Source organism: Cornus florida, unplaced genomic scaffold (assembly GCF_030987335.1).
Source record: "Cornus florida cultivar Cherokee Brave unplaced genomic scaffold, ASM3098733v1 CherokeeBrave_3.0.0_Hap2_Chr10, whole genome shotgun sequence".
NCBI lineage: Eukaryota > Viridiplantae > Streptophyta > Magnoliopsida > Cornales > Cornaceae > Cornus > Cornus florida.
In genome coordinates, this window is record NW_026775580.1 from 18592719 (window position 1) to 18664807 (window position 72089).

General features: G+C 37.0%; 1 protein-coding gene and 1 pseudogene across 1 annotated transcript; both read left to right on the forward strand.

Moving 5' to 3' along the window:
• The first annotated feature begins 31831 nt into the window (after positions 1 to 31831).
• LOC132280499 (small nucleolar RNA R71) lies at positions 31832 to 31930 on the forward strand (annotated as a pseudogene).
• An 8835-nt stretch (positions 31931 to 40765) lies between these two features.
• LOC132276521 (AP-1 complex subunit sigma-2-like) lies at positions 40766 to 59470 on the forward strand. The gene is made up of 7 exons (XM_059777978.1): positions 40766 to 40937; positions 57296 to 57382; positions 57850 to 57941; positions 58089 to 58197; positions 58277 to 58312; positions 59096 to 59182; positions 59256 to 59470. The coding sequence occupies exons 1-7, from the start codon at positions 40935 to 40937 to the stop codon at positions 59325 to 59327; spliced, it is 486 nt and encodes a 161-aa protein (XP_059633961.1). The 5' UTR covers positions 40766 to 40934; the 3' UTR covers positions 59328 to 59470.
• Positions 59471 to 72089: the final 12619 nt, after the last annotated feature.

Here is a 72089-nt window from a genome sequence, read left to right on the forward strand (position 1 = left end):
ACAAAGACGAACCAAGAAAACTCGCCCGAATCATCGAATGCGGGAACAGATGGGGCATGAAAGCTCGATCGAACGAATAAATCCTGAGCGGACGAAGATCACCACGCCCCTCCAACCTTAACAATTCTGTCTTTCCACTCCTTGTCAGAAGTATTAAGGTGAGATAAAAAAGTTCTACCTGGTCTAGACTGAAGGTGGAATCTACCCTCTCCACCTTTCAATCTATTAAGTGAGTAACAAAACAGAAGATCGGCAAGGTTCAAGGTTAAACCTCGAACCCTATTCAAAGTAAGAAGACAGGAGAGAATACGGAAGAAATTAGGGTTAACTTGAAGAGGAGCCAGATTCAACACTGACAAAACCCGAAGGTAAAAAAGATTAAGGGGGAATCGAAAAGCAGGAAAATGCAAAGCTGAGAAGAGCATCTCGTCTTCTTCAAAACCCTCACCTGTACTAAAATTCAAATCATGACCGTACTCCTTAAGGGTAACGTCAGAAGAAACGTGATTCTTCTTTCTCAACTGAGAAATTGAAAAAGACTTCCATTCTACAATGTCTGCAGGGAGGATTATAGGACCCTCGGCATAGTCACTCAGACTCACCGCCACAGTTCCCGACTCAAAATCAGACATATGAACACTATGAGTTTGTTCACTACTTTCTTGACTCATAATGTAAGAAAGATGGAACGAGAAGAAAGACTAAGCTCAGCAGATGGAAGGAGATGTCGAAGAAGCAATCTGACTCTCGCCAAAACTCGGGAACAAAACCACAGATGCAGATATCCAAATAACAAAAACCCAATATATAAGCAGAAGGAGGCAGGTAACGGAAGGACAAGCACGAAGCCTCAAAATCAGCAGCACAAATGGTAATGATAAGCAGTAACAGCCACGAAAACTTCCCCACTTCCCAAAAGCAGTTACAATTCCTTATATGAATCAAATTCATAAAAGGAATCGGGGGCAAAGTATGAAGGGAAAAAAACCTACCAGTCACAACACACCACGTAGCGGCGAAAGACAGCCCACAACCAAACTAAAGATAACTAGAAGCCCACAATCAATTGGAGGCCCAGCAGGAGAAGCCTTATGCACATACCAGTTCAACCCAATTACAGTGAGGGAAGTTTTACCTAACATAAAGGCTGAATGGATGGCCCAGTCTTAACAAGGTCCAAATTCCATAACGTTTACCATAATGATGTATGCACGATCAGTAGGCATAATTACCCACGTTTGGGAATAAAAGCCAAGAAACGGTTCTATGTAAAATCTCTGAGAAAAGCTTATAAATAGAGCCTGAATGAGAATGAAGAGGCATCAAATTCCCATCATTGTTCTTCTGTTCAGAAATTGTTTTTGTTTTACTAATATTTTGTACACTCCATCCCAATTTATTTCTTTAAGTGCTCAGGTGTAAAAATTTGCACCTACACTCATTGACTATTGGTGCTAGTGCCGTTACCGATGCCGGAATCTGTATCCCTACCACCTGCCTGCATATCAATTCCTATAGGGATTCAGCGATCCCCTGATTGATTCCCTGAGCCACCCGCTCCTCATAAGTCAGTGCCCACGGCAGATTAGCATCCACGCTATGATTTAGAATCCTGGGCCTTCCCAGACCCCGCGTAAACTCGGTGTCAGCCACCTGTTCCTCAATGCCCTGACGTGAAGACTCTCCACGCGTGATAACCATGATGCTAAACGTATGTAAGGAAAGAGGTCAACAATAACACAAGTTATTATAACCGAATGCAACTCATACTATGAATGCACAAAACACGAAGCAAGACAAGGTATGCAACATACGGTCATTCTAAAGCAATCAAAGAAAGCCCTTTAAACAATTAAACACTTAAGCAAATAAGTATACATGTCAAATAAAGATGCTTTTAAACACATAAGCATATAAGCATAGAGACATGTCATAATACCAAACGTGTTATCAAGAAACACATAAACATATTATAACGCTAAAACATGTTACCAAAGGCATGTGAATTTATCAAAGTAGATCAACAAAAACATGGTATACACCCAAAACCCGTCGTCATAAGGTATTCAAACCTAGGAGCTCTGATACCACCTGTGACGGCCCAAGTTTTTATAAACCCGGTGGGTCAATGATGACTAAAAGATAACCCGATAACATATCCGAATTGCGGAAGCGAAAGGTGATCAAAGCAAAAGAAAGGAAAGGGTTCAGAGGCATGGACGAGCACTTGTCCAAAGCCAAAATACCGAGCGCTCGTTCAGCACTCACCAACGCTGAGCACCCGTTCGACACTCATACAACACTAAACACCTGTTTGGCACTCATACAAGGTTGGTCATTCTGAACTACATGGTCAGGCATTTGGACTTATATAGTCAGGTGTTCTGACCTATATGGTCAAGCGTTCGGACTTGCATGGTCAGGCGTTCTGACTTACATGGTCAGGCGTTCTGACGGAAGGTTCAAGTGTTTTGACTTCCATGGTCAGGCGTTCTAACCTACATGGTCAAGCATTCTGATGAAAGGTTCAAGATTTCTGACCTACATGGTCGAGCATTCTGACCAACATGGTTGAGCGTTCTGACCAACATGGTCAAGAGTTCAGGCGTTCGGACTTACATGGTTAGGCGTTCTGACCTATATGGTCAAGCGTTCTGACGGAAGGTTCAAGCGTTTGGACTTGCCTAGTCAGGCGTTCTGACGGAAGGATCAAGCGTTCTAACCAACATGGTCGAGCATTCAGGCATTCTGACCTACATGGTCAGGCGTTCTGACTGTCGAACGAAGAAACAAAAGCAACAATCAGCCGAACGACGGAACAGAAGGCAAAAATTAGCCGAATGACAAAATAGAAAGCAAGAAATCAGCCGAACGATGAAACAGAAGGCAAAAATCAGCCGAATGACAAAACAGAAAGTAAGAAATTAGCCGAACAACGAAACAGAAACAATTTTAAGGCTAACCTTAAGGCTATACATGCATTCCAAATTGTCTGAAACAAGTTTAAAAACATACTTATGAACTTTAAAATTAATGGCTCTTGGCCTCATATTATACATACAAAATATGCATCAAAAAGTGTACTTAGATACATATTACATATCAAGGAAGCCATCTTAGCTTCTAAAATACCATACATCCATGGTACATAAAAATATAACATTCAAAAGTAAAGCATGCTAAACAAGTGCATGTCAATACACAAAAATGTTCCAAAGTGCTCATAAGCCTCTAAGGGTGATAAGCATCCGAGAACATAGTCTCCTTACTTGTAAAATAACCCAAACAGCTAGGGTGAGTAAACAAGTTACTTGTAGGAAGAAGCATAGGTGTATACCCTAAAGTTTCAATATCATTGCAAGATCAATATAGACGAATACAAGGGATCATTCCACTTAACTTCTATATTCAAAGTGTTCTAAGGGATCATCTTAAGCTAACTTAAATGATTCTTTAACAGCACAATATCAACATCAATGTACTTAACAACATCAATTTGCCAATAGCAAAAATTACAAGTTACATTTAAACATTGGTTGTCAACTTGGAATTGAATGCGAAATCAATTAGTGGAAAACTTGGACATCAAATCTCGGAGTACTGCCAAGACCTCAACGGTTATTCCGGGCATTAACCCACTGGGAAGACCACCCTAGTGCGCACTATAAATGGAGAGAACTCATACCTCCTGTACTAGAACCAAACTCTAGCCATGTCACTTGTAACAATGTCTCAAGAGAATCCAAAATCACAATTAAGTTCAAAACTTATACACTATAATTAAGGCATATAAACCACCTTCCATGCACAAGTATTTTGAAACCACACAAACCATGTCTTAAGGTTCCAAATCTAAAATAGCATACCAAATGACAAGTCCTCATCATGATATTATGTATAATACAATACCACAAACTTATCAATTTCAATCATGCCTCAACAATAAGCTTTATATACTAAATCTTAACATTATAGTAATAAGCTTCTAAAATAATTGCAATTAGTAATCCATAAGAATATAAAATTATCATCACAATAAATATAACAATTCAAGTGAATAAGAATTGTATATGACATCAATAATTCTACTCAATATAAAGACATAGCATACATGCTTAAATCAATAAATCCTAAGTGACATGTGAGGATTTCTTATTAGATGCAAGACTACAATGTTAAAAGCATGTACACAATATATATTAAACCCCAAAGGATTATAAAACACTTAAAGCATAAACATACTACCACCCTACCTTAATAGAGAATTGAATCTCTATAATACAGAGCGACCAAGCTTAAAATGGAAAACAAAACTAGGGTTTTATAGAGGAGAGTGAGAGTAAACTTTTACTTCCCAAGGTTAAAGGTCTAAGGTGAGTGGAAGGAGGCCAAAAATGAAGAAGTAAGCTTTAAACCAAGTTTTCCTTCAATGGTGGCTAGGCTACGGTTTTGAGAGCAAAAGAAATGGAAGAAATAAAATGAAATGTGGTGGGTGGAGGATCTAGTATTCCTCCACTCACTAGGTGTTCTTACACTACCTCTCTCACACACACAATGCAAGACTTAATTTGATGCCTATACTTGTCACCAATTCATAGCTCTTTCCTAGGCTTAATCCTAAGCCTACACTTGTCAACCATCCAAGCCAACAAGTGCACCTATCCTAGGCCAACAAGTGGGTGAATCTCCACCCTCCACATGTCACAAGATGATGCTTCCAAGTGACTCCACCCCAGTGCCAACAAGTGGCTCCATGAGAGTGTGACACTTGTCATACTTTCCAAAAATTATAAAAGGGTTATTTTCCAAAATATCTTCCAAATTAAATTACAAAATGATCCCTTAGACGAAAAATAATTATTTTACATAATTACACTAAAACCCCAAAAATCAAGAATGTTTCAAGAAAACTATGCATCCATGCCCTTTACGAAAAAGTAAGCAACTAACATGCTTTTCTACGAAAGTAAAAATACAAATATCATGAAAATCAAATATCATGGATGCATGCAAAGTCGAAATCAAATCCGAGCACGAAAAGTGAGATTATGCAAGGAAAAACGATAAACGGGGAACAAGACGAAATAAAGAAATGGACAAAAAAAGAAATCACCGAAAAAAAAAAAGGAAGGAAAATGACCGGGTCATTACACTCAATGCCAAGAGGAAGCATCTACTTTGGAGTAGAGTGGGTTCTTTTTCATTTTCCACTGGTTTAAAGTCCATGTATCTGCTTTTTCAATATCTATTCTATGAATACTTGGGGGTGCGGGAGGCGCTTTATCATTTTAGTTCTCAACTCCAAACATAATTAGCTTGAAACATTTTAATAATATGTAATATGTACTTCTTCCTATTGAAATTGATGTGTAATATAAGTCTACATGACACTGTCTGAAACGTCTAAATCTTTATTTACACTATAGCAGGATAAATCTTTACCCAAAATAATAATAATAAATAAATAAACTATGGTAGTATAATATTAAAGGATGCCCAAAATTTGAAAAAACGCAAAGGTGGTTTGTGAAAAAAAAGGTTAAATTGTAAATAAGCACAAGCAGAAGGTTTCTAAGAAGGAAAATATATTATAGTAGTTCCTACAGGAAACGTCATTAATACACCCAACGGTTCTTAAGAAAAACAAAACTCATCGTTAGAACCCATAGAAACTGCCATCAACAAAATAAGAAAGTAACTTTTTGTTTTCTTTTTACTAGACGCTTACTTCAATCTCTTCAACTGTTTCTCTGAAACTCAATTATTTTTGGAAGCATCATTGAAAAGCATAGAAGATTTTCTCTAAAGGATGTGGAATAATCTAAAGCTGATTACATCTAAATACCATCAAAATTTAGTTATCCAGGACCTACTATAAGTCAGCATCCTAAACCCGTATCCTAATTATCAGCTTCTAAAGAATCTAAATTGTCTCAGGTTCCAGCTTCAATTTTTGAAACTAAGATCTATTTTTTTTCTAGTTAACACCTCGCATGTTTGACCATCTTCCTTAGTGGGCAAATCATGTAATGTAGAAATTTATCTATTTTCTTTAACTCTTCTTATGTACTCTTCATATATATATTTCAATTCAAAGTAGTTTATGAATGAGGGACCACTCTTCTTCAACGAATAAATGAGTTGCAATTTGAACACTCAAAACTGTAAACACCCTTGGGCATATGGCTTCCAAGTAAAATACAAGAATATAAACTGTTTAATCAATGGAATTTATTTTGGTTAATTTTAGTATAAAAACTTGAGTCTGTAATTTTATTTAACTTTTAGCTAAAAATTTAAAAGTTATTTAGAATTGGTTACATCTAAATCTTTTTTTTTTCCCCTAAATGAAGAAAACAAATTATAAATGGAACAGTATAGCACAAGGCAAAAAATTAAGGCATACAAGAACCCTAACAACAATAAGGACCTAATTAGATAATAAAATAAAAAAATAAAATAAAACTTTGGGTAAACCCAAACATATATTTACCTTCTTTGAAAATTAATTTCAAATATCAACAATTTGCATCTATATAATGTTACAGACCTAGAATACAAGTTGTGAATTGAAAATTATATATGTAAATATGCTCATAAGTTGGATTAAATATGCAATCTTGGATTGAATGTGCAAAATAGATGAAAAACCCAAAAGAAAACATATAGAATCACAGATTATGCATAAAAATTAGATGGAAAATTACCTCAAACCCTAGATTCGTTCTTGAGAGAGAGAGAGTGAATGAGAGAGAGATAAACCCTAGCTCTGGCTTGATTCAAAACTGAATAGATTTGGTCATCGAGAAATGAAGTGGATAAAACAGAGGAACGAAATGGAGAGAGTGAGAGAGAAGGCGCACAAATGAGGGTTTTATTGGCCATATATTGCTTAAATTGGATGAGTAAATAAAAAGGGCAATAAGGTAAATGTGATGGAATTGGGATAAGGGTATTTTAGGAAACACAATATGTTAAACAGTAAAAGTTCATTTGCCACGTGATCTTTTTAGTTAAACTCATTTTCTTGAAAGTATATGACTTTGACTCAACCAATTAGTAAATATGAAGCCCAAACCCCATTTATATGTAAAAATCCCTATATATTAATACACATCACATGGTTATCAATTTCATTTTCTATTTTCTAAGGTTTTATTTTGCTCATTTACTAATTAGATCTCCAATTTTTAGAGTTTCATCGATTTAACACTTCTAAATTTTTAAGGTCTATGAAGATGATTTACTTGTCATTGGATCTGGTTTGGTATGGTCTAGTGGGGTGAAACTGAAAGAAAAGAGTACCTTCGGAGCTTCTGCAAGCCATGACTACAAAAATGAAGCAAGAGATGGAGAGATTGGAGAGAGAAATTGCGGAGGAGAAAACTTTTTTAACTTCTTTGGCAAAATTGATGTCTGAATTTTCTAGTTACACTTGATATAATTGGGAGACTGATGAGTATATATAGAGAGTGAAGAGATGCATGGAAATTTCAAATGGCATTGAGACATTTTGGACAAAAATGTAGATTTATCGTATTGGTAACTAGTCAAAAATTAAAATTTTCCAATAAAAAGGAGAAAAATAATCCGCTGCTTGGATTCTAAATGAATTATTTAAATAAAAAGGCTTCAAACAATGCCAATTTTAAAAAAATAGTGGGCAATACTGCTGCGTTTGGTTTGTAGGTATAGAATGGAATATAATGCCCATTTTAACTATTCCTTTGTTTGGTATGCAATTTAAAGTGGGAATGGTCATTCTATTGGAATGAAAATCCATTCCATAACTAAACCTATATAATGACCATTTCATTCCCAAGTAAATTTTTTTAAAAATTCAACTTCCCAAAAAATCCTCATTTTCTAAGTCTAAAAACTACCACTACCTTCCGCCACAACCACCTCCGCCTTTCACCACCACTACCACCGCCACCGCAACTACCTTTCACCACCTCCCACTACCACCACCTTCCACCACTGCCACTACCACCAACGCCATCGCCTTTCACCACAGCCACAATCTTCACCACCACCACCTTCCACCACCGTCACCACCTTCCACCACCACCGCCACTGCATTCCACCGTTACCACTTTCCATCACCACCACCGCCACCGTCTTCCACTGCCATTTCTTTCTACCACCGCTATTTCCTTCTACCACTACCACCTTCTACCACCACCGTCACTGCCATCCACCACCACCACCGTCATTGCCTTCCACCACTGCCACCGCCACCCCCTTCCACTACCGCCACCGCCACCCCTTCCACTTTTGCCACCTCCACTTCCTTCCACCACCACCGGCACTGCCTTCCACCACTGCCACCTCCACTGCCTTCCACCACCACCACATTCACTTCCATCGCCTTCCACCTCCACCTCCACCTCCATCGCCTTCCACCACCACCATCACGACCTTCCACCACCACCATCGCCACCGCCACCGCCACCGCCACCGCCACTGCCTTCCACCACCACCACAGTCACCTCCATTGGCTTCTACCACCGTTACCTTAATTGGCTTCCACCACTATCACCTACACCACTATCTCCTTCAACCACCACCACCACACTACAACCACCGCTTTTCACCAATACCACTACCACCTTCCACCACCACTATCGCCGCCTCCTTCCACCATTGCCACCACAGCTGCCTTCTAACTCCACCACCTACACCATTACAACTCCCCCACCACCACCCACCACCACCACTGCCACCATTTATTTTTTTAAAAATTATAGAAGAATGTTATTTTGTTAATTTAATTTATTTATTACTAATGTGACGACCCTGGATTTTTCAACCCAGTGTGTCCTGTGATGACCCGAACTGGATCCAAGATGCGGAAGCAAAAGAAGCAAAATGACCTCAAGAGATGTACGCCATCCCTAAGCACCACGATGACTCCCGATGAAGCCATGAAATTCAAATGAATAAAGTACGAAAGTAAGACAAAGACAAGTCCTTAGAGATGTACGCCATCCCTAGGGCACAATAATGGACTCTCAAAGAGTTTCGAGACTCAACGGAAATAAAATGATGAGAAGGGCATCAAAACCCTACAAGAGAAGAGCCAAGGGTAAAATGGTCATTTTACCCTACGAGGAAGGAATTTAACTTTTAACAAGTCAAATTAGATCTAAAACATCCTAAAATAGCCTTTGGTAACTTCACATGAAGTCCCAAGGCCAAAGGAAGAGAAATCCCAAATGAACCCTATCCCGGTTCAAACCAAATCGACACCCTCTCACTAAAACAAGGATATCTTGAGCTAGGAGAAAGGCCTAAAACTTAAAATGCAACCATTGGAAAGAAAATGAAAAATTAATGAAGTTAGACTCAAGAATCACCTGATTCGGAGTCCAGACAGAAAAGATATCAAGTTCTGAAGTCGAAGGAAGGGAAACCCTATCTCGGTTCGAACCAAATTCTGACACTACCTTACTAAAACTTGAATATCTTGAGCTACAAGAGGATTCTGAAGCTCTTATTGGTACCATTAGAAATCTCATTTCGACGCAGTCAATTTAGACTCAAGAATGGACCAATTCGGAGTTAAAACGAGTGAGATATGGCCCGTTAAAAAAAAAATGTCTGGAGCAGGAACAGTGTTGGCGGGGACCCGCAAAAAACCTGTGGGGGCCATCCAAATGTGGCAGTAGGCCGCGGGCGCCCACCAAATGGCTTCGAGGGCCCGCCAAATGGGGCAGTGACATGGGCTGGAACCTCAAAAAATGCAGGAACAGTGTTTTTAGCAGCAAATTGAACTTGGAGCGCGGTTTATGAGGTCAAGATGACATTTTTTGGAAAAATACGAAAAGGAAACTCCCCCTAAAATCACATTTTCTATGCGACAAAATTAAGAATGGAATTTATTTTCCAAAGAAAATTCCCAAATTGCCCTTAAATCAGTTTAGGCTCAAAACGGTGAAAATGTAACTTTGCACCGAGCATACATTTGACCCCAAATGCACTTCTAAGCTGAAACGAATATGCACGCACACGTAATAGGTGATTTTAAGCATGCGAGAATGGTCCATGCCTCCCGGAAATGGCCGAATCAAAATCCGACCCCCCAACGGCCAAAAAGGCGAATATAAACCTAAAATGGAAACTTTGAAAACTAAAATCAACAAAATGACTTCAAATGACCGTTTGGCCCTTGGTCACACTTCATACATGACTAATGAGATCCTATGGAAGAATCAAAATGGAATTTCTACACCCAATGCAAACATGGTGAAACAAAAACTCAATAATTTTCAATATTTTCATAATATTCCATGAAGTCAAAAATTACATAGTATATGAAATACATGTTATTGGCCTCCGGCCTCATCTCATATATGCCAACTACATTGTAAAGAGTGTACTCATGTACACATTACATATATGGAATCAAATATATACATTTTGACATAAAAGACTATAAGTGGCATTCCAAGCCAACCTTTACAAGAGTTAAAAACCTTCAAGTCTAGAATCATCTAAGCATAATGAGAATCTCGAACCTTGATTCCTGTACCTGAAAAATGTCCCTACTACGGGGGTGAGTAACATAAAGCTACTTGTAGGAAATGAGCATGCATCGACCTAGCATTTTACAATTATATCACCTTAAGGTGAAACATGTTAAAGGGGCTCATGCCACCTAACGTCTATATCAAGTGAGACTCAGGGAGCATCCTAAGCTACTCATGCAATTCAAAGCGAACAACGGCAAGTATACACGTCACAAGTATACTACATGCAATTTAAACTCAAAGAACAAGTATACAAGTTCAAGTATACTAAATACAATTCAATTACCCCAAACAAGCATCAATTCTCAAGCTACAAGTAATCCATGATTAATAACTTGGAATTAAATACAAAAACAACTAATAGTGGAAAGACTAGGACATGCGGTGGCTAGACCAAGCAAGTATTTTCGGGTAATTACGACCCACAAGGTACCACCTAGTGCGCACTTATGACTTAGAAGACTCTTGTCTCTGTACTAGAGCCAAACCCTAGCCGTCATATAATTTATGTCCTCACAAACTTTCCAAAATCAATAAGTTCAAAACTTATACAAAATCAAATGTAAGTTACCACATTCCATGCACAAGTAAGGTTAATTCCACACAAACCATGTCCTAGAATTCAAGTCTAAATAGCATATGACATGTCATGTCCTCAATATGCAATTTATACATAAAGCAAGAATATTTTACAACAAGTGAACCACATTACCATCCTAAGCCACAAGTACTAAATAGGCTACAATTTAGTATCAAGCTTTCAAGGAAATCAATTGTAATATTCTAACAAGTTATATACCTACACAAGATATATATAAACAAGTTATACAAGTCAATGATATTCTATATCATGCTAAATCCAATTACCATTTCAAGAGACCACAAGTACTAATTCTACATCTAATTAGTAATATGTTCACAAGGTAATTAATTTCACTACATTTCAAGGGATTTTCAACTTAACATGAAAAGTCTCTAGATTTGAAACCAATCCCTAATAACCTCAAATTAATATATGTTAAACAACATAGTATGCTCAATACATATATCAAATCAAAAGAGCAAAATGGGCAAGACATCATCATGTAGATTTTAATTAATTTAAATTAATCAAATCTCTAGATTTCACAAATTATTCAAATGATTCCAAATTATTATATATCAAGTACCAAATCATGGTTATACCATATCTCAAGTCTAAAATGGAATACAAGTAAAATACAATTTACTAGAATTTAAATCAAATTAAATCCATTTAATCTCTAGATTTGAAAACTCATCTAAATCATACCAAATTAATATATATCAAAGATCAACTCATGGTCATGCCATTTACTAAGTCTAAAATGATTTATATGCAAGATATGATAAATCACTAATTTCTCAAATTAGCAAAAGACATGCATACAACTTATATAAGCATCAATAGCATGCAAGAAACAAAAATATAACTCTATAACATCCCTTACCTCACTTGAGAAGTGTCTCTCTAGAATCCAAGGCAAATCAACACAAAATGGCAAACCCTTCAAGGGTTATGTAGAGGAGGATGAGGGGAACAAAAAGTGTTCCAAGCTTCATGGCCTAAGGTGAGTGGAAGGCCATCAAAAATCAAGGTCAAGGCCAAAGGTTTCAAGTTTCATCCATGGAGGCTAGGGTTTTCTTGTAAGGAAGAGAATGAAATAATGTGGTTAAGTGTGAGTGGAGGAAATAGAAATCCTCCACTCACTATGTGCTCTTACACCATAGTCAACACACGCATCTATGGTCAATTACACAAAAACCCTTCTTTAAAACCATAATCCCAAAGTGGCCCAAAAATTAATTGCAAGACTTAATTTGGAGCATACACTTGTCACAAATCTAAGGCTCCATCCTAAGCTTAATCTCAAGCCTACACTTGTCAACTATCCAAGCTAATAAGTGCACCAATCCTAGACCAACAAGTGGGTGAATCTCCACCCTCCACATGTCCTCATCTAAGGCCTCAAAGTGTCCCAACACAAATGTCAACAAGTGGACCAATGAGAGTGTGACACTTGTCACACTTTCCGGAAATTGTAAAAAGGTCCTTTTTGAAAATATCTTCCAAATTAAATTACAAAATGGTCCTTAAGACGAAAATAATTACTTTACAGTAATTACACAAAAACTCCAAAAGTTTAGAATATTACAAAAAGGTTATGCGTCTATACCCTTTACAAGAAAAGAAAGCACTCAGCATGCTTTTCTACAAAAGTGAAAATACACATAGTATGGAATTTAAATATCGTGGATGCATGCAAAACCGGAATCAAATCCGAACACGAAAAGTGAGGTTATGCTAACAAAGTGATAACCGAGAAAAAGACGAAAGGTGAATCGTGTCACAAAAGTGAAAATGTGAAAATGACTCGGTCCTCAAAGGAAGTCGTCAATCCACGGAAAAGAGTCTCGGAAACCATCCCCGAGCACTCAAGATGACACTAAGTGATGAGAAACCGAACTCAGAAAGGAAAAGATCAACGGAAAAAAAAAAAAAATATCTGTGAAAATCTGAGAAAAGGAAAGGAAGGAAAATGACCGGGTCATTACAACTAAGAGGGATATTTTGGAGAACTCAATTTGAAATTTATTCCATTCTAAATTTTAAATTGGTCCAACCAAACACTAGAATGGTTATTATCATTCCATTCCTACATATTTCATATTTACAATCAAACAATATAATGAGAATGGCCATTCTATTTCATTCACATTCTCATTCCATTCCCACTTGCATTTCATTCTATTCCTGCATACTAAACGTAGCATAAAAGGATTGAATCCGTCAGTCCATTTATAGCTTCTCCATGAGGGTTAGTATACGACTTTAAATGATGGGTCAAGTACACAAAACACTCTTAAAGTATACTTACAAAGCATATCACACCTTTCACTTACAAAAAACACCTCTAAAGTTTTAATTTAGTGCAAATAGGTCTCTCTGACAAATTTAAACCCTAAATTGACTAAATTACCCTTACTGAACCATTTTATAAAATGTATAAAAATAAACTCCATCTGACAAATTTAAACCATAAGTTAACTAAATTACCTTTACTGAACCATTTTATAAAATATATAAAAATAAATAATTTTATAAAATATCTGAAAATGATACTATTGGAGGACACCGGCAATGGACAAGTAAAGATAAAAAAACCAGTGTACATTGATATTGGAATTTTATTTATTTATTTATTTTTGTTTAAATAATGTTGGTATGAAAAAATAATAATAATAAAGAAAAAAAAATTTAGTAAAAAAGAGTAAACTTAAATCTCAAAAAATTTAAATCATTGTTTTACAAATTCTAAAAGCTTTTTTTAAAAAATGTTTAGAGATATGAAAAGAGAAAAAAGTTGTATATATATATTTATATAAATATATATATATAAGGTAATGTGCACATAACACCCGTATACTATATACTAAGATATTAGTAAGCATATATACCTCCTTAGGCATTTTCAGAAGAGTAACAGGGCAAAACAAGTATTACAGCACTAATTTATGTTAGAGGGAATATTTTTGCACAATGTGAAAAGATTATGTGTGTTTTTTGTACACTTTTAAAATAGGGGTAAAAATGCTAATTGAGTATATTTTAGGGGTATTTTTTGCACTTGTCCCTTAAATGATGAGTACTTAATATGGGATTGTTTGACAACTAAAGTTACTTTTATCTAAAATAGAAATCATATTTTTGCTTTGAAATGTGTTTACAACTATTTAAAAGCATATTTAGTAAAGTATATTTGTTGCACGATTTTTGGAAGCAAAAAAATATGAAAACATTCGTATTTGGTAAAAAAAAATATGAAAAATTAAATCAATAGTTTAAAAATGTCATTTTTAAAGTTTTTTATTTTTGGTGGTGAATAGTGTTTTTCCTACCGCCGCGAAACCAACAAGAAATACAAATTTTTTGCTTTCATTTTGGACTCTTTTACAGAATCACTTCGCTCCTATTTAAATCGCAGTTAACGCTACCAAATATTCTTAGTATTTTTCTTCACAACTAAAAAGAAGCGATTTTTTAAGATACCCCAAAAGATGTGTTTAGTAGACAACCTCCCCAAATAGAATACGAGGGTTCGAATTTCGGAAGTGACACACATTTCTTGCCAATAGAAAACCAAAATGATAAGAATTATTTTCATCAAGTAAAAACTACTGTAACGATGAAATTCACGTTCTAAAGTTGGAACTTTCAGCCTTGTTTGGATTGCATTTCAGAAAACAGTTCTCAAGAACAATTTTTAGTTTTTTCATATTTCAAGCCTACTTGGTTAAGAGAATTTACAAAATAATTTCCGGAAAACAAAAACTCATAAAACTACTTGGTTGTATGAGTTTTTGAAAATAGTTTTCTGAACTAAGAAAATAAATAAAAATATTATTGTACATCACTCTTTTATTTCTTTAATCGATGATATTAACTATAAATGTAAATATATATATATATATATATATATATATATATATATATATAAGTGTTGGAAGTGAATTCATTTTAGCAAGTATACTGAATAAAAGTTGCACAAATACAATATATCAAGTTTAATTAAAATTTAACTAAATTTAAATACAATAAAAGAGTTACATTACTTATTTCAAGTGTCATATGCACTTTTAGTTGTACAAATATTAATTTTAGTCATACATAACCAAAACAAAATATTAGAGAATTACACAAATAGGTAATCAAAGCAAAACATTGGAGAATTATAAAAATAACTTCATCTAGCATTGCCTCTGAATAATGCCCACATTTGATTTGTCAGATGACTTCTAAGGGCTCCCATTTGTGCTACACCATCATCAGATAAATTAAGTGCATTCAGTACACCAAATTCTTTTTGGTACCTTAGATGTAAAGGAATCTTCATACTCCTGCATCAAATTCAAATACATACAATCTACAAGGTCATCAAAATCTTTATCTGAATCACTAGACGATGAAGACGATGTGTCACTCCAATCTATGTCCATCTTGATTTTCCAAGAACCTAGACAAAACAAAGTTGATGTGCTATAATTAAACTAAAAAATTGAAGAACAATTTTTTGTAACTCCCAAAACAAAAAACTTTTTTTTGTAAACCCTTTTTCAGTAATGAAAGAAGTTAAAAGAACACCTTTTTTTTCTTCCTTTTTTACTGGGGATAAGATGCAATTTTAACGCAGCATGACCTATAATTAAACTTTTACAACAATCTTACACATAATTTCCTTCATGAGTTTCTAGTTCAGTTGCAATAAATTGCATTGTTAAACTTCTTGGAAATGGCTAATGGATATTTAAAGGTACAATATCAACATTGGAAGAAAAGTGTTGTGGCACTTTTAAACTATATTTACTGGCATTTTTTCCCTTGAATATTTTATAAACCAGTAAACCACCACAAATCAATCCAGTGACAATTATAACACATTATTCATATAGGTTTGTTAAGCCTAGCTAGTTTGCAGCCACACATGCAACACTCAATCCCTGGGGACTCTCCATCTCCATGGCATAAGTAAAATTGATTTCTAAAGTATTCCATATTTGTGTGGAGAGTGTGGAGTATTGTAGGGAAAGTTAAAAGATTATAGAATATTTGATAACTTATAGGGATTTCTAAAATATTTGGGAGTTATGTAAGTTGTAAATATCTATGATATTTATGTGGAGAGTTCTGCCTAGCCCCTTAATTGTAATGAGCCTACCTATATATATATATAGAATGAAAGTTTCGTCGAACCAAAAAGGATGACTGTTGAAGGTGAGGGCCACTACAAAACACCATTTAGAAGTGTGCAAGCAAGGTGACAAAATTGCTCATCAAATTAACAGGGGGAAAAAATGAACTTTGAGTCCAAGATTGAACAAATAGAAAAAAACAGAGACTGGAAATCAAAAAATAATTTTTTACATGCCACATATTTTTACCAAATAGAAAACAAAAAGTTATGATCACAATTTTTTTGATATATGTATATCGTATATCTAATGCATATATAAAATTACATCCAAAGAAAAGCCCTAAAAATGAAGAAATTGGGCAAAGTGAATCCCTATAGTATCAGATTTTCCAAGAACCTACATCAGATCCCTTATTATAACATGTATGGTTATGTTCTTAGAATTGCCATGAGCTAAAAAGCAAATCCCTAATTCTGGCTATGTGCTTAGAAAATTCCAATTTAATCAATCAGATTATTCCGAGGCAGTTAACACCATCAAATTATTTAAGCATTTTGTTGTGAAAAAATAATTAGATGATGCCAACAACATTCTGTGAAAATGATTAAAGTAAGATGGACCTTTCCATTATCTTTGCCTTTATTAAATCCCAATTGATACAAGTCAATTAACACCATTGTTTTGTTGTGCTGCATAGTTTCTGCCCACATTGTTACAAGATCAAAATGGGAGTATATAGAGCACTAATCTATCAGAAAGAAAAAGAACTATGAATAGAAGACAACTTCAGAGTCAAACTGAAAGAGAAATTTAACCCCAAAAGAAGAGAGATATAAAGCCAAAATTAAGGAATTAACAAAAATAAAATTAGAGCAATACCCAAAATTATTCTTCAGAAAAATCCCAAGAAAATCTAACAAGCACTCAAAATCATCATCAAAAATAAAAAGAGACTATACCCAGATCAGATGATAGAATAAATAACTGGGTTCGATGCAAAATTCTCAACTTCAGTCAATAGATATGAATTAATAATATAGAATAGAGGATTAATCAACAATACCCTCAAGAGCGACAGAGAAAGACTCAGCCTAGCTTCTTCAACTTGCTCTCTGCTTCAATCTTGAGAGAGATTAAAAGGGTCGAAAGTCTAAATGAAGGCTTCAGTGATCTACCATGAAACATCAATTTAATTAGCCTCAAAATATATGTATGTTGGTGTCTTCCCGAGCGTTCGCGCAACATAATGCATAAAACTTTGAGTTTGGAAATTAGTGTCAAGTGGGCACCATAATTTAAATTTATAAACCACTTAACACCTATACTATATTATATGAGTGAGAAGGGATCGTCCCAAGGGATTGAGTTGTCGTACTAGCTTGAGGAATCAAAATTAGGGTTAGTAGGTCAAGTGACCAAAATAGTGGTTGGTTGGTTGAATTAAACTAGATGTAAATTAAACTAGAGTAAGCAATAATGCAATAGAGAGAATAAAAGATAGAGAGAGATATTGGATTTTAGAGATCACCACTAAGCATAGCTTTTCTACATCTTTAATGAATGATTAATGAGGGGAAGAACATATATTGCAATGAAGTGTGTGTGTGTGTGGTTGTTTCATCAAGCATGGATGACAAATTAAGCATATATTGTCCAAACAACATGGTGGATAGCACAACATATCAAATTAAGCCATTAATCATTTCTTTAAGCTCACAATCCAAACACATCACAAGGTTAGAGATACATGTTACTTGCTTTTCATAAGTATGGAACATCAACAAAAAGCATGAATTGTCCTCCCATTTAACAACTACACTACAACTAAGCTAATGACATGAAATTAAACTAATTAAACTAAGGGAGAGGCACAATTCATCAAGAAATGAGTATGAACCATCAAATAAACCACAAGAACATGACATTAAGCACTATGTCTTAACAATCTCTAGATCTATAGTATCAACACACATAGACATGCATCAATAACACAAGAAATAGAGACAAACACATGAACGTCTATTCTAGCATACATAGACATATGGATAAAATGAAATCATCAATTGGAAGCATTAAACCATATAAATCATTGAAGAAACAAGATCTATATATAAAAAAGTGTCAAGACATGAATCACAATACAAATCCCCTCAAAAATACATAAATCAAGAAGTAGAAAGCATGCTTAGGGCTAACTCTAGCCCCAAGAGGATGTCTAGCCACTCATGGATGATATCCTCCAACCCTCAAGGGCAAGCTCCACAGAAGAAATCTGCTCCTTGGTTGATGAAGAGTCTCCAATTGTGTCTCTAGCCTCTTCCTCTTCTTTGCTTCCTCCCTAAGAGTAGCCTCTCTCTAATCTCTAAGAATGCTAAGAATCTTCCTCAAAAAGTGTATCATATTCTTTATATAGGTAGGTCAAGTGACACACAAAATGAGTTAGGGTCGTGCATCAAATATTCCCCAATGATTGGATAAGGACAGCTTTCAATGAGCTGGAAATTTAACTTTTTTGCACTGGAGGAAGTTCGATCGATCGAACCTTGGACTTAGATCGATCGAACATGCTGAGATCTATCGAACTGAGGCTGGATCGATCCTCAATGGCGGCGCCTTTTTGGATAAAAATAAATCTGAGATATTTTGAAGATATTTTTGGGAAAAGCACAAAAGTGGTAGGTAGGGTGGTACAACTGGATAAGATCAATCATTTAAATAAGGACAAGAATGTTCGATCGATCGAAGAAGGAAGTTGGATCGATCAAACTTTTGAGATCTTTGAACAGGGACAAACATGGCTCAGATCTATCTTAAAGTGCTAAGATTGATGAAAGTTGGATCGATCGAACTTTTCTTGAGATCGATCGAAGTTGCTGAAATTCCACCCTTTGCTTCCTTTTGCTCTACTTTACTCATTTCTTTGATTAAACCCAGAATTGCTTCAATTATGCTTTTATTTGGCTGAGTTAGCTTATTTTAGGGATAAGTACCTAAAAACGAAATAACACGAAATCAATACAAAACGGTAAAATAAAGTAGATAAAGGTTCTAAAATACTTAAGCATAAGGGGTTTAAATAAACACTTTTCAACGCTCATCACACCCTCAAACTTAAATATTGCTAGTCCCTAGCAATGAACTAGAAAGTAAAGGAATGAAATGAACAACTATACAACTATGAACTAGAAAATAATAAATGGATAACGCCACTTTCGTAAGGAACACGATTGCACTTAACATATGCAACAAGCCTTTTAAACCCCTAGGTTACCCCTAGTGGACGAGTGAAGTCTCGTGAGGGTTTCTAGAAATGATACCCACAAATATTAAGCTCATTCTCACAAAAGAGGCACCAATATTGCAAACAAACATTGGGAGAAAACTACCTCAAGTATGCAATGCTTCAAACATTTCCAAGCAATCTCCCCAAAATTTCAATATCAAGCAAGCAAGTATGGTCCTCCACACATCAAAAAAATGATCATGCAAATCAAAACAACTCTAGAATCCTTTTTGAGTGGACCGGCATCAAATGTGTTGCTATCTAAGCTAACTAAAGAATTAATCACATCCTTACCCTCAAACTAGCGCACAAATCTAGTACCGATCATCAAGATAAAAAGTTGACCCTTTTTTAAAGTTTTATTGTTCTAGGTGCGCTTATTCTTTTCACTCGATTTTTATTTATTTATTTATTTTTATAGGATCAAAGATGGAAGCATGGTGCAATGTGTTGATCTATTAAGCTTTTTAGCGATTCATGAGGTCGAGCATTAGATCAATGACTCCCAAACTAGACAGTTTTAGGGCATTAGGTGTTCAAACACCCCTATAGACTTACAAGCTCAAATCAACTAGGTTACAAATCAAGACAACCTCCATCTAATCATTTCCCACTTCTCACCATTTGGGAGAAGTCCTCACTTTTTATTGCTTTTGCAACCTTCTTTCTTTTTTTTTTTTTTTTTTTTCAAGTTCAATTATTAACTTAGAGTTCGGGCCCTCCACCTTTCGGCGAGAGAAGTTTAGTGCTTGATGAGGCTAGAATCCCGGCTACTTAGTGTGACGACCCTGGTTTTTAGGCCAGCGTGTCCTGTGATGAACCATAAGGATGATCCGATAACGGATCCGAATGCGGAAGCGAAAATAGAAAACAAGACTCTAAGAAGTCAAAGTGACCTTCCATGAGGTCGTGGAACTCAACAAGAACTGATGCGGAAGAAAAAGATCGAAAATATGACAAATAAGCCCCCAAGGGCAAAATAGTCATTTCTGAAAACTGTAGATTCGTATGCCACCGAGCACACCGCTGGAAGGAAAATGAAAAACTAATCAAGATGGACTCAAGAATCGCATGATTCGGAGTCCGGACGAAGGAGAAACGGCATGACGAAGAAAAACCAGCACTTCAGGCAAAAAGGGTAAACTGGTAATTATTCAGGAAGAACCGGATGCAACCAAGCACACCGTTGGAAAGACAGCGAAAAATTAGTCAAGTTCAAAAAAAAATTTACTTGAATCGGAGTCCGGACGAAGGAGAAAAGCCCAAAAAAAGAGTTGACGTCGCGGCGGCCCGACGAAGGCCATGGCGCACACGGCGCCCATGCGCGAGCCCACCGGCGCGCATGCCGACGCCCAAAGACATGGCTGGTGGCAGCCCCTGGCTGCTGCTACATTTTTTTTTTATCTGCCCAGAACTGAGGCTTGAAACGGAGGTCAAGACGAATTTTTCGGGAAAAACACGAAGAAGAAACCCCCCCTAAAATCGAGTTTTCTACCCGATTACGTGAGCGGAATAGAAAAAAACTCACTGTAAAATCCCCAAAATGCCCCTAAATCGGAACTGAACAAGAGGGTTAAAAGTTACTACAGTGACTGTGGCAACTGAGAGCGAAAACGGGCTAGAAAATGAATTTTTCTGAAAAAACACAAAGAAGAAACCCCCCTCAAAATTGAATTTTCTACATGACACGCAAGAGAATTCAAAAAAAACTCAATGTAGAATACCCGAAATGCCCCTCCATGAAATCTGGTCATGGAGGTCCAAAAAACTGCTAAGTTGGAAAACTGAGCGTTGAACTTCGTAAGCGATTTTCGATATCAAAACGACATATTCTGGAAAAACACGGAAAAGAAACCCCGCCCTAAAATCATGTTTTCTATTTAACCATGTTGAAAGAAGAGAAAAAAAAACCATCGTGAAAGGTCCATAATGCCCCTAGATCAGAATATGCAAAAAAAATGCGAAATGAATTCACAAGAGGCTCAAAATACAAACGATAAGGTTTTGCCCGGAAACAACCATGCACGCAAACGTAACTTACCTATTTGGACGTGCTACAATGGTCCACGACTTAAATATACCACCGATACAAAATCCGACCCCCCAACGGGCAAAAAGGCAAAAATGGAACTTGGAATGAAAACTCAGAATCCAAAAATACAAAATGGGATCAAATGACCGTTTGGCCCTTGGCCACACTTCATACAAGATTAATAAGATCCTATGAAAGAATGAAAATGGAATTCCCACACCCGATACAACCATGGTAAAGCAATGACTTGCGATTTTTTAAGGTTTTCATAATTTTTCATGAAGTTAAAAAGTTGTATAGAATACAATACACATGTCATTGGCCTCCGGCCTCATCTCATACATATCAAATACATTGAAAGGAGTGCACTTATGTCCACATTACATACATGGAATCAAATATACATATTTTGACCTATAAGTCTACAAAATGACATTTCATGCTAACATTTGCATGAAATGGAAACTTGAAAGCTACACAACATCCAAGGAATGCTAGGCGTCACGAACCAAGTCTTCGTACCTGAAATATGCCCCAGTATCGTAGGGGTGAGTAACATAAAGCTACTCGTAGGAGATGAGCATGCATCGACCTAGCATTTTACAAATTTATCACCTTAAGGTGAAACATGTTAAAAGGGTTCATGCCACCTAACATTTATATCGAAATGAGACTCAGGGAGCATCCTAAGCTACCTTAGAGTGTTTCTAGCATAAATCACATCATTTATGCCATTTAAACAATATGGAAGCACGTTATACAAAGCAACAAGATATAGGTTCTTAAAGGTATTAACTTGCAATCTCGAATACAGAAACAACTAAAGTGATCATGTCACCTAACGTCTATGTTCTAAATAAGTCTAAGGAATCATCCTAGGCCATGCTGAACAATCAAAACACAATTTACAACTTCAATGCAATCTGACCACATAAAAGCATATTATACAAGGAAACAAAATACAATTTCTTAAAGCTATTAGCTTGAAATCTAAAGCACGAAAACAACAGAAGTGGGTCATGCCACCTAACGTCTAAGTTATAAATGAATCAATAGGATCAATCCTAAGCTTTGTTAGAATATCAAAACACAATTTTCAATATCGATGCAATTTAACCAACATTGGAACTTCTAATACAACGCATAAAGCACAATTTCGCAAAGTTAACATCATGTAACTTAAAATAGGACGACAAATAAGAAACAACAAGTTACAACATCATCTAGTTATCAACTTGAAAATGAAATGCGAAATCAAACAAAGTGGATACTCGGACGTCACGCCAGATCAGACCGACAACATAGTTACTTTAGGGTTACTAGCCTATGGGTAACCTCCCTATGTGCGCACTAGACCATATATAGAGGGACTATCCCCCGTACTAGAACCACGTCCTAGCCATAGTCAAACAACGACATCCCCAAGTTTCCAAAATCAACAAGTTGTGCAACAACGCATATATCAACAGGAATATGCAAGATAATCAACTATCTACTAAGCACAACCAAATTTGGAAACCTATACAATACATGCTCTAAATCCCCAACTAATACAATATGATGAATGTCGAATCTTCAGTGTGCGATTCGTTACACGCTATGCATGAAAGATGTTAAACACGAAGTGTGCAAATCATTACACAAGGCAACAATATATTCAATAAGGAAAATATATTCTCATGAATACAAACATAGCAACTATGTTATCCAATGTTCAAAACATAACTAAATGAATATACAACAAGTCTAAGTCCATGATTTGAATATAGAAACCACTTCTAAAACACAATTAGATCATGGAGCAAATTGATAGAATTTAAATAGATAAACACAATTAAATTCTATAGATTTCGATTCAATTCCAATTAACCTCAATTTAACACATGTTAAAGGACGTGGCAATATCATCACCTATATCTATTTTAAAGCTCAATTAGGTTGTTAGAACAACAAAGTAGAACTTTAATTAAATCATGCTAATTTAAATCCCAAGGTTCTAAAACAACTTCAAATAGTCCCAAATTAATATATACTAGTAAGCAAGTCATGGCCAATACAAACATCAAGTTAAAACCTTAATTAAGCTAATGGGACCACAAAATAGATTTTAATTAATTCTTTTAATTAAAATTTCTAGATTTTCAAACTTAACCAAATGCTCTCAATTTAACATATCTTAGAGAACATGCCAAGGACTAATGTAATATCACATTACAAGCTTATTTCATGCAAGTTACACCTATGTAAATTAAACTTTCACTAAAGTTAAATATAAAATAAAGGTTGCAATTCTCATGTAATTAATCCCAATTTAATATATGTGAACAACCACACTAAAGCTTAATTTTCTAGCATGCCACAATTCAATTCCAAGTTGTATATCACCATGAGAATTAAATCTTAAACAAGGAAATTAATTAAATGAAAGGTTTCAAAACCTCATCGAATATTCTAAATCAAATATATGTGAAGCTATATGGCATGTAGATCAAGAATATCAAGTCGGAATTCAAATGGAGTGAATAGTGCACTCGGGGCAAATTAATTAATCAAATTAATTAATAATTACTAATTTTCTAAACACCCCCAATTACTTTCAAATTCAACTATGTTGAAGAGCATGCTAAGGCCTAATATAATATGCTAACACATATTAATTTCAAGCTAGTTAAGGCCACGTGAATTAATCTTTCACCTAAGATAAATATTAAATAAAATCTTTAATACTTATTCAAATGTTCCAATTTTAATATACGATAATGAGCATATAAAGGGGCAATATAAAATCATGCTACATGTTTAAACCAAGTCATGAGCAACCGAAAAAATTAGATCCCGTACAAGAAAAATAAATAATAAAATCTCTAGATTTTATATTTAATTATGCAAACAAGTAGTATAAGCATCACAAGCATACTATATAACAAGAATTTAAACCTAGAACATCTCCTACCTCAATTTGAGATGAAAATCCCAAAGGCCCACCAAAATAAAAGTGCTCCGAATTCGACGATACAGAGAGGTTTTGTCGGGGACAACAGTGTGAACAAGAATCCGCAAGAAGCCCCATGAAAATCTCAACTTGACTCCAAACCCGAACTCAAAAAATCGTCGGAAATGGATTCTAATAAGGGGGAAAGGTAGAGCACGGCGAGGGGAACAACAAACGTTAAAGCCGAAAACTTTCCATCAAAGAAAAGTGAACCAAAAGAGGAGAGAGAAGATGGTAGCACCCCTTGGGCTGCCATGGGAGCTCCAAGTCATGCATGAAGAGGGGAGAAGATGAAAAATGAAATATCTCACCCCCTTTTATAGAAATCTCAAAAAGTGCCCCGAACGGGCCCCGTCGGGTCCGAAAAAGTAAAATTTAAGCAGACGCGCTCAAATGACAAAACTTTGTGAAAAAAAAGATTCAAAATGATAAAATATGAACAACAGAAGAAACGGCGTCAAAAACTGAGTCCCGAGCAAAAAGTTATGCCCAAAACAAGTTTGGCGCAAACTAGGGTCAGAAACCCTGAAACTGGAAAAAAATGACCAGAAGGAAATTCTAAGAGTCCACGACTCAACAAAATGTGAAAATGAATCCTGTACGAGGATCCAAGCCCCAGACGAGATATTTTGCAATAACTTTCGTTAATTGCACAATGGCCCCTACAAAAAGGGTTAACTGCGAAACTGCCCCAGAACGAAAATATCTTCAAAAAGATATTTTCTTAGATGCCCCTGAAATAAAATATCTTCAAAAGATATTTACGAAAAACACCCTAAGAAATGGAAAAGATTCTAAAGAATTGTGCATCCATGCCCCTGTGGGCACCGGGAGCAACCAGAGTATTTTCTTGCAAAAATAAAGATACGTATTTCGAGAAAACCACTCAAGATGTAGGCACGTGAAGTCAAAAACAAACTCTGAGCACGAAAAGTGAGATTGTGCCAAAAACTGACAAACGGAGATAAGACGAAATAGGGAAAATGACAGAATAGGGAAAAGACGAAATAGCGCATAGTGTCTAAATGCGAAAATGACTCGGTCCTCAAAGGAAGTTGTCAATTCACATGAAAGAGTCTCAGAAACCAATTCCGAGCACTCGAGATGACACTAAGCGACACGAAACAGAGCTCAGAAAAGAAGACTAAACGAAAAAAATTCATTCGTAAAATTTCAGGAAAAAGGAAAGGAAGACAAATAACCGGGTCGTTACACTTAGTGAAAAGGGTTTGTTATCCACCTTTATCAAAATGAAAGCTTTCAATGCACTACTAGCTCAATTGGGATATAACCAATTCAATAATCAACAGAGCATGTACCCCACAAATGAATGCAAGTGTGCGTCTGTGCTAGTGTAGAAGACTAGAGTGAATCTTAAAACAATCACAAAATCAAGATGATGTGGACCACAAGTGCAAGCAAGATATCAATCTTTCGAAAAATTTACTCCTAAATAGCATCCGCAAGGCATACAAGGAGTATTGGACTCTCAAGTCATGCAATTTTTAAATTCTAAGCAATATAGTCCTCAAAAGATCAAAATCATCGCTAATTGTGACCAATCATATAAAATCTCTCAAATACACAAATCATGCTCAAAATTTTGAATTTAAAAACAAACACTGCAAAACACCATTACCCCCAAACTTAAACGGCACAGTGTCCTCAATGTGCAAAGAGAACAAAAGGAAAGAGTATACCAGTGCAATTAAGGAAAATAATGGCTCGGACTGAAGTATCCAAAGTGGGTGGCATGGCCCCCGCAAACTTGGGATTAACTGTGGTCCTGAAATTTGGCACTTGGATAAACTCATCAGATAACAAAAGGAATAATCAGTGCATAGTGGACATGTAAGTGTAAATGGGATAGCAACTGTAAATAGAGAGAGGTATAAGGGTGGTCCTGAAAATTAGGCAGCACTCTCTCTCACTGAAGTCACTGTGATGCACCTGATGGAGTCAAACAGACAAATATGAGAATATAAAAAATAAAAAAAATGACATCCATAAAGAAAGCATATATAAAAAAAAATAGAGTACAGGGACATAAAAATGTCAAAGCCGACAAACCCGGCTAGAAAAATAATATACAGTGACAAAAATGAAGTATGAATGACAGAGATGTAGTATGAAAAGATAGAAGAAACTGGGAATCTCAGGTGGACGAGACAGGATGGGCAGGGTATGCTCCGCGGATATCCCTAGATAAATCTCGGAACATAGTCGTGATATCCGTGCGAAGTGCAGCAAAATCAGCTCTGTGGGCAGTAATATCAGCTCGCATATCTACCACTGCATCCTCAAGAGCCTGAAGGCGCTCTCCAAAGGCGGGGGTCTGACTGGGAGCCTTAGGTACATAAGAATCTGAAGAATGAGAATCCTGAGTCTGCTCCTCCTCGTGTAGTGGCGACCCAGCTGGAGAGTGCTGCTCTGCGTCATCTGCAGGTCGCTCAAAATCAATGTCCATGCGCTCGGCAACCGGATCAACTGGTGCGTCATCCATTGCCGAGTCTATTGCTGCTACTGGCTCCTCAGCCTCTAAATCCTCTGCCGCCCATGCGGCGTCCTCCTGTAATCGAGCAATAATAGCATTATAGCTCTTATCCCAATCCTTCTTCAGAAAGTGACAAGATCCTCTCTCAGGGTGCTCCCGAGGATGGAAAGGATATCGCTGGTCTAGCAAAATCTGGGTGATGAGGTGGCCAAATGGGATAGATTTAGCCCTTTTGGGCCTCTCCTTGCTGATATACTCATCATAGAACTTCCTCATCATGCTCCAGATGAGCGCGGGGATAGACACCCAGTGCCCTGTATAGAATGCGTATAGGGCTGTCAGATAATCTCCTCGCCTCTGAATCTTGTGCCCGGCCATGTATATGTTGTGGAACAAGACAGAGTCAATGAACCACAAGTCATCTGGAAGATATGTGCGGGTGGCGAAGGTCCTCGCCAGCAGCATAGTGACCTGTCAGAAATACTGCCATGTCGGCATAAAAAGGCCTGTGTAGCCTGGGATATGTCTCCTGCAGCTCTGGAAGGCATCGATATGGACAATGGCATGATCGGGATAGTGTGTCCACAGTAATAGAGATCTGGTGGCCATCAATGGTGGTAATCATCTCTGCCGTGGTATGCGGGGATGGCCGAAGGTTCTGGAAGAACACCCGTACGAGCCTCGGATACACAGGGCTAGTAACTGGCGCAAGAATAGCTGCAAGGCCCCTCCAGATAATGTCATCAAAAGCGGATTGGGTCAGTACCGATCTGGAGAAGAAATCTGTGTCAAAAATTAACTCATGGGCCACTGACATCTGTGCATATCTAGATGCGGGCTTGTCAAGCTCTTGGGCTAGCTGAGCTGGTGAAGGAGATAGAGATGGTGTAAATGCAGCCTGAGCATGAGAAGGAGATGGAGAATGCTCAGCCTCAGCCGCATGAGAAGGTGACTGAGGTGGAGTAAGCTCTAATGGCTCCTCCTATGTAGGGTCCTGTGCATGAGAAGGACCGGCCTTGGCATCGAAAGTGTGCCTGCCCCGGCGGTGATAGTGACCGCGGGCTACAGTCTTGCGCCTAGTCATGGCCTGAAAATAATTGAAAACTTACAAGGGAAGTCAGTGCTAGAATAAAGAATTTAAAGCATAAAATAGAATCATGTATGTCAAATAAGATAGACAAAACATATATGACATGAATCTATACAAGTGATAGGAGGTGAACATGTTAAGTAGTATAAGTGTAAAATGCATCCAATGTGGAAAATCACAGGCATTAGGCATGAATGAGATAGAATGGACACAAGATAAGATGCATGGAATGTGTGTATGAAATTTGTGAAGTTCGATCGATCACAAAAATTGTGAGATCGATCTCACTCGATCGATCTGAGAAATTGAGAAACTAAGTTCGATCGATCTCACTAGATCAATCTGAGAAATATGTTCGATCGATTGAACTCTGCGAAGAACGTGGTTAGTCACAGATCTGTGACGTGGATGACACGGGGCCTTCACGAACTAGGTTGTGGGCCCATCAACACAACATAGCATCAATCTATTCACCTATACGAGGCCCATATTCCCAAAATTCAATTAAAAATACAAAGTTTAACAAAATATATATACACATATATACATAAATAAACAAAAGGCTTCAAGCCTCATCAATGGTGATTTTCAACATTAAAAGAGCATGGATGTAACATTTAAAGCAAGTATATAGCAAATCAAAGCTTACATCAAAAGGATGGATTTGGATCTCACCTAAAAATTAAGAGAGAGAAGTGGAAACTCGAAGGGGTGAGATGCGAAATCCAAGAGGAGAGAGAGAGAGATCCAGGATGAGATGAAGCTCGCCGGAGATGGAGAAGATTGGGTGCAGCGGCGACGAGGGACAGGGTTTGGAAGAGGGTTAGATCGATCTTTGAAATCGATCTTGAAACCCTCAGTTTCATTTTTAAAAAAAACTTTCCCGAACCAGTTCGATTGATCGAACTGAAACCTCAGATCGATCGAACTGAAATTTTTTTTTTTTTTTAAATTAAAAACTGAAAATTAAAAATAAAAATAAAAGTTTTTTAGATTTTTGAAAATTAAAAAATCAAATAAATTCAAAGATGATAAGATGAAGAACAAAGATCGATCTGAACAAAATTTTTGATCGATCTGACAGAGAACAAAAATATGCAGGTTTTTGGGTTTAGAAATTTGTCTAAGTGTTAGAACTCAAGATCGATCGAACTTGAAGTTTGGATCGATCTAAGGACTTATGATCAATCTGAGAATAAGTTCGAAAGATGGGACAGAGAGGTGATTTGGATGCAGGTGGATACAGGTTGAAAATTTTTCTAAGTGTTCGATGCAGGTAGAAGTTCGATCGATCGAACTCTCCTTTAAGATCGATCGAACTTATGCAAAATGCTCAATTTCAACATAAAAGTGCATGCAATCCTAATCACAGTTCCTAGCAATGCATATGAACCCAAAACAAGTATCTAGACTTCGCAAGAAATGAAATTAAAGATAGAAACGAGGGAGGAATAGGTTTTTGACACCCTACGAAATGTCGTGCTAATCTTTAACGTCTCTAGCAAGACGTTGGGCTCTTTTAGCCCGGATCAAACATCTTGTAGTGCATCCCCTCCTCAATGGGGTGATAAGTGCTTTGAACTCCACCCAACAAATGGTTCTTTAAGGAACTTGTTGGATTAAGCTCAAAAGACATTTTCGGTCCTTGGTCAATGCAATCTTTGGGCTTCCACGCCCTTTCAAAATAGGATTTAGAAACAACTTTCTTTGGTTTCAAGGTTGAAGATGGACTTTTTGAAACCTTGGTCTCACACAAAAACTCAATTCCTTCACTTTTAAGGTCATGACATTTATCTACAACATTAATCTCTTCATGCTTGTCAAAAGAATTGGGGGTTGGATTAAAAATATTCAACTTTACCTTCATATGGCCAAATGAGATTTTCATTATCCCCGTCCTACAATTGATGTTGGCATTTGCGGTTGCTAAGAAAGGACGACCAAGGATAATGGGAATTTGGCTCTTAGGATTTTGGACCGGTTCCGTGTCAATGACAATGAAATCAACAAGAAAGAAGAATTTATCAATTTTAATCAATACATCCTTGATGATACCCCTAGGCTTTTTAATTGATCGGTCGGCAAGTTGCAAAACTACCGACGCTGGTTTTAAGTCTCCTAAGCCTAATTTGACATAAACCAAGTATGGAAGAAGATTAACACTAGCTCCTAGGTCAAGAAGAGCCCGATTAATGATATAATCACCAATAATGCATGAAGTAGTAGGTGAACCGGGGTCCTTCAACTTGGAGAGAGTGTTATGCTAAAAAATTGAGCTCACTTGCTCGGTTAAGACCACTTTTGTAGGTGCTTGGCTTTTATTCTTCCGCTTTTGGGTGCACAAGTCTTTCAAGAATTTGGCATAAGCCGGAATTTACTTGATTGCATCCAAAAGTGGAAAATTAACTTTCACTTGCCTAAACACATCCATAATTTCCTTAATTTTGGCCTTTTGCTTGTCATTTGAAATGGATTCTTTTAAGGCATCTGGAAATGGAGCTTTTGGTTCAAAAACCTTTTCAGAATTTTTCTTTGAAGTCTTTTCAACACAAGAAGTTTTCAAATCATTTTGCACATCTTTCTTTTCAAAATCACTTGTCAAAATCACTTTTCAACACATTCTCATTTATATAGTCATGCACATGCAATGAAGAAGGAATATGATATGAAACGGACTTGTGTCAACTCGTGGTTGCACCGGTTCACTCTCTTCATTAGACATACCCACTTGGTTATCCACAATCTTTCCACTTCTCAAGGTAGTCACCGCATTGACATACTCTATTGTGTGACCTTCCGATGAGGAATGAGTCTCCACAACACATTGTTGCTTTTGTGGGGCATTCAAAGGCATTTTTCCTTTCTCTCTTGCATTCAAAGTACTAGCTATTTGCCTTACTTAGGTTTCTAGCTTAGCAATGGATTGAAAGTGAGAATGAAGCAATTGTGTGTTTGCCTCCAAAGTGCCCAAAGCGGTTAAAACTTTCTCTTCAAAAGCGGGACTTCTAACATTTCCTTGGGAATATGATGGTTGATTAGGAAAATGAGAATTTGAAAATTGGTTTCCTTGTGATTGATATGATGATCTAAAGCCTTGGGAACCTTGGCCTTGTAGTGGAGGTGGAATGTACTTTCCTTGAAAACCACCGTAGGAAGGGTTTGAACCCTCCCCTTGGCTTTACCAAGAGAAATTTGGGTGATTCCTCCAACTAGGATTGTAATGATTTCCATAAGGATTGTTCCCTTGATTAGCAAAAACAGCATTTGCTTGTTCATGATGCTCACTTTGCACATATCCATGGGGATAATTGGAAATAGAATGTAAAACACTTGAACAAGTCATACATGTTTTCATTAGATGCATGATGAGAATGGTTAGGGAAGGAAGATACTTGATTCGCCGAGTTTTGGTTGATCAAAAATTGATCAAACCTTTGAGATAATGATTTCATCTCGGCGGCAATTTCATTGGAGTGGTTGACTTGATATAAGTCAACACTCTTCCTACCACTAGAATTTCTACCATTCTTCGAAGATAAAGTACGATGCAAAGAATTTTCACTCATGCTCTCATAAAGACACCACACATCATCCTCATACCTATCAATGTAAGAGCCACCCATGGAAGCATCAACCATGCCTTTGTAATTGTCCGATAAGCTCTCAAAGAAATATTGAACTAATTGCCATTTGGGCATGTCATGATGTGGACACTTCCTAAGCAATTCATTAAAGCGTTCCCATGCCTCATGAAATGTTTCTCTATCCCTATGTGAAAATTCTCGAATTGGGGTTCTCATGGCATTGGTCTTAGAAACCGAATATGTGACGGCCCAAGTTTTGTAAACCCGGTGCGTCAGTGATGACCAAAAGATGACTCGATAATGGATCCAAAATGCGGAAGCGAAAGGTGAAACAACGGTCTCTAGAGATACAATGCATCTCTAAGACACCAATGTGACCCTCAATGAGGTCACGGAACCCAAAGGAAACAAATGCAGAAGTGTCGTTTCAAAAACGAACAAAAAGAACCTAGGGGCAAAATGGTTATTTTGTAAAAAGTGGATTCAGCTGCTATCGAGCACACCGCTGGAAAGACAATGACAAATTAGTCAAGTTCAAAAAAAAGTTTAATTTGAAGTCCGGACGGGGGAGAAAGGTCAAAAACAAAAATGATGTCGTGGCGGCAAGACGAGGACAACCCACCACTGCTGCAACTGAGAGTAAAAACGGGCATCCAAACGGATGTTTTTGGAAAAACTCAAAAAAGAAACCCCCCCCCCCCAAAATCAAGTTTCCTACCCCAATTGCGGACGAAAACAAAAAAAAAATGCATTGTAAAATGCCCAGAATGCCCCCAAGAAAATTAGGTCAAGAGGAAAAAAACTAATCCAAGCTACTGCCCAAGTTTTGGAAATAGGTCTTCGGGAGGTTTTTAAATTGCCTAAATTGAAAATGCAATCTTAAAATGCACCCACAAGACCTCCGGAAGTTTTGGATCGGTCGTGACGATTTTCAAAAAAAAGTCAATGAATAGTACCAACTACATTTGTACTAAAAATTTGCAAAACCTGGCAGCAAGGATTTTTCTGAAAAATATTGATTTTTGAAGGCCAAGATGATGTTTTCTGGAAAAACACAAAGAAGAAACCCCCCTCAAAATTGAGTTTTCTACGTGACTCGCAAGGAAAAATGAAAAAAATGCATTGTGAAATACCCGAAATGCCCCTGAAACAGAATAGGATAAAACTCCCTAAAAATGCTACTTAGAGTTTTTGTTTCATCAAGGAAGGTATTGTTTGCCAAAGTGAGCATGCAAGTATATGTAATATGATAAAATAGATGTGCTACAATGGCCTATGGCCTCATTACAATACATTTACAACATTTGACATGTCAAACCTCCAAGTTAGAAAAATTATATTTCATAGACAAATCATGAGCATACTAACACTTGCATGTGAACAAGAATACTTCTAAAGAAGCTCAACTCAACAAATCACCCAAGCAATTGCAATCTCCAATCTTGTATCCTGTACCTGAAATATGCCCCAGTATCGTAGGGTGAGTAACATAAAGCTACTCGTAGGAAATGAGCATGCATCAACCTAAAGTTTTATAAGTTGCATGATTTAATTATTGTGGTTCATTCCACCTAACGTCTATGTCAAGGTGAGACTCAAGGAGCATCCTAGCTACCTAAAATCATTTCTAGCATCAATCACCTCATTCATGCAATTTTAACAACATAGGGTCATGCTTACACAAAGCAACAACATAGGAGCATGCTGACACAAAGCAACAACATAGTGGTTCTCAAGGTTGTCAACTTGAAGTCTAAAATGCAACATTAACTAAATATAACAATTTAACATAATTAGAATATCTAATACCACACATCAAGACATAGATTCTCTAGGTTATCAATTAGCAATCTAAAAGTGTGAAATCAACTAAATATATCAATTTAGTATGGATGTACTTAACAACATCAAATCGCCAATTACCAAAACCACAAGTCACAATTAAACATTGGTTGTTAACTTGGAATTGAATACGAAATCAAATAGTAGAAGACTTGGACATCATAGCTCGGATTTCCGCCGAGACAAGGCAAATTTGGAGCTACTAACCCCAAGGCAGCCTACCCAACGCGCGAACTTTATAGGGCTAATTTGGAGCTACTAACCCCCAGGCAGCCTACCCAACGCGCGAACTTTTGACTTAGAGGACTCTTGTCCCCGTACTAGAGCCAAACCCTAGTCATCACAGCTTAACAATGTCCCAAGCAACTCCAAAATAAATAAGTTAACAACTTATATACATATTAAACAATACACGAAACTACCTTCATGCACAAGTAGGTTATAACCACACAACACATGCTCTAAATTCACAACAACTATAGGATGACAATGTCGAATCTTCAGAGCGCGATTCGTTACGCGTTATAATAACATCACATGTCGAATCTTCAGTGTGCGATTCGCTACACGCTATAACAATATAATCCAATATTGAAAACATAATTTATAAATCTATTACAAGTCTAAAATCATGCTTCAAACATACTATCAATGCCAATTTCAGGATTTAATCATTAAAGCAATAGAAATAGAATTTAATCAAATAAACTAACTAAATTCCCTAGCTTTCAAATCTTAATCAAATGGCCCCTAATCAATGCATATTATACAATATAGCATAGTATATACATACATTCACTAAAATCTCAATTAAGCCAATGGCACAACAAGATAGAATTTAATTATATCATGATAATTAAACTTCTAAATTTCAAAGTAACTTCAAATGGTCCCAATTTAATATATACTAGTACACAAGTCCTAGTCATCATGATTATCAAGTAAAAAACTTAATTGGGCCAAGGGAACCATTAAATAGATTTTAATTAATCATTTAATTTAAAATCTCTAAATTTTCATACTTGTCCAAATACTCTCAAATTAAAGTATGTTAACAAACATGCTAAGACTTAATTTAAAAGCATACTACAAGTTCATTTCATGAAAAGTATGGCCATGGGATTTAATCTTTCACCAAAGATAAATATTAAATAAAAAATGCAATTCTTATTCAATTAATCCCAATTTAATATATGTTAACAAACATATTAAAACATGATTTTCTAGCATGCCACAATTCCATTATAAGTTATACACATCCTTGTGAATTAAATTTCATACAAAGAAATAATTAATACTAATTTTCTAGAATTGATACAAGGCATGCAATTAAGTTGTATAATCATGCTAAACACTCAATACAACACACACAAAAGCCTAGAACATCCCCTACCTCAATTTGAGATGAAAATCTCAAAAGCCATTAAATGGAAACCGCTCCGAATCCGACGAAACTTCTAGGTTTTGTCGGGGACTACACCGTGCACATAACCCCTAAGGAAGCCCCATCAAAATCACAACTTGACTTCGAACCCAAACTCAAAGAATGGTCAGAAATGGGTTCTAATAAGGGTGAAAGAAGCGCCTAGTCAACACAAACACTAAACGCAAAGGCCCTTCTATGTTCTGACGAAGGAATGAAGCTTAAAAGAGGAGAGAGAAGGTGGCAGCCTCCCTTGGGCTGCCATGGAAGCTTCAGGTCGTGCAAGAGAGTGAGAAAGATGAAAAAATAAAATATCTCACCCCCCTTTTATAGAAATCTCAAAAAGTGCCCCGAACGGGCCCTACCGGGTCTGAAAAAGTGAAATTTGAGCAGACGCTCTCAAATGACAAAACTCTGTGAATAAAAAAGATTCAAAATGAGAAAATATAAACAACAGAAGAAAAGGTGTCAAAAACCGAGTCCCGAGCAGAAAGTTATGCCCCAAACAAGTTTGGCACTAACTAGGGCCAGAAACCCTAAAACTAGAAAACAATGACCAGAAGAAATTTCTAAGAGTACACGACTCGACGAAAAGTGAAAATGAATCCCGTACGAGGATCCAGGCTCAAAACAAGGCATTTAGCAATAACTTTCATTAATTGCACAATGACCCCTCCAAAAAGTGAAAACTGCACTAATGGCCCAGAATGAAAATATCTTCCAAAAATATTTTCTTAAAAACCCCTGAAATAAATATCTTTAAAAGATATTTATGAAAAACACCCCAAGAAAAGAAAATAATTTTTAAAAACTTTGCATCCATACCCCTGTGGACACCGGGAGCAACCAGAGTACTTTCTTGCAAAAGTAAAGATACGTATTTCGTGGAAACCACTCAAGATGGAGATACATGAAATCAAAAACCAACTCTGAACATAAGAAGTGTGGTTACACCAACAAAGTGTAAAATGGGGAAAAGACAAAATAGGGAAAAGAACGAAATAGGAAAAAGGAAGAAAAGTGAATAGTGTCGAAAAACGAAAAATGTGGAAACGACTCGATCCTCAAAGGAAGTTGTCAATCCACAGAAAAGAGTCTTGGAAATCACTCCGGAGCACTCAAGACGATACTAAGCGAAGAGGAACTGAACTCAGAAAGGAAAGACAACGAAAAAAAATTTTCCGTGAAAATCCAGGTCACTACAGGATAGTACTTCTTCAAGAACTCTTGTTGCATTTCTGCCTAAGAAGTTATTAAAAAAGGCCTAAGATTGTTAAACCAATATTTTGCCTTGTCTTTAAGGGTAAGTGGAAAAAGTTTAAGCCTTAATACCTCTTACGGCATGTCCGTATATTTTACGGTGGAACATACTTCAAGAAACTCATCCAAATGCTTATAAGGTTCGTCACTTGGAAGTCCATGATAGTTAGGAAGCATTTGAATGGTTTGTGGCTTAATTTTATAGTGATGTGCTCTAAATGGTGGCAATTGAATGCATGTGGGTGCATTATATTCATTAGGCACATAGTGATCTCTTAAAGCAAGGGGAGGATTAGCAATTGAAGGTGCAACATGGGCACCTTGGTTACCTTGAATGATAGGAGGTGGTGGAGCATAGATTGGCCTTGGCATTCCCAATGGAACTTGGCCTTGTTGTTGTGGTGGATGAACATATGGCCTTGGCATACCTAATGGTACTTACATGTTATCATAATGCACATTGGGGTGGAGGATACCTTGTTGGTCTATGTGACCAAGGTCCTCCACATGGTCCTCATTGTGTCCTTCCATTGATGAAATGGATTGACTAAAACTACCTCTCCCCTTAGGGTTTCGAACAATGGATTCAAGATGAAAATTTAAAGGGACAAGAATAGGTCTCAATGATCTACGACCATGTATGCACAATGCAACACAACAAGCAATAACAACAAACACTTCACCTTCACAACAAATCAATAATTAACAAACTTCCTCCACATACAATGTTCATACTCCCATACTTTAACAAAATGCAAGAAAAGTAAATTGCCTCCACGCGGGCTCACGAGTTATTTAATAATTGAATTATAAGCCTCCACACGGGCCAACGATTTAACTAAGGGTTTGAGTAAAGAAAAGCTCACAAAGGTCCTTTAGCACTTCAACTCCAAATTTATAGCTTAGCTTAGCAATTTTTTTAGATTTTTAGCATTTTTCCTTGCTTGCTTTGCTCATTTGCTTGAATGCTCCTTTGCTTGCTTCCTAGCTCAATGCTCCTTGTCAATCAAGAACAAACACAATGAGTAACAAAAATCGAAAACAAAGTAAAGACACGATCAAAAGAGTACTAATTCCTAATTGATTCTACAAATACAACATTGCCAATCAATCAATCCCCGGCAATGGCGCCAAAAACTATGGTGTCTTCCCGAGTGTTCGCGCAAAACAATGCATAAAACTTTGAGTTTGGAAATTAGTGTCAAGTGGGCACCATAATTTAAATTTATAAACCGCTTAACACCTATACTATGTAGTATGAGTGAGAAGGGATCGTCCCAAGGGATTGAGTTGTCATACTAGTTTGAGGAATCAAAATTAGGGTTAATAGGTCGAGTGATCAAAATAGTGGTTGGTTGGTTGAATTAAACTAGATGTAAATTAAACTAGAGTAAGCAATAATGCAATAGAGAGAATAAAAGATAAAGAGAGATCTTGGATTTTAGAGATCACCACTAATCATAGCTTTTCTACATCTTCAATGAATGATTAATGAGGGGAAGAACATGTATTGCAATGAAGTGTGTGTGTATAGTTGTTTCATCAAGCATGGATGACAAATTAAGCATATATTATCTAAACAACATGGTGGATAACACAACATATCAAATTAAGTCATTAATCCTTTCTTTAAGCTCACAATCCAAACACATCACAAGGTTAGAGATACATGTTACTTGCTTTTCATAAGTATGTAACATCAACAACAAACATGGATTGTCCTCCCATTTAACAACTACACTACAACTAAGCTAATGACATGAAATTAAACTAATTAAACTAAGGAAGAGGCACAATCCATCAAGAAATAAGTATGAACCATCAAATAAACCACAAGAACATGACATTAAGCACTATGTCTTAACAATCTCTAGATCTATAGTATCAACACACATAGACATGCATCAATAACACAAAAAATAGAGACAAACACATGAACGTCTATTCTAACATACATAGACATATGGATAAAATGAAATCATCAATTGGAAGCATTAAACCATATAAATCATTGAAGAAACAAGATCTATATATAAAAAAGTGTCAAGACATGAATCACAATACAAATCCCCTCAAAAATACATAAATCAAGAAGTAGAAAGCATGCTTAGGGCTAACTCTAGCCCCAAGAGGATGTCTAGCCACTCATGGATGATATCCTCCAACCCTCAAAGGCAAGCTCCACGGAAGAAATCTGCTCCTTGGTTGATGAAGAGTCTCCAATGGTGTCTCTAGCCTCTTCCTCTTCTTTGTTTCCTCCCTAAGAGTAGCCTCTCTAATCTCTAAGAATGCTAAGAATCTTCCTCAAAAAGTGTATCATATTCTTTATATAGGTAGGTCAAGTGACACACAAAATGAGTTAGGGTCGTGCATCAAATATTCCCCAATGATTGGATAAGGACAACTTTCAATAAGCTAGAAATTTAACTTTTTCGCACTGGAGGAAGTTCGATCAATCGAACCTTGGACTTGAATCGATCGAACTTGCTGAGATCTATCGAACTGAGGCTGGATCGATCCTCAATGGCGGCGCCTTTTTGGATAAAAACAAATCTGAGATATTTTGAAGATATTTTTGGGAAAAGGACAAAAGTGGTTGGTAGGGTGGTACAACTGGATAAGATCAATCATTTGGATAAAGACAAGAATGTTCGATCGATCGAAGAAGGAAGTTAGATCGATCGAACTTTTGAGATCTTTGAAAAGGGACAAACATGGCTCAGATCTATCTTGAAGTGCTGAGATCGATGAAAGTTGGATCGATCGAACTTTTTTTGAGATCGATCGAAGTTGCTGAAATTCCACCATTTGCTTCCTTTTGCTCTACTTTGTTCATTTCTTTGATTAATCCCAAAATTGCTTCAATTATGCTCTTATTTGGCTGAGTTAGCTTATTTTGGGGATAAGTACCTAAAAATGGAAATAACACGAAATTAATACAAAACGATAAAATAAAGTAGATAAAGGTTCTAAAATACCTAAGCTTAAGGGGTTTAAATACGCACTTTTCAGTGCTCATCATATGCATATATATATATATATATATATATATATATATATATATATTTCATATAAATATTGCTCTACCTGAAATGAAAAAAAATTCTATCAATTGGTAAGATCATAGACGATTGTGAGAGAAAAATCACAGATCTTGTATGGATTAAAGAAATTTGAGGGTTAGAGAGTTCTATCTGAACAGAGAGATGATTGTGAGGAAAGAAGTGCAGATCTGGCTTGAAGAAATCTAAGAAAGGGCTCTTCAAAGAGGAGGAGAATCTCGAGATAAAAGGTCAAAACCCTTATACAACTAATTTAACGTTATAAACGAGATCAGAAAGAGAGGTTGAAGAGAGAGACGATGCATTGCAGAGAGGTTGAAAAGAGAGAAGATGGATATTGCGCGGCTTTGTGTTATAAACGACCGAGAGTTTACGTAGTTGTTATCCGTACTTTTAAGTAGCGTTCAGTTCTACGTGTTTTCCAATTTTGTATCTCAGTGTTTCCAAAACTCTGAAAACAACAAATTGTTGTTCTCTGAAAACCTTTACTCTCTTATCTCAGTTTTCAAAAAACTGTTTTTATAAAACAGATCCAAGCAAACTAATTTTGTAGTTTTCAAAATTTTGTTACTATAAAAACAGAAAACAGTTTTTATAAATCCAATCCAAGCAGGGCTATCCTTTATTTTTTTTTATTTTTGGATTTTTCAAAGGGAGGTATTCGCACTCTACTTTTTAACGTTTACACTATAATATTTAATGAAATGACAATTTTAACCCTAACTTTACAAGTAAATAATTATTACTTTTTAAATGACAAAACTGTCTATTTAGATTTCCTCTCCCATCTCTAATCTTTATTATTTTAGGTCTTTCTTGACAAGATAAAAAATTAATTGAATAATTTTTTTTTTTTTGGCGGTACCAAGAAATAAAAATTTAAGTTTAATAAATTGACTCTTTTGACCGGACCAAAAAAATAACTATTAAAAAAATTATCTCTTTTGATATAAAAAAAATATCCCCAAAAAATACTTATTGAAGAAATTATCTTTTTTGTCAAGATCCCCAAAAGAAAAGGAAAAAAGTATGAAAAAAAGAGGATTCAATTTTTTTTTTATATTTTTTTTTATCTATATTGAATTAATTATCTCTTTTGATAAGACAAAAAAAAAAAAGGTTATTTTTATTTAATAAATCATTTCTTGACCTTAAAAAATTATCTAAAAAAAAAATTACCTCTTTTGATAAATTATTTTTTTTGAGAGGACCTTTGAAAAAAACAAATAGAAAGGAAAAAAAAAAAATAATAAATAAAGTAAAAAAGTAAAAATATATTAAAATTGAATAAATGATAGTTATGACATTATAAATTAAGAAATATTGTATTAATAAATTCATGGGTCTTCTTATAATTTTTTTTAAAAGAAAAAAAAAAAATATAGTGTAAATAGAGAAAAGAGGAATATGAATATCTCCTCCCTCTTCAAAAACGAACGGTTTAAAATGGTCAAGCTCTGAATAATAAAAAATAGAGATGAAATTCACGTTCTAGAGTGTGTTTTATGCGCTGAAGTATATGCGAGGGAAGTAGAGAGAGACAACTCCAACAGGACAGGTAGTCGCAAAGGGGTTCCTCAGATTTGAATCGAGAGCGATCTCAACTTGTCCACTCTCAGGCTACAACCATGGTAGGCCAAATACGATCTTCTAATTCATAGTGTTTGTTATCAATGAAGATCCTTTACGCATATCACATATTGCATCTAATTCTTTCGGAAATTAGTTCAAATCACAAACCCTAGCTCCTCATCTCTCTCACTCTTTATTTGTTGACGGATGGGAGTTACGTTAACAAATATATATATATATATATATATATATATATATATATATATATATATATATATATATATATTAAATTTATCTTACTTATACGCACGATCTGCTTTTCGGTGACCCAATTGAATTCCAATTCCAAGTCTGCATATGAAATATATGATTTTGAGATTATGGATCTATGTTCACTCTCATTTTTTCAGCTGAAAACATAACTAAGTATGTTATGTCCAAATCTGATTGATTATGGATGTTATATGACTATTTCTTTCTTTTCTGTATGTGTTATTTCAATGAATTGTTTCCGTTGCTTTGTTTATTTTCTTGATTTCTTTGATCTTCCTGTCGGCTAGCACTAAACAATTGCTTTTATAGGCTTCTACTCTTTTCCCGAATTTGATCTTTGTAAAACCCAAATTTTGCACTTTTTGTCACGCCTTGTGAATGGTCAAAATTGAGCATAATCTTGAAAATCAGCATAGGTTAAATACTGTTCATGGGATGATTCCAAACGCATGTTTGGCTTGAAATATTTTAAGGCCTTTGGATAAGAAAGCATTACATATTATTATTTATATCAGAGCTACAAGTGGGATTAGAGTCATCAGACTCATGACTTGGGGGTGACCCATCAACTACAAGTGGGATTAGAGTCATCAGACTCATGACTTGGGGATGACCCATCAATATTTATAGGGACTAATCAGTTACATACCTAAGGCTTGAAATCTACAACATTAAATAGAATTGGTATTTTGGTTATATGTGACCAAATGTGATTATCCAGTAAATGAAATTCTAGTCACATATTTTGCAGTTCTTTACTGTTGTAATAATAAAAGGATTTTGTAGTAGTCAAATACAAATGTAACCTAAGCATTTTAGTGTTCTACCATCCATTTTAGTTGTTGAGAAATCTGAGAAAAATAAGTGGAGCAACTTTTTTTAGTCTATGGTGAAGATTTGTATCTATATATATATTTTTGGTTGCTCTTCCTATCTTTTTGTCTGCAATGGAGAAAGGAACATTTTAAGAATGTATAGGGTGCAAGAACACAATAGAGAAGGTACAACAGGTGTTGATGTACTTTTGTATGACATTGAACTGTTAACCTTAAATGAGTTATTTTTGGATGCATGAGACTCGGATTTCTGTTTTAACTTTTTTACCTTATGGTGTAAGCAATGTTTAAAATACTTCAGGCAAGCTACTCATAGTGGGATGTGCAAAATGCAATCATTCCGTGTTTTTCCTGCCTATAGAGTGTTAGGAGAGTAATATTGGAGACAACCCTAAACTTTGGACTTTTTCTTGCACAAAGTGGATGCTCTCATAGTCAACCCCCCGTCCTCATGCTTCTCATGTCCTATTATTTGAAACTAACATGATTTGAAGGTAGGAAACATGTTGTCGGTGGTGAAGTTTCATCCAGTGACCCGATTGACTAGAAATTGAGGCTGAGACAAAGTCCTCTTGTCCAAAATTTTTGTGCAGATATGGAAAATAAGCATAATGCCACTGATTTCCCCACCCCACGCCACAAACATACAGATAAAAAGGAAAAAAAAGAAAAAGAAAAAGAATTGCCATGTAAATTCAGTGGATAATCAGATGTGAAAAAGAGCATTTAAGATAACATTTCTATAGTAAAAATAAAATAAAATATAACTATACATTAAATTAGGGACCTTAAAGTTAGTTTGTGATGTGCAACTGAGAAGGTAACTTTTTCCCTTTTTTTTTTTGTTTTTTTTTTCTTTCTTCTTCTTCTTATTTTTATTTATTTATTCATTAGGGCTTTTTTGATTTAAATCCCACAATTTTGTATAGGTTTTGATATTGGTTCTCTTTTAAAAAAATATTAGAAATTGATCCTACTTTTAGACATGTCTGTTAGTCCACAAACAGAACATTAGCCTTAAGTGCATTTTTTTAAAAATTTCCAAAACTACCCCAATCTAAACTACCCTAGTCACGTTGTTAATTGATAGACAACCTGATTGGATTGTGAGAAAAACATGTAGAACTCTAGCTCTTCCACTTAAAGCTCTTTCTATGAATATTGTTCTGTGAGGCTTCAATCGAGTAACTTTTCTCAATAAAAATCCAGTACCTTTGTTCCCATCACAAGATTTATTTATAAAATATGATGATTATTATTTTTAGGGTAAATTGCACACTCCCCCCCCACCCCGCCGCGCGGTTTGCCTAAAAGACAACCATTTACAACTTGGGGCGAGTGGGATCCAATTGCATTGAACAATCACACCCCAACACCTCTTAAAGTACCCTTTGACTTTTGAATTGACCAATTTGAACCCTAAGATGACCATTTTAACTTTTATAAATAATTTATTGAAATAAAAAAAATTCTCAAGACACATACACATACACATATAGATATACAACACCACCGACCGCCGCCGCCACCCACCACTGCTCACCCCATCTTTCTATCTCTCTCTTCACTCACCACCGCAATTGCCACCCATACAATCACCACCCACCACCGCTCTCTCTTCTTTCTTTCGTCTCTTCCTTTTCTCTTTTATATATATATATATATATATATATATATATATATATATATATATATGTACACACACACACACAAATTTGCGATGAGAAAATGATGGTGTTGCTTTGAGGTTTGTAGTGCCGATAACGATGATGGTGAGATCGGACTTTGTAACGACCCGAATTTGGTGGATCCGAATCATTAACGGGCAATGAAAACAATTTCGGGTCCTTACCCAAACCCGATGACTCACAAGGGTAAAATGACATTTCATACAAGGGAAGGGGATAATGTGGCCTTAAACAGGTCAAATGAGATCTATTCAATCAATTTTAATCATTTGATAATATTCCAAGGGGTTCTAAGGAACTTAGGCATGGTTTCCCACAATTAGGCCTCTTTGGTTTAAGAGATTTCCGCAACAGCTTGCACTAAAATGGTCATAACTTCCTCTACGGTTGGAATTATTGAATGGGTTGATATCATTGGAAAGCTGACTCAAAATCCTTGAACTTAGACTCAAATTTGACACATGGTTTCCCACAATTAGGCCTCTTTGGTTTAAGAGATTTCCGCAACAGCTTGCACTAAAATGGTCATAACTTCCTCTACGGTTGGAATTATTGAATGGGTTGATATCATTGGAAAGCTGACTCAAAATCCTTGAACTTAGACTCAAATTTGACACAATTTGGTCAAGAAATGAAGGAGATATAATTAGTTGAAGTTAGTATGTCAAAGCTGTCCTACGTGAATGGAAGAGGGGGGGGGGGGGGGGGGGGGTTATGAAAAATCAGCTGACCGAAAATGGACTTTCAGCTGGCTGATGATGATGATCAGCTAGCCGAAATGTGTGTTTGGCAACCCTGCATTCTGCCGAGTCCAAAAATGAACTGTCGGTCTGCTGGCTTATATTACCAGACCGAAACACACTGGGAACATAAAAATGGGCCATTTTCAAGGCGCAATGGCCATGGACTCCACCTACATCAATCACACGGCTTCTGAAATGGTCCGGAACATACACAAAAGATGAAACACACAAGGAAATGCTATCCATACATGAGAATATGCCAAAATGATCCAATTTCATTCATAACCCATACTTGTATCATCCCTCGTATACTATAAATTTATAACCAAAAAGTATATGCCCAAAATAATGTACTTACATTACATAATAGACATTCTAGCATTCTTTGACTCTCCTTCTCCATAAATATACATTTAGAAGACTTTTACGACATTACAAAAGACAACGACATGGATATGCTAGATATAACAAAACACATCTCAAAAACTAAGTCCGCCATCTTCTAGTCATTAAAGGGATGGTACCTCCCCCACTTCGCTATCACCTGAAAATGTTAAATAATAGGGTGAGTGACACTTCGCTCAGGGGCCTAAAACACCTCTCCTAAAGATTCGTGAGCAGCACATAAGGAAAGGGAAAAGAGGTAGAGGGATCATGTCCAAGGAGAAGGGAATCCATAAATCCACGTGTTGTAACCACCAAATCAACATCACAAAAATAATATAGCACAACATACAATACACATCATCATACACAATGTCTAATGAATGTCCATGATATGCATACCTCTGCACCCTCCCTTCACCATATACTACCATTTCCACACTTCGTCAAGTACTTAACCTAGCCAAGACTTCATAACACAGATTGATGCAAGCAACCCCCGAATGGTCATAGGTAGCTCCCGTTACCACAAGAACAACAATGCACAGGTAACCCCTGTTGCAATACACAAAACTCATGGGTAACCCCCGTTCCAAACCACAAAATTCACAGGTAATTCCTGTTACACATCACGAATGGTCACAGGTAGCCCCCGTTACCACAAGAACAACAATGCATGGGTACCTCCCGTTGCCACACAAGAAATGAAATTTACATCGAATTCAGCTTCCGTGACTTACGCCTCCCAAACTCACTAGCAACCTCAAATTACAAACCACCACTTTCATATACACTAGCCGCCTTGCTCTTAAACCATCATTCTTACTCACTAGCCACCTTACTTGCACATGCCAATGCACATGAAATTAATGAATAACATACTTAGGATCACCATACAACAATTTTTTTTCATAGTTGGTACTCGCACACACTTGTCTCATCTGAGACTTGAACCCCTGACCTCTCTTTGGGAGGTAAGAGGCTGATACCGTTAGGCCACTGGCCGTTGGTAATCACTATACAACAATTTAAATTATCATTTTACAAAATTGTCACAATGAATATAATTTCAACAATTTATTCAATGAACAACATTTCATGTAAAAGTATTACAAGCTTCCATATAGGTATATTGTCACGCATTTGGTAATCAACTTAATCATATGACATATAATTTATCTTTAGCATGCATTCTTAACCAATTTAAATAATGAAACATTTTTAGCTACCACATTTTTTTTGGGATAAGTAATGGCATATGATTTATCAAAGTCTTCACATAAGATTCATGCTATAGGCAAGCTTTCAAATTCAAGACTTCCATTCACATATCCACATCAAGAATAATATGGAATTATCTACATAAACATAAACTAACGACAACTAACATGGTAAACATACAATTTAACATGCTAGAATAAGAGATTTTACATAAAACTCACAAAACCCAAGGAGAGGGAGGGGGTTAGACACCCCTACCTCTTGAAGATGAAACTCCACCAAATTGAGAAATAAGGCCACCAATGAGGAGGGAGGAGAGAAAAACAACTTTTGCTCTTGAAACCACCCCAAAAACACCAACCCTTGTTTAGGTCGAATCCACAAAATGCTCTAATGACTACAAAAATTGCATTACCTTGTAGATCAAGTGAAGCTCTCCAACTTCTCTAACTAGCTCTTCCTCCAAATCCAACCCCCAAGAAATTCGAAATCCCAAAGTACCCCTGGTTGAATCATAACGACTTATTTCAATTTTGACTCTATCCTCGGGCAGTATCCGTGCAAAACTACGTCGGATCATACCTGAAACATAACCTAGAATGATATCCTCATTATCTAAACAATCCCGGAACATACCATTCGGAAGTAATTCGGTAATTAAACCTTCATAAATCCATTTTTGTTCTTTCATTCCAGGTAAAATCTCCTTGAAGTATCAACTAATGGAGGAGGAACAATATTAGACAACCTGCCCTTTCTCTTCTTTTTTTTTTTTCACAAATAGGACGTTTCGGATCCAATTTGGATATAAATTACCAATCTTTTACCATGGTCGTGTAAATAAGGAGGAGGAGAAGAAGTTTCCCTTCTTGAACACTCTCAAAATCAAAGGGTTAAGGCCCTCAAAATGAAGTTTTTCCCAAGCTTATACATGAAGGAAGATATATAGATAGATATAGAGAGAGAAAGTGTGGGGAAGAAGATGACTAGTGGCCCAAAATTGCCAAACAACTCATATATATAGTCCCTTCCCAACTTCTTACTAATTACACCACTTAATCCCAAATGTTCATAATTAATTACTTTCTTCCTCCAAGCAACTTTCACGTAATTACACTAATGCAACATTCCACCGAAAAGATAATAATAATGCCCTCTAACAACCTTTCATTTAGGCCCTTGTTTATCCCACACACTTGGCCGCCTTGGGCCCACATGGGACCTCCCGGTCTAAAACTCGAAAATGCCTAAAATGGTTCCAAATTAGTTTTTAAAGGTTCTAAACCCGAAGAAACGGCTCAAACGAAACCCAGAACTCATATGGCACGCATCCCAATGCACGAAAATAATAAATAAATAAAAGTAAAATGCCCGAAAAATAACAAAAAAATCCGGGACGTCACAGACTTGGCGTTGAGGCGGTGAAGGAAACAATGGTGAAGGCATCAAACACCGAAAAAGCAGCGATGGAGGATATGTGACGCGTAGGTGAATTAGCGCTTGGAAATGCGTTAGATCTACGCGCAGGTTCGTCTTGACGGAGTGGTGGCGCATGCGGCAGTGCGGGGAACGCGAATTGTATGAAATAGATGATTGCCGCAGCGTGTTCAGTTCATTCTCGTCGGCCATCTTGGAGAGAGGGAGGGACAGGGCCTTCGATGGTTTTTGCGAATTGTTGGCGACAACCATATCGACGGCGGCTTTGTTTGCATGCTTGGATTTGAGGGCTGTCCGTGAAACGAATTGGTTAGCGCGTTTGATCGATCGTCATCGGAGATCCACAAAAGCTGTGGTTGTGTGCGTGCCTGTGTAAAAGTCCTATTTTGACGGCGATTGCGATTACAATCACAGCCCTGCGATTGAAATGGCCATCGGTACCAGATCACAGGCCTTCGAGAACGCAATTGCGATTGCAAAGATCATCGCTGTTTGGTTTGTTGGCCGGAAGTTGCAGAGTTCGGTTGAAGATCGGGCACAGAGGTTATCGCCGGGCGGTGGTGAGAAGCCTGTTTAAATGGTGGGCGGTGGTGTGTGGAGAGAGAGAGAAGGGTTAGGCCGTGGTGTGTGGAGAGAGAGAAGGGTTAGGCGGTGGTGAAGGCGGTGGTGAAGGCGATGGTGGGTGGTGTTGTGGTTGACCCAACTGTTGTTGCAGACAAAAAAAATGTATGATGGCATTTATAAAATGGTGTCATTGTCCATAGGCGTGAATTCTGCTGATGTATGGTAGGGTTCTGATTGTAAATAAAGCACTTTGGTAGAAAACAAATTGGGGGTAATTTTGGGATTTAAAAAAAGGCACCTCTTAACCCTAACGTTGTTTAGTGGACTGCTTGTTGTAAATAAAGCAATTTGGTAGAAAACAAATTGGGGTTAGTTTTGGGATTTTAAAAAAGGCACCTCTTAACCCTAAAGTTGTTCAGTGGACTGCTTGTTGCCTAACAAAAATGTCTAAAAATTGGATTCATCTCTAATATTTTTTTTTAAAAAGGACCTTTGTCAAAACCAATACAAATTTATGGGATTTAAGTCCTAAAAACCCTATTTATTATTATTATTATTTAAAGGGGGGAGGGGAGTGTGACAATAAAGAGTGTACTAACAATGTCGGAAGGGTGTTATTGTGTGATGATATATGATCACGGCCAAATGACAGGTGTCCTTGACTGACATAGCTGAAAAGGATAAGTTAGTTTTTGTAGGAGGAATATACGAATTGGCCATTGGGACCCGCCCACAATTTAGGAAATAGGAATATAGGAATTGCGTCCTCCTCAAACGTAGTGGGATTGTTGCTTATGGAATGAATGAGGGGTTGCTTACTAGAAATTTTTGTTGTTGCAACTTGATGAGCACCTTATATCTTTTCATCTCATGATCCTCTTGGTTATGTTACAAGGACAATCCATTGATGCTCTCCACCTGGCAGAGGCTTATCATTGGCATTGGAATCCCCACATGTTTATTCTTGGAGCTATCTTGGTTGCTCGATTTGCTTGTTCAAATATGCTTCATGATGCTAGATTAACTTTGTGCAACCCATCTCATCTAATTAGTGCGCAATGACGTCACTATGGGCGATTTCACCCCACTAAGGGCGACTTTTACAGCGATTGAGACTTTGTTTTTTTTCTTTCTTCTTTTTTTGTTTTATTTCGCGATGAAATCTTACTTAGAAACTGCAAGGATTCCAAGAATCTCATTAGCTGGGGATGTGAAGTCGACTGTTCCGCATCGAGGACCGTCTTTGTATATCGACGGGAAGTCCGTCGGAGGGAGGAAATCAGTACTCTCATCTTGCTTGGTTGGTCGTTTTGATAAGGAAGTTGGGGGCTGTGATCGAGTGGAGGAATGGGCAGCGAAAGCATGGAATACGTCCTGTGGTGTGGGGGTTACTCCATTATCTGATTCGATGCTTCTTTTCAGGTTTCCTTCTCAGGCCGAAGCCCAACGCGTGTTAAAGGAAAGACGACGTCACTGGGGATCTGCAACTTTACGGATCGATGTGTGGTCTTTTAGGGTTGGATGTTGTGGCGTCCTTAGAGAAAAAGGACTCAAACATATCCGGATGTTTGGGCTCCCCCTTCATCTATGGTGTCATGCCCTATTTGTTGAAGTAGAGGAGTTATGCGGCGGATTTGTGGGAGCTGTTGCCGATGAAACCAGGGATGCCGAGAGCGTTCGTATTACAGTGAGGATAGGATCGACTTGTCCGCAATTTGTGTTTATTAATGATGATACTTTCTGCTACAAGGTGGCGATTTGGGAAGAAATTGGCCGGCGTTGGTTCCCTCAACAGAGAGTATCGAAGGCGGCGAAAGGCCCACTCATATGCCGGAGAAAGGATGGGTATGAGGAAGATCAAGTCAACGACACGCGCCGGTTACGCGCGTCACAGTTGATAATAATTACTCTACACGTGGCGCTTATAGAGTTTCATTTCCAGATTCCACACTATCCTTATCTACAAGGGTTGGTGAGGAAAATGGGCTGGGCCACACAGATTGGCTTGAAGTTGATTTGGGCCGGAGGGGTTATGGGCAAACTAAAGCGTTAAGGCTCAAGCCTGATTTTGGGCCTAAGTTAGCCCATACTAAAAGACGGGTTATTAGAAGACCAAACTCAGTTTCTGTTTCAGTTCTTAATGACCCAGATCCAAGGAAAGCCCAGGTTAAAACTCAAGCCCAAAATCAAACTCTCTCCTCTTCTTCATTTCAGCGTCGGACTGAGAAAGAAAAGTGGAGACGGCCGGTTGGTTCAGCTAGTCGACAAGGTACTCGATGGACTCGTATTGAAAAACAGAAATGGGTAGTACTCTCTCCTTCTCCTTCTCCTTCTCCAGGTTTGACCCCTCTTTCTCATCCTAAGAGCTCATCTTCTACCCCTTCTTCGAGTAAGGTGCTGGGAAATGGTGAAGGTGTAGTGGAGGATTGTTTGGATCAAAAGAGAGGTTTTTCTAAAGCTATTGTACCACGGGATGCAAAATCATTGTCTTCAATGTCCAAGTCCGGAAGAATTGATTGTTCTAACGGGGTGACAGTTTGTGTTGGTCGAGACCTTCATTTTAAACTGAAAGATGATTTAGCTATGACTTTAAAAGGCTTAAATGGTCTACCTCCCGTGACTGGGACCAAATCTACCCATGATTTATTGAAAAATTTTATCGATGACACTGGAACAGAATTGAATTTGCAATTAAACCTGTATTAGAACAGTACTAAAAGCAAAGGGGAGGACTTTGATGATTAGTCTCAACAGATTTGTCCTCTTGCCTGGGATGTTAATCAATCTGATGTGGACATTATGGAACCCTTAGCAACTGTGCACCCTGATTGTTTAGAGACAGTTAACGATTTGGGTATGGACTGGGTGTTGGATAATATTGGCGAGGTCAGCGAAGCTTTGGGTGTCTCCTCAGAAGGAGATGATGATCGAACACAAATCATTCTTCATGATATTGTGGAAGGAAACAATAATGTAGAGACCTTTAAAAGCACAAAAGTTGTTAAAAATAAGAAACATGCACATCGGAAAGGTGATCAGGAGGTTAAGAACCTTATTTCTAATATCAATTACGAAGGGAAGGATGGGGTGAATAAAGAAAGGGGAAGGACTAGAAGTGGGAAGCAGGGAGGAGGGGCACTAATTATCTTTGGTTCTCAATGAAGATACAAATTATTACATGGAACGTCCGTGGATTAAATGATCCGGACAAAAGAAAGGTGGTTAAAGTTGCTTTGAAGAAGTGGAATGCCCATGTTATTTGCTTGCAAGAAACCAAGTTGGCTTCTATTTCTGATGCCGTGGTTAGAAGCCTTTGGGGAAGTAGGTTCGTGGATTGGGAAGCTTTGAACGCTTATGGTACATCAGGCGGTATTCTTATTATGTGGGATCGTAGATGGATGTCTAGAACGAATATCTGGAAAGGGCTATTTTCTTTGTCTTGCGTGTTTCAGATGGAAGATGATAACTTTAGTTGGGTATTTTCTAGAGTTTATGGACCCGTTATTGATTGTGTTAGACCTGCTTTTTGGCAAGAACTCAGTTACATTAAGGATTTGTGGCCGTTGCCTTGGTGCTTAGGCGGGGATTTCAATTCTGTTCGGTCTCCATTTGAAAGATCCACAGGGGGGAGGTGGTCTTCAGAGATGACCCAGTTCTCTGACTTTATTGATGGTCACCTTCTTATTGACTTGCCTTTGGAAGGGGCAACTTTCACTTGGTCTAGTGGCAGAGACCCAGTTACTTTATCGAGGCTTGATAGATTCCTGATTTCTGGAGATTGGGAGGAGAAGTTTCCGGATGTCACTCAGTCAGCTTTGGTTAGAGTCACGTCTGATCATGTGCCCTTAGTTTTTGATTGTGGAGGCATGAGATCTAGACGGACTCCATTTCGTTTCGAAAATATGTGGTTGAGAGTTGAGGACTTCCAAGGGAAGGTCCAGTCCTGGTGGGAAGAAACAATGCTTACTGGCTCTAATAGCTATGTGCTTGCTAAGAAGTTTCAGATTCTCAAATCTGAGCTTAAGAAATGGAATAAAGAAGTGGTTGGGAATCTTGAATGGAAGAAAAATAGAGTCCTAGCTGATATCGCTGATCTTGATCGTCTTGATGAGACAGGGCAAGATACGGATTCTCTTCGCTTTAGAAGAGCGACTTGTCAGGCAACTTTTGCTGAAATTGCAACTATGGAGGAGATATCGTGGCGTCAGAAATCTCGGGCTTTGTGGCTTAAAGAAGGTGACTGTAATACTAAATTCTTTCACAGACTTGCTAACGCTCATAGAAGATACAATAATATTGGGCGTATTCGTGTGAATGGTTCAGAGCTGTGGAAGGAAGATGAGGTGCGTGGGGGTATTGTTTCTTTTAATTAGCAGCTCTATACTGAGACTTTGGAATGGAGACCAAAACTTGATGGTTTGCACTTCAATGTTATTTCTACGCTGGATAGTGATATGCTTGAGGTTCCTTTCTCTGAAGAGGAAGTTCTTAAGGCGTTATCCAGTTGTAATGGTGATAAAGCTCCAGGCCAGATGGATTCACTATGCGGTTTCTTAAAGAGAGTTGGGAGGTGGTGCGTAATGAGGTAATGGGCACTTTTCAGGAATTTTATTCTCATGGCACATTCGAGAAATCATTAAATGCATGTTTTATAGCTCTTATTCCTAAGAAGAGCAATGCCTGACATTAAGGACTTTCGGCCAATCAGTTTAGTGGGGTGTATGTATAAGCTTATTGCCAAGGTTCTTGTTCTTAGAATGCGGACTGTTTTGGATGGAATCATTTCAGAGTCACAAAATGCTTTTGTTGGGGGTAGACAGATTTTAGATTCTGTTCTTATTGCAGGAGAATGTGTCGATTCCAGGTTGAAGAGTGAAGTTCCTGGTGTTCTATGCAAACTGGATATCGAGAAAGCTTATGATCACGTGAATTGGAAATTTCTTCTTTATTTGCTTCGGAGAATGGGGTTCGGAGATCGATGGATAAAATGGATTGAATCTTGCATCTCATCAGTTATGTTCTCTGTGCTTGTGAATGGCTCTCCTGCTGGTTTTTTTTCGAGTTTGCGTGGTTTGAGACAAGGAGATCCTTTGTCGTCTTTTCTTTTTCTCATTGTCATGGAGGGATTGAGTAAATTAATGAAAAAGGCAGAGAATCTGGGTTACATAAGGGGGTTCACTGTTGGTAGAGATGTTGCTAACCAGATCGAGATATCCCATTTGTTGTTTGCAGATGATACCCTGGTTTTCTGTGATGCTGATGTTTCCCAGCTCAAGTATTTGAGGTGCATTCTTACATGCTTCCAAGCTGTGTCTGGTCTTAAGATTAATGTTGGAAAGAGTGTGCTTGTCCCAGTGGGGGAGGTCTCTAATATTTTCACTTTAGCTGCTGTTCTTGGATGTGGAGTGGGTGCCTTTCCACTCCCTTATCTGGGCTTACCTTTGGGAATCTCCTCTAGGATAGTGGGGACTTAGGATCCGGTGATTAACAGGTATGAAAAAGGATTGGCGGGGTGGGAAAAACAGTATCTTTCGAAAGGGGGGAAGGTTACTCTTATTAAGAGCACTCTCGCCCCTTCCCACATATTTCTTATCTCTATTCCAGATCCCGTGTTCTGTTGCTGAAAGAATTGAAAAAATTTAGAGAGATTTTCTTTGGGGTGGAAAAGGAGAGAAGTTTAAGTATCATCTTGTTAAATGGGAGCAGGTTTGCAAACCATTGAAGTTTGGCGGTTTAGGTATCCGGAAGTTAGTCCCTTTCAATAGAGCTTTATTGGGGAAGTGGTTATGGAGATTTGGTAAAGAACGTCATCGAAAATGGAGAAGAGTTATCTCGTGTCGTTTTGGGGAAGAGAGTGGAGGTTGGTCCTCTCGTCCTGTTTCTATTACCGGGGGCGTTGGCGTTTGGAAGTTCATTCGGAAAGGTTTGGATGTGTTTTCCACCCATATTCGGTTCAAGGTTCGTAATGGTATGTATGTTAGATTTTGGGAAGACTTATGGTGTGGTGATCAGTTGTTGTCTCTTTCTTTTCCTCGTCTCTTTAGCATTGCCGAGAATAAGCATGCTTATGTAATTGACTGTTATCATCTTGATAATAGTGGAGTTACGTGGGATGTGCGTTTTAGGCGTTCCTTTCAGGATTGGGAGATAGCTGAAGTTTGTGTCTTCTTGGACCTGTTGTATAGACAGAAAGATGTTGGCAGAGGTTGTGATGATATTTTGTGGACTCCCTCTTTTCATGGTAGATTTGAAGTTCGATCCATGTTCTTGTGTTTATCTAATTTTATTGGATATGATTTCCCTTGGAAGTGTATTTGGCTCTCTAAAGCTCCTCTTAGAGTTGCCTTCTTTGTTTGGACTGCTACTTGGGGAAAAATTATAACATTGGATAATCTGCGTAAGAGAGGTAATACCATTGTTAATTGGTGTTGTCTTTGTAAAACTGATGGTGAGTCCGTGGACCATCTTCTTATGCATTGTCCTGTTGCATCTGATTGCTGGAATCTCATATTTAGTATTTTTGGCGTTCAGTGGGTAATGCCTAAGCACTCTTTCCAATTAATTAATGCTTGGAGAAGATGCCCTGTTTCTGGTCATGCTTGTAATTTTTGGAGGGTCGCCCCACATTGTGTTTGGTGGTGTATTTGGAAAGAGAGAAATAACAGAAACTTTGAGAGGAAGGAATCGTCTTTTGCAAGTCTTTTATCCTACACTCTCTTTTTTGTTATGTCAGAGGCAGCACTTGCTCCTCGATTGATGACTTTTTTGTTCTATTGGACTCTGTTGGTCCATAGGTTTGGCTTTTGGTCTTTTGTTTTTGTGTATTAGGGATGCGTTCCCCTTTTGAACGTCTTTCTAATATATTTTTACTTATCAAAAAAAAACTTTGTGCAACCCAAAAATAAATTTTAAATGCTTCAATTTTGGATGTAGTTGCTGTTTTTGCTTCTTATGGAGCAGTGATAGTCTCTTATTGTTGCAACACCTATGTTGGGATCGATCAAACCTGAGTTTTGGACTACTTGAACTCAATGGGTCAAGTTGTGCCTATGTTTAAACTTGGTTCGGGATCGTCATGAGCTCAAATATTTTCAAGATTAGCTTGGTGTAATTGGGCTAGGCTAGTGGTCAGCTTGGGATTGCCTTGCATATGTTGAGTTTAGTTTTTAATTGGGGAAAAGAAAGGAAAGAAAAAGGAATCAGAGGGGAGAGAACACAACCCATGCTCAGATTTGTTTAAAGGGAAAGTAAATAACTTTTTTTTTTGGGAAAAAGAGAAAAATTAAACCTGATTAATGGCAATCTTTCAAAACCAAATTGAATCATGAAAATTGGGAGAATTGATCTAACCCTTTAATCACTGTTATAATCCTCGAGTAATGGTGATCTAGGGTTCGGTATATCTGGATCCTTGATATGATCATAGGAGCCCAAACGAAAAGTTTAAAGTAAAGAATAATTTAAGGACTTGGTGTCACGCCTTGGCAATTTTGTCTTATCAAAACCTCATTGAGTTGTAATGTTTATTTAATTTTGAATCTTGTCCAAGATAAATCTGAAGGCTTGAGTTGATTGTGATTCAAGTTTGATGATGGTCTTTAATGATTCAATTCACACATTTGGGACAAAAGTTTTAGATAAGTTTCAGTTATACGATTGTCATACTATATTTTGAATTTTTATCTAGAGTTGCCACATCAATAGGGGAAAAAAAAAGTCTCAGAAATTACAGACCATCAAAGAATCTGGTGATTTTAATCGGTATAATTAAATAGTTGAGTTGTTATTTTGCATATTTTATGTTTGGTTGCCTTTATTCTTTATGTTGAAATGATGGCCAAAAGTATATCCTACCCATGTTTTGTTTTCCACACGTGCTTTTAAAATTTAAAATTCTTTTCCTTGAGCAATTATTAAGCCACCCCTTGAATGCCGTTGGACTGTGCAAGCTCAATTTAAATGCTCAAATCTTCCCATCTTCTTCTTGCACTTGTTTTGTGAATGTTAGGAATATGTACGAATAAAAATTGCATGGCAGAAGACACTTAAAGTAGGGTTCTAACCCTGTGCCTCCCTTTCATTTTTAACTTTAATTTCTATCTGGAGTCAGATTAAATGTGCGTATGCTCGGTGTGTGCTAGATTTTATATTTTTTTGTTTTATTTTTATTTTTTGTTTTCTCAGCTGATTCGAAGAAGACTTGCGATGTTCAATTTGTTACTAATATCAATCTCATGATAAATATTTAAAATCCTGGATCACAGGAGTGCCTTACTAAAGTCTTTCTCAGTTTCTTGTTTTTAACTTTACAAGTAGAAGTTATTTTAAGGACTACTTTTATTAATTATTATCCAACTAGGAGATGACTTGCTCTGAACTTTATATCCTAGTCAGGGAGGCTCAATAAAAGTTAAGGCCTAAGGCATAAAGGAGGCCTTTTAAATGTTAGTATTTTAATACAAGTAAAAGTAATCAACTCTGTAACTTTTATATATAATCCATTTTTCTTACTTTTTGATTTGTGGAAAAGATAAAAATTGAAAAGATTGAAATGTTTAAGAAATAGGACCTTTAGGAACAATCAATTTTTTTGTATTGGGATCCAGAAAAAGAAAAATAAAATTTAAAGTACATTATCTAATAAAGAATACTTAAAGTGGTCCCACTTCTGATAATAAAGTATTTTCCAAATGGCTATAAAGCCGGCCCTGATCCTAGTCATGGCGTTTTCAAAACCATTTTTCTATGTGCAAAATGTATATGTTGTTGGATCCACTCAGTGATAGATGGACTCACCAATGTTTTCTTTGTTGAAGGAAACCTAGAACAAATGGGCTCTTAGTCATGTTGCACTGTGAATAAACAAGTATTGCCTTTCTAGCCTCACAATATTATCAGTGATTATAAGTTAAATTTAATAAATATTTTCCTTTTAGTAGACTTATCCAAAAAAAAAAAAAAAAAAAATTTCCTTTTAGTAGAAAACTGAGATAAATTGGGTGAATAATTGAATATCATGAGCTGGTCTATTCTTCATTGACTGATATTTGCTGCCATTTAGGAGAATATTAGTTTCTCCTTTGTTTTCTTTCTGCTTACTGCACATTATTCTTCCTTGGGGAGATGATTTACTACTTTGATAAGATATATTGTATGATTAATAGCCCTTTAGAAGCATTGACTTTTCTAAAATAATTTATTGGCTTATGTTTCCACCATCCATAAAGATAGTAAAAATGTTTAGTGGCTTCTGCTTCTGTGCTTGTCCCAGATTCAGTTTGTGCTTCTCATTAGTCGACAAGGAAAAGTGAGGTTGACAAAGTGGTATTCACCCTTTGCCCAAAAGGAAAGAACAAAGGTAACTTTTCCTTTTACTATACAATCTTTCTCAAACCAAATGCTGTTTATGTTTTGTATTCTTGGAAGGAGGATTACGAATTTTGCTTGGTTAACTGGAGTTGAATTATGCCAAGTACATTGTATAAAATTAAAGAAGTTATAAACTGATCACTTCAATCAACAGAATGTGGTGGGTATGAAAATGTTTTCCTCTCTTTCCCTGTGGGGGGCTTAGCATTTGCACAGGATATATGACGAATCTTGTTGTTTGGCTGGAATATCATGCTATTTTTTGTTTCAAGCTTTGTAGTGTACAATTAAGTGGTTTTCATTACAAAGGGACATGATTACCCATTTTAGTCATATTTTTGACTATTTAGGTTTTCATACAGATGAAACACAACTTATTAGCATGACGATTTCCTGAAGCAATGTGCGCTTCATTAATGATTTAAATTTTGTTATATGGATGCACACCTTGTGTAGGTAATCAGAGAACTCAGTGGTTTAATTCTCACACGAGGCCCCAAGCTTTGCAACTTTGTGGAATGGAGGGGTTATAAAGCTGTCTATAAAAGGTAGGTTGGATTCCCCATCCCAATTTGTAGTTCATGTTTGCACCATTTTTCTGCAAGTAAAGGATATTCTCGTCTCCATCTTTTTCTTTAGTTGATTGATCAGATAATGCAATAATTTTTTCAACTTTCTATGTGCCTCTTTTGCAGATATGCCAGCCTGTATTTCTGCATGTGCATCGACCAGAATGATAATGAATTGGAGATCCTTGAAATTATACACCATTTTGTTGAAATACTTGACCGCTATTTTGGAAGTGTGAGCAAACCGTTAAAAGACTGAATTGGATTAATAGACTATCTGAAATTGATATTGACAATACTTCTTCATTTTCTAGGTCTGCGAGCTGGATTTAATCTTTAATTTCCATAAGGTATTTTCCTTTTATCCTGCTTTTTCTTCAAATCTCTGTCTAATTTGTGGCGGAAGGACAATGCTTGATATAGTAAATATTTCAATTTTTTGCTTGGTTCAACAGCTAAAAAATGACCCCATATAGAATTTAATGGTGCAGAAGGATCCGTTTGGCTATTCCCAAGTAATAGGGCTTTGTGTATTTAAGCTGTACAGTTTCATGTTAATGTATAACAGAAGATCGTTGGTAAGATTGGCAATACTTAGCTTTCTTAGTCTAAGAAACCCTATAAAGCTTGTCTTTGGACCACTCTTAGTCCTCTCTTATGAACCTCCTTGCACAACCACCCATTCACCTTGTAATTATATTTTCCACAAGCCAAGTCTCACTAATCTTTGAATGAATCACAAATGAAAGCGTAAAAGCCAATCTCTGAACAACCATTTGTAGTCGCTAATGATGATGTTCTTAGATCTTTGATCAGAGTCTAATACAACTCCTTTCCTGTAGTAGGGATCATAGAGATGGTAACTGGTCTCTTTTTGTTTTGGTAAGATTTTCAGACTTGTTTTGATCAACTTTTTTACTACATGCTGCCCCTTTTCCCAGTAAAACCGATCTAGGAATTTATTTATCAAAAAAAAAAAAAAAAAACCGATCTAGGAATTTGACCAAAATCATGTATTAGAAGGTGAAATTGTCATGAAAGTTTTAGCATCTCATTTGGTGTTTGTGGCTGATTTTATTTTTATTTATCTTTTCAAATTTTGTTTTCTTGAAGTGTGTGACAAATCTTGGCAGGCTTATTATATATTGGACGAGCTTTTAATTGCTGGTGAACTTCAAGAACCGAGCAAGAAGACAGTTGCGCGCCTAGTAGCAGCACAGGTATACTACAAACATGTGATGCATTTACTTCTATAAGATTTTGAATCTGAATGGATTCATGTTTGTTTTGCAGGATTCCTTAGTGGAAGCTGCTAAAGAGCAGGCCAGTTCAATAAGCAACATGATCGCGCAGGCCACCAAATAGGATTAGTCTGGAAGTTACATATGTTCAACTACATTTGGTTGGCCGAGTCCAGTCTAGTGCATTATGTTTGTTGTCCTAGATGTATCTGTAATGGTTGATTGACTGACTCAAATTTTCTCACAAATGGTATTGTTTATTTTACATTTGGACTGTGTCTCATGGCAGTACTTCAACCTGTCTATTCTGGATGCAGCTAACTAACAGGTTTTGGAGGTGAGTGGAATGGGATCTGATTCCTCTCCTGCACCTTAAATTGAGACGCAAAACCCATTCCATCAAAAAGCAACACAAGCAACAACATTACATCAATAACGCACATGTAACATTCTCGATTAATGGTACTGCATTCTCGATCTATATAGGTGGGGGGTGTGCTGCGATTTTGGTTTGGGTGTAATAATGTCGCGTGTTTTGCGTCTTGAAGTAATAGGTGTTGTGAGGATCCTGATTCAGATGGAATAACACACACGTGTGTGTGTGTGTGACCCACTGCATCTTGTGTGTGTGTGTGTGTGTGTGTGTGTAACACTGCATCTTGAGATTAATTGATATATCAGGTTTTAATAGATTATCAAATTCGTCGTGTACAAGGAAACTGGGTAAGGACAAGTACCAAAAGTCTTCGCAGGGAAAGGGTTGTTGGGGCTTAGAGAATGCCCTTTGATCACATTCTTAATGAATCGATTAGATTCTGACATGCAAAATCCTCATTATTATTTTATAAATTTTTGGCATCACTCTTTACAGTAATTGTATCCTTGATTTCTTTTTTCCTTTGATAAAGTTGTTTTTGATTCCTGTCCTATAAGTTCTTACGCTTCTATAGATGTTTATAGTGGTTGACAATGAATATAGTTGCGCTTCTTGTTTTACCATCTCATCTATTTTCGGCCTAAAGGGCCTCTTGTTCGTTGGAAGGATAGTGTGTGATTCAGAGGGCATACCACTAGACATGCTACGATTTTGTGGATGGCTATCAAAGCTAGGCTGTCCACACAACATAAGCGGACTAAAATGGGAGAATTAAGGAGCATAAGTTGTGTGTTTTTTTTTTAGAATGAATATTAAGAATCATGAACACCTCTTCTTTCAATGCCCATTTACTTCAAGAATTCTGTTCTTTGTGGGAAGTGAGTCTTGTCTCCAATGGCCCTCATTTTCGCTCTCCGACATCATTTTATGGGGTTCCAAGAGTCTGAAGGGAGGAAGTTGAAGAATATAATGCTAAAGCTCACTGTAGCTACAACTGTGCATACAATTTGGAGGGAGAGGAACGAAAAACAGTAGGAATTTTGGTACCATTCAATTTATGGAGCTGAAGTTTGGAGGGGGGGCCTTTAACAACAACGGAGAAAAAAAAAATTACAACTTACAATTTAACATTCAAACTATCCTTTAACATTCATTAATAATTCCATGAAGTGCCTTTACATTTCGCTCCGTAAGTTTTCAAAATTTTGAAGACTTTGTATGATAGCTTCATTATCTACTTTTTTGATATACATTATCAAACTATCATTCATCCATTGATCTCCCGTCCGATTGCACAATTGATTCTTTACAATATTTATAGTAGAAAATGCCCTCTGCAAAAGAGAATTCCTCGATCGAGCCTTAAGCTGGATCGATCGACCAAGAACACTGATCGATCGAGCGGGTCTAACAGTTACGAAAATAAAATTCGACCAAGAACACTGATCGATCGAGCGGGCCTAACAGTTACGAAAATAAAATTTTAAGCCTTGATTCAAGGGGGCTTGTGGGCAATCGATGAGGTGTCCTTGTGTACAGGGTCTAACCATTTTGGGAGCCTTGGAGTCACATATAAATAAAAGATATAGCCCAATTTAAATGGACTTCTTGATTATTCTTTGGATTGAATTGGGGGAATTTTAGATCTATGATTGGGGCTTCTCTCTCTCTCTAAGGTTTGCTCTCAAGGAGGAAGAAGAAGATGAAGCCAAGTATGGAGATGAGAATTGAGGCCATGAATATCACATCCATCACCTTTATGTCCGGCTAAATCATCACTTAGGGCTTGGATGAGTTCTAAACTTGTGTAATTGTATCTTTTATCTTCTATTTTGGGCAATTATAAGTTGTATATGTGTTTTCTTGGTCTTGTGAATTCTAACTTGGTTGTACCAATGTTTATATTGATAATTCTTTCAATTGATCATGTAATTGATTATATGTTGTCTTATGTGTGGTTGATTGAGGATTGATCTCTACATTGAGTACTTTTTGTAATTGTGCTTAATGCTGACCGTGCAATGTTCTTATTGAATACAATTGTTCTTAGTTTGATGGATTATGCTTAGTCTTGATGAGTTGTTCTACATCTTAGATTAATGGTAGCTAGGTAAACAATTTATACTTGAATTTAATAGTTCATGCTTATTCATTGCAATTGTAATATCTATGTAATGACCCGGTCATTTTTCTTTCTTTCTTTTTTTCGGTAATTTCTTTTTTCTTTTTTTTTTTTGTCCTTTTCCCTATTTCGTCCTTTTTCCGTCTATCGTTTTTTCTTGCATAACCACACTTTACGTGTTCGGATTTGATTCCGGATTTGCATGCATCCATAATATTTGATTTCCAAGGTAATTGTATTTTTACTTTTGTAGAAAAGCATGTTAGTTGCTTACTTTTTTTATAAAGGTCATGGATGCATATTTTCTTGGAAATATTCTTGATTTTTGGGATTTTAGTGTAATTATGTAAAATAATTATTTTTCGTCTTAGGAACCATTTTGCAATTTTATTTGGAAGATATTTTGGAAAAGGACATTTTTGCAATTTTTGGAAAGTGTGACAAGTGTCACACTCTCATGGTGCCACTTGTTGGCATTGGGGTGGAGTGACTTGGAAGCTTAATCTCTTGACATTTGGAGGGTGAAGATTCACCCACTTGTTGGCTTAGGATAGGTGCACTTGTTGGCTTAGATGGTTAGCAAGTGTAGGCTTAAGATTAAGCCTAGGAAGGAGCCATGGATTGGTGACAAATGTAGGCACCAAATTGAGTCTTGCATTGTGTGTGTGTGAGAGGTAGTGTAAGAACACCTAGTGAGTGGAGGTATACTAGATCCTCTACCAACCACATTTTATTTTATCTCATCTTCATTCCCTTTTGCTCTCATCCGAACCTAGCCTCCATTGAAGGAAAAGCTTGGCTTAGAGCTTTTGGCCTCATTTTGGCCTCCTTCCACTCACATTAGACCTTTAACCTTGGGAAGTAAAAGTTTCCTCTCACTCTCCTCTACAAAACCCTAGAATTGTTTTCCATTTTAAAGTTTGGTTGCTTGGATTATAGAGATTCAATTCTCTATTGAGGTAGATGTGGTAGTATGTTTATACTTTTGAGTGTTTAATGATCCTTTGGGGTTTAATATATATTGTGTACATACTTTTAATATTGAAGTCTTGCATATTATAGGAAATCCTCACATGTGACTTAGATTTATTGATTTAAGTATGTATGATATGTAATTACTTTGTATAAGATTATTAATGTTATATACAATTCTTATTGACTTGAATTGCTATATTTATTGTGATGACAATACTACATTCTTGTTGATTTCTTTTAGTATATAAAGCTTATTGTTGAAGCATGATTTAATTGATAAGTTGGTGGTATTGTTTTGTACATTATATCATGATGAAGACTTGTCATTTATTATGCCATTCTAGACTTAAAACCCTAAGACATGGTTTGTGTGGTTTCAAATTACTTGTGCATGGAAGGTGGATTACATGCCCTGATTTTTGCTCTTTGTTTTGTCGTTCAGAGGTCAGAACGTCTGACCATGTAGGTCAGAACGTCAGAATGTCATAACGTCAGAACATCTGATCATGTAGGTTAGAACGTTCGAACGCCTGACAGGTCATAATGCTTGATTGTTGTATATAAGTTTTTAACTTAATCATAATTGTGGATTCTCTTGGGACATTGTTACAATTCATATGGTTATAGTTTGACTCTAGTGCGGGAGGTACGAGTTTTCCCTATTTTGTATAGTGCGCACTAGGGTGGTATTCCCAGCGGGTTAATGCCTGAAATAACTATTTAGGTCTTGGTTTACTCCGGGATTTGATGTCCAAGTTTTTCACTTTTTGGTTTCGCATTCAATTCCAAGTTGACAACCAATGCTTAATTGTGACTTGTAATTTTGGTTATTGGCGATTTGATGTTATTTAGTATATCCATATTGATGTTGTGTTGTTAAAGAATCCTTTAAGTTAGCTTAAGATGATCCCTTAGAACACCTTGAACATAGACGTTAAGTGAAATGCTCCCTTGTATTCGTCTATATTAATCTTACAATGATATTGAAACTTTAGGGTATACGCATATGCTTCTTCCTATGGGTAACTTGATTACTCACCCTAGTTGTTTGGGTTATTTTACAGGTAAAGAGACAATGTTCTCGGATGCTCATCTTCCTTAGAGGCTTATGAGCACTTTGGAATATTTTTGTGTATTGACATACAAATGTTTAGCATGCTTACTTTTGATGTTATATTTTTGCATACCATGGATGTATGGTATTTTAGAAGCTAAGATGGCTTCCTTGATGTGTGATAAGCGCCGAATATTACATATTTAAGTGCCCTTATTTGCATTAGTTAAGTTCGTTAGCTAACTATAATGTACAATTTTGCTTTACTTGTGTACTTTTGTCTGGTTTCAGGTCGGCTTCCCTGAATGTGATTAAAGAAGCAGTTTTGACAACTTTCTATTGAAATACGTGCGCCATGTCGGGGAGTCATCTTCGGGACCTAACCTCTTTAGTCGCCATTTTTGTGAAGTTCGTGGCTTAGTGTTCATAGTGGAAGCTGCGTCAACGCTCCGGCTCGAAAAGGCTTACGAGAAGCCTTGATTTATAGTGCAGTGGCAAGCTCCCGCGGGCGCCCACCGATCCCCTCAACTTTCTGCCTCATTTGGCGAGGCCCCGCAAAGGTCCCGCAGATGTCCCGCGGGCGCCCGCCGCGCCACCGCGAGCACCCGCCAAACATGGCAGTAGCCATCCTCGGAATTGCAAGCCCCTGCGGGCGCCCGCCGAACTGCAGAAGGTAGTTCAACTGCCCCTGATTTCCAGCTTTTTGGTTCCCTTATCCTTCTTTTGTGTGGTCTAGCTTCAGGCAGAGGGGGGAGTTTGGGATTGTGAGTATAGGGAGTAGGTTTTGAATGGATATAGAGGGGAAGGTCATCTCATTTTTGAGGTGGAGAGGTTTTTGTGTTCTTGGAGTTAAGGTGCAGCAATAGAGTCTTTTTCTATTTCATTCTCTTCATTCCTAGCATTAATGGGTAACTAAACCTCCATCTAGGGAGGTGATGAAACCCTTCCTTGTAAGCATGTTTAATTTTTGATTTATTTTGGGGAATGAAATGTATGTATGGCCAAGTTCCATAATCTAGAGCATATTACAATTTGTAATAAATGTTTTTATTTATAAATGATCATGTTGAATCAAATGTTTTTGTCTTAGATTATTTATTCTCATGGTTGTATGGCTAGCATTTTCATAGTGACAATGGAAACAAGATTATGGAATGGTTTTAATGGCATGGTTTTTGAGAAATTTGTTAATCCATAGCTTAAGACTTTCTTTTGATGCGTTAATCATGTATCTTGATTCCATGTGCTTTTACCATTTAATTGAGGGTTTGATAATCTCTAACTTAGTGAGCATGTCTAAGGTTACATCATAGTTTAGGTAACTCAAGCATGTGAAGCTTTGATAGGTTATTCTTACCTTGTGATTAATTGAATTTCTTGAAGATATTATAGTAATCATGTGTTGCTATGTATCATGGTCACATATGTACATTAATTCCCCAATTCAATCATATACTTAGCATGTGTAAAGGGTAGGAGTGGATTCACTTCCCTAGACCTCTCTATCTAGATCTTTTTTTTCTAAACTCCTTGCAATTTACTGTTTTATGCATTTCTCGATTCATAGCTTAAGTGACAAACTAACAAATCCTCATTACCCCTTTATCATTCTAAAAATGATTCTAGACACCTAAGTTGCCATAAACTAGCAATCCCAGTGGTTCGACTTACCCGACCAATAGCCCTATTTTACAATGATTTGTGCTATTGCAAAGGGTTGATTATAAATTGTAATCGACGATATTGATCAATGTGTAATGTGTATCTAAGAACACTTGAAGATGCCTATTTTGTATGTATAACATGAGGCCAAGGGCCATTAATTTTAAAGTTCACACAAGTATGTTTTTAAACTTGTTTTGGGTCATTTGAAATGCATGTATAGCTTAAAGGTTAGTCTTAAATTTGTTTCTGTTTTGTTGTTCGGCTGTCTTCTTGTTTCTGTTTTGTCGTTTGGAGGTCAGAACGTCAGAACGCCTGACCATGTATGTCAGAACATCATAACGTCAGAACGCCTGACCATGTAAGTCTGAAGGCTTGACTATGTAAGTCCGAAGCGTCAGAATGTCCGAACACTTGACCATGTAGGTCAGAATGCTGAACATGTAGGTCCGAACGCCTGACCATGTAGGTCAGAACATCCAAAGGCTTGACCATGTAAGTCCGAATCGTCAAAACATCGGAATGCTTGACCATGTAGGTCCCAACGCCTGACCATATAGGTTAGAACGTCTGAAGGCTTGACTATGTAAGTCCGAAGCGTCAGAACGCTTGACCATGATGGTCAGAACGCCTGACCATGTAGATCAGAACGATCGACCATGTATGAGTGCCGAACGGGTGCTCAATGTTGAGTGTTGAACGGGTACTCAGAACCTTTCTTTTTTTTTGCTTTATTTATCTTTCACTTCCGCATTATGGATCCGTTATCGGGTCATCTTTTGGTTATCACTGACGCACCAAGTTTATAAAACTTGAGCCGTCATAATCTATTTAATCATTGATGTGTTCTTGTAGCCATATTTTCATTACAACTTGTTTTTTTCCCATTAGTTGAAGGCATTTGATACAATTTCATGAGTTTAGTGATAAAATCCATGCCCCAAGTCCCTCACACCATTGCATTACTCTAAGCTCCTTTTCATAGAATCTCAGTTGCAATTTACATTTAATTGAATTTCAACATTAGTTTAATCAACCAATCATCATTTTTTCAATCTCACACTCATTAATACTAAGTTCAATCCAAGCCTATAATCCCAGTGGACGATCCTTACTCACTATACTCACATATAATTGTGTAGTGGTTTTTATAAATTTAAAAGTTGGTGTTTCTCAATTGCCATTTTTACACATCTATTTTGTTGCACCCACGAGGACACATCAATAATTTACTTACTCCAATATTTACATATATATATATATATATATATATATATATATATATATATATATATATGATTCGTGGCTTGATGTCACAATCTGATGGTTATTATATACCTTTGTTTCTTTTTATATATTTTATTATATTTTTTTATTCACTTATATTCTCATTCCTTTATTTATTTATTTATTTGACATACTATATAATTATACTATATACACGCATTTAGGTCATTTAGTTAATTAGTTCATAGGCCCCAACTGAGCATTTCACTAATTATATAAATTTATTTTTATTCTTCTCTCTTTGTTTCTTTTGTTTTTATTTTTATTTTTTATATATCATAATATACGAGAAGCTTCAATTTGTTTGCCCATACCAAGTGTGAAAAATATATATTTTGTAATTGGCTAATTTCGTTGTCAAAATAAGTCCGATCAAGTTGTAATATTTCGGTTAAAAAAATTCAAGATTGAAGATCAGAAGCGGATTTGAAGAAGTTCAAGTGTTTATACTTTAATACACCCTGAGATGATGAGAACAATGATTTAGAAAGGTATGTGACTGTGTAAGAACACTTAGGAAGTTAACATTTTTCCCATCTTGAACTGGTTCAAGATTATTCGAACAAGTTCAACATTTGAAGTTTTGTGGAAAAATTCAAGACCGGCCATCTTGAACCGGTTCAACATTCCTGAACTGGTTCAAGAATCAAAAGGATTCTTCGTATTAAGTACTGACCATCTTGAACCAGTTCCACTTTCCTGAACCAGTTCAAGGTTTCTGATCAAAAATGGTAATTTCAGTGTCCTGATCTGTTTTGATTCCTTTTTGGACCAGACTTCCTTCTAAAAGCCTATACATGAATTTCACTTGTTTTATAAGTATTCTTAGGTCTTCCAAAGTACTATATAATGCATCTTTCATTAAATATTGAGGTATGGCTTTGAGGAACATCAATTCATTATTTTGAGAAAGCCTTTTTGAGAAATATTATTCAGAAAATCAAAATATGATTTTCCTGATTTTATTTTTGAGAGCACACATAGATATACACGAGTGATTTAGTTGTGTTGTTCTCTATCTCATCAGAATTGGAGCTTAATTGAAATTTAGAGATTCCAAATGAGCATATTTATTTATTCTACATCAAAGTTCATATCTTGAAGAAAAGGGGTGAAGTGATCACACTTTGAAAGGGTCAAAGCTTTCGAAGAGTGTTATTTGATCTACCAGCAATCCTTCTACAGAGATTAAGAGTACCTGAAGTCAAGAGCTATTGGACGGGACGTCGCAAAGCCAGAGGATTGTCAACAATTGGTATTTGGTAGAACGATAGGGTGTGAGTTTGAGTCAAAGTCCATTGTACTTTGTTTCAAACATAGTGGATCGGTTTACTTTGGACTGCACAGTCCACGAGATTTTTCCCACAATAATTGGTCTATTCTACCAATTGGGGTTTCCTTGCTAAAAATCCTGGTGCCATATGTTTCCACATAATTGGGACATTTGGAATGTGCAGGTGTGCCAGATTCTCAAAAGATTCAGAGAGGTTAAACAAAAAGGAAGATCCTTTTGGAATGATCAAACGATTGTGAGGTTTCGGATTTGCCTTCGATGAAAGGACTTTTAGTTAAGACTATAATGTTATCTAATGAATTGAAATGCAATACTAAAAGTAAGTGCATTAATGTAAAGGAATTGAAATTGACTTGTATTAAAGTTGCATGAATTGAAATACAAGAGTACTGAATGTTGACTGATGTCGTTGAGAGAGTTTGCAATGTAGCCCTAAACAAACTATTTATAGGCATTAAAGCCTTACAAGAAGGACCCATATCTTTGTAAACAACTGCCCACTTCTTCCTTAAAAGACACTTGTCTCATGCTCAGCTGCCGAATTCTAACTTCCAGACCCATGATCTATGAGTTTCTTCCACTTCTGCCATGTGTCCCACATTCTTCAAACTACTTATCTGAATATATATATATATATATATATATATATTACGTAATTTAACTGCTTTAGTTTATTTCTTTTTGAAATAGATTCTGTATAACCCACGATCTCCTCATCCCTAGTTTTTAGGAAGTACCTTCTTAAGCCGTGTATTGATTTTATACTCCTTAAAGGTAGGGACTTCTAAACTGAACTGTCAGTTTATAAAAGTTTCACATATTACCAACTCATTTAGCCTACGTCCTCCTTCTTTTCAGGAAACCATTTAACCCACGACTTGATTGCCAACTGTCGTTACCCTACTATACCCGCCTTTCTTGTTCTGCCAGATGTTTCCATTATATTGGAATCTCTTCCCCTTCCAAGTTTGACATGTGTTAATTCAGCTATGGACCATGATTTAATCAACTTGTCCTATTTTCAATATACCATGTTATCATTGAAGTGGCTGACCATTGGCTTGCCACTTTTATGTGCCAACATTATGCCCCCCAAATTTTGAGGCTTTCTATCTTCCAGGATAAAGCCTAAAAAGATTTAAAAGTTAAAATTTCCTACATATCCGTAAAGGCCTTATCCAATCATCCAACCAAGATTCTTTCTCAACCAATTACTATTCCCGATTTGACAACCATGAACTTTTACTTAATGGCTTGCCACTTTTACAACCACCAACATTAAATGCATGTCTTCATTCGATCCCTTTTTAACCTAGCCAACCTTCCATATCTATTATGACATCTTCTTCCTTCAAAGCAAAGTCTCTCCTTCCTTCTATATCAAATCTTTCATCTTCTCTTGAAGCTGTTCCTTCAATTCCTCAGATGGCTCCCAAAGGTAAATATTCTTTCGACCTACTTCTACCCTCTGATCTACCAACAACCCATGGACATCAAGCAGCCAGAGCTATTTCTGGTCTTCCAGCTGACCAAGTTTACTCGGAATCCTTCATTGTCTTACCTGGCGACGTCAAATTTCCAAAATTCCATCTTCAATTTCGCCCTTTTATCCTCTAGCAGAAGATTTCCTTCATTTTTTGAAAAAATTCCCAAAAGCTGCAAATAGCGACTTGCCCATTTTCAACCTAAAAAATTGGGTTATGCCATTTTAAGGTTGGAGCACTTGGGTTGATAGGATGACTCCATTGAAGGAAGAAAGCTGGAAGCAACTTGGAATTTATGATGCAATCCAGCTCAGCAAAGTACCCCCAATTCAAGATAAGTCTCTCTCATTTGCTGCCATATTCTTTTGGAGTTCTACCACAAATTCTTTGCATCTCAATTGTGGCATGATATCTCCTACCTTGAAAGATATTTGCCACTTGACTGGCTTAAAACCCATTGGTACTGAAGTAAATTATCTTCTTTATGATCCTGACATTGTTTTTAATTTTCCAACCAAAGAATCTGGTACAAAAACTTATGAAGCAACTTACGGCCCTTTTCTTTAGGCCTGTATAAAGCATACCCCTCAAACCGAAGATGCAGAACACATTGCCTTTCTACTTGTATGGCTTAATCGATTTATGCTATATGTTTCAGCCTTGTAGGTTACCAAAGATCTAGTGGAAGTAGCCATTGCTTTGTTGAAAGGTTCTCCTTTAGCATTGGCTCCCCTAGTCTTGGCCCATCTTTATAGGGGTCTTTATGATTTGATTATGACTGATTTTTCCAGAATGGGTGGTCCATTTTGGATCTTCCAACTCTGGCTTCAGGTTTACTTCCCAGAGCTAGGGGCAAAAGTTAGATCTTCAGCCAATAATGCTTTAATTTCTTTTAGTTATGCTTCGGTCATGCCTAAACCTCAATCCTTCAAAGATTGCTTCACTTTTTTCTACCAAGGCTGCTAAACCAGAACTCCTCAACAATTCCTTCCATTTTCTTTCGGTATTCAAACTCCATCTTGGCTCTCTCCTATCCCTATTTCCACCAAGAAACTATCGGAAGAACAAAAATCAATATGGGCTAGCTTTTTGGTGGCTAGAGATATTCATTACAGTACCGCTCCATATTCTTCCAAAAATAGCAGAGTTGGAGTAGAGTTTTACAACCCTTCTCAGCTTGCCCGGTAGTTTGGTTTACGAAAGATTATTCCACAGCCGCCGTGTCCCTCTTTTAACAGCACCTTCCATCTTCGTGTAAAATTTAATGATGAAAACTTTGTCAAAACTGTGAGCAATAGATTCAAAGCTTTGAAGAAAATCTTCCAAGTTAAACCTTTCATTGAAAATCCAACTTCAGACCCTGCCTTTGAAAAATGGTGGTTTTCCTATATTGGGAAAACTAGGGAAATAGATTGTTCGTCCCTTATTACCACCCAACTTGGTTTTTTCAAATTTGTAATTCCTGTCTTTCAAGGAACCGACCTTCTCAAAAGTCCCAAAATAGGTGGAAAGAAAAGGAAACAACTAACTGAGACTAAAGCAGCCCTTGCCTCTCCATTGAAGAAAACCAAAAGAGGCACAAGTTCCAGACAAGGTAATAACTCATTATTATAACCTCAGCCCTTTAGATTCAGTTACTTACCTTTCCTTCCTTTGTCAGCTCTTCCTGTTGACTCTGATGATGATCAAGATCCTTCAAATCTTCTAAAGGAAGTATCATCTCAGAGTTATAGTCAAATGGCCGAGACAGCACTGATAAGCGTTGAATATTGCATATTCGAGCCCCTAAATATACATATGTTAAGACCTAAAGTGATACTTCTATCCATTGTTAGACTGATTTCTGTGTATTTCGTGTTTTTAGGTACTTTCCCAAGGAAGCAGTTAAAACTGAGCTTTTATGATGAAAAGAATGATAAAGAAGTTTACCGAGTCATTGCCGGTCATTCAAAGCAAGCCGAAAGTCAAAATGGTGAATTTTGGAGAGTTTCAAGTTCAGAAACTTGAGCCCCAGTTCTATGGCTAGAGCACAAAATAAGAAATTCCACCAAGGCAAGAAAGCTCGAGCCCTGACCCTCAAAGCTCGAGCCCAACCACAGGGTGCTTGAGCCTTTGCCTAAAAGATCGAGCATATGATGCATCGAAATTGAAAAGTTGATCCAAACTCCCAGAACCTCATGCCAAGCCTCAGGGATCGAGCACTAACACCTAGAGCTTGAGCCCACAGCCCTAGAGCTCGAGCCCAACACCTCGGGATCGAGCACCATGAAGGAGGGATCGAGTACCATCAATAAAAATACGTTTTAGATGAATTTTGCTCCCAGAGCTCGAGCCCAAGCTTTAAAGCTCCAGCCCAACTCAGAAAGCTCGAGCACAACCACTCCGAGCTCGAGCATTGCTGAAAACTCTGGACCTACCTCAGTATTTTGGCTATAAATTTTGACTCGAAACTTAAAATTAAGCAAACTTAGCGGCTCTGGAAAGAAGACTTGAAGTCCGATGTTTTTGTCTCTAATAGCCATCTCAAGATTCGTGCTCTAAATGTGTCAAAATCGCGTTACAACGTCAGAACAAGTTGTTGACAGGTTAAGCTCGAGCCCTGACTCCAAAGCTCGAGCTCTGATGTCCTGGA

Coding starts and splice junctions, on each gene's coding strand:
- LOC132276521 (XM_059777978.1), top strand. Junction 57,383..57,849: donor CCCAAAAGGAAAGAACAAAG/GTAACTTTTCCT, acceptor CACCTTGTGTAG/GTAATCAGAGAACTCAGTGG. Junction 58,198..58,276: donor TTGACCGCTATTTTGGAAGT/GTGAGCAAACCG, acceptor TTCATTTTCTAG/GTCTGCGAGCTGGATTTAAT.